Source organism: Arvicanthis niloticus, chromosome 30 (genome assembly GCF_011762505.2).
Source record: "Arvicanthis niloticus isolate mArvNil1 chromosome 30, mArvNil1.pat.X, whole genome shotgun sequence".
Lineage (NCBI taxonomy): Eukaryota > Metazoa > Chordata > Mammalia > Rodentia > Muridae > Arvicanthis > Arvicanthis niloticus.
The window spans coordinates 13,972,363-14,044,451 of NC_133438.1; the positions used below are offsets into that span (position 1 = coordinate 13,972,363).

Here is a 72,089-nt window from a genome sequence, read left to right on the forward strand (position 1 = left end):
CCACGTTTCTGTCTGAGTCCCAGCCTGTTGTGTCCTACTGATGCGAACTCATTATGCGTAGTGCAAATGTATTGGTTACTTTCATATCTTATTCTTTCAATAAGAAGTGTATTGTTTAAGATTTATTTATTATTGATATAATAATCAAACGAATAACATTTGTTGAAGATTTACTGTCTGTTCGACACAGCCACATGCATTTGTATTTTATTTAAACATCAAAAAACCCTGGAGTGAGTATGGTTGGTACTTTGATTCTAGCTGCAGAAACATGGTTAACTGGGAAGAAACAGCTACTGAATTCATTGGATAAGTTGGGAATGACATCCTGATAGAGTCCCTTCACTTTCTTTCCAGAACATGAGTCTACTGTTAGTTAAATGTAAGTTCTAGAAAATATGAGTACATCAAACTCATAGATAATGATGGAGAGGCTGTGTGTGGGCATCCCAGGAGTTGAGCTGAGGAAATAACTCTGCAGCTGACTCTTGTTGAACTGAATTAGCTCTGCAGATCCTGTGGCAATGAACAAGGGCAGGGTTACATCCCCAGTCTGGTAAAATTTTTACTTGATATGATTTTAAATCTCAAAAATTCAAGAAAGAAGTCCCATGTCACTCCACCCAGAAGTTCCTGTCTGTCAACATTTTAACAAATTTATTGGTATCATTGGTTTTTTTTTTTGTTTGTTTGTTTGTTTATTTGTTTCTGTAGATACTTCTACTGTGGACCACTTGGCAATAAGTTGTAGACATGCTATTTCTTTATCCCTGAATACTTGGGTATGTATTTTCAAAGAGTAAGTTAATTGTTTTGTGTAGCCACATTATAACTATTACGCTCAAAATTAATATTGGCCTGATGTTGATGTGTAATCTGCAGACTTTATGTTCATTTCATTGGCTATTTAATTGTCCCAGAAAAAAAAAAATATGCTGGGGAGATTTGTTCAGGGACCGACCTGAAGTCACGTGGGATAGTTAGTTGCCATGCCTCTTGAAATTTGGGATTATTGCTTTCCCTCTTTTTTCATCCTGATATTTTGAGTAGGGTAATAATCCACTTGTTTTCAGATTGTCTCTTTGTTTGAATTTGTTTGTTGATTCCTCGTGAGTGCCCTGATGTCATAAGCTTTGAATAGGAACAGTGATGAAGGCAAGCTGTGGTGTCTTCAGCACAGCCCGTTAGGAGGCTTCTGAGCCTAGTTAGTGCTGATGCACTAGTTCATTGCTATATTGTAAAGTTACAATTTGAAAAAATGTTCTTAAATTAGAAACGTTAGACTTTATTTTTGCATATGAGTATTCTCTCTCTTGCTATCTATCTATCTATCTATCTATCTATCTATCTATCTATCTATAGTTGTGAGCCATCATGTGGGTGCTGGGAGATGAATCAGCCAATGTCCCCAGCAAGAGAAACAAGTGCTTTCAACCAGCCCCATAAAGTTATCTTTTCTTCGGGGATTGAAGATTTAGATGCTGGTTTCCTGGGAATTTGGCTTAAATCCACCTCCCAAGCATCTCTGTGTATCCTGGAAAAGCTGGCTTCCTCAGACTTTCAGTCTGTGGACAGACTGACTCACCAGAAGCATCACACCGTGCTCTCATCTCCACCGTCTTTAAGTCTTAATTCTGTTTCTACCTAGGGAAGTGCTGTGATGTTTACCGAAACACAATGACAAAAATGAACTATCACATACTTACATGTATCAAAGTAGAGTATGATTTTAAATCACACACTCAGACTCTGGATACACAGAGCCCCTCCCTTCCTCCCTTCCCTCCCTCTCTCCCTTCCCTCCCTCTCTCCCTTCCCTCCCTCTCTCCCTCCATCCTTCCCTCCCTCCCTCCCTCCCTTCTTACTTTCTTTCTTTATTTCTTTATTTCTTTTATCTTTCTTTCTTGTTTGCTGCCTTACATCCCTCCCTCCCTCCCTCCCTCCCTCCCTCCCTCCCTCCCTCCCTCCCTTCTTTCTTTCTTTCTTTCTTTCTTTCTTTCTTTCTTTCTTTCTTTCTCTAGAGGTGAAAGGTTTTATTAAAGAGAGAAAGAAAACAGAAGCAGATGCTCTGCAAAGCACCAGCAGGCTGTAGAGAGGCGGCTCCAGAGCCCTGAGTCCCTTTCTAGAATTATGTTTTATAATTTTTAAAATACATAATAATGGGCTCTATAATAATAGTTTCATGTATGTATATAATAATATATGTATGTATATAATATATGTGCATGTAATATATAATATATAACAGATATGTATGTACATGTATGTATATAATGTGTGTTTAGAATATTCATTCCCATTACCCTCTCTTGATCCCCTCCCTCTCTTGATGATCCAGTTCTTCTCAGATGGTTCTCTTTCTATTCTCATTTGTGTGTGTGTGTGTGTACAGAATTGTTCTGGGTCACATCTTTGCAAAATTCATGCAATGGGAAAATTACATGGAAAGCAAAAGTGTTTTATTGTGATCACACATCACGATTTAACATTTATTGCATGTCTATAGTCTCCTAGACAGACCCTGGAACTAGATATCAACTGTGTTCAGTAAATTATGCTTGAAATGAGATAACAAAACTACAAAGTGGAAGAAATGTGAAGTGTTCCAAAGCAGAACTATTGAACTAATGCATTCCTAGGAGAAGTAGGTAAGGATAAAATGAGTTTGATCCAGGCAGTTGGAATAAAGAGTATGTAAAGAGATATGGCTGTCTAGCTTAGGGGTGGATTGCAGCCATTCCCAAGAACCTTAGGAGGGACAGAATGGGTTGCATGATCTAGCACTCAACTTGTCTTCTGCCCCAGCACAAACCCTAGGGGGTGGGCTCTTGACAGGGAGTGCCCTGGCCATGCGGGGCAGTAAATGGGGACTGGGGGACCATTTAGAAGAGAATGGTGGGGGGGACAAGAGACGTGGAGAATGAATGGCAAGTCAAGAGGTCTCATCAAGATGACAAATTTTTATTTTTCCCACACTGGTTATATACTCACAGAAGCAGGATAAGGGGTAGGGGGGTGAAGTAGGGTCGCTTTATCTCTGGGGATTGCAGGTGTTCTCAAGAACCGAATGTGAACTAGGCAAAAGTTCATTAGAAAGAACAGAACAGAATAGGTTGCTAGATACCTGTCTACAAGATCAATAGCTATTTGTTCTCAACTGGGCTAGTACTTTTCCACAGAGGCCAAGACTTTGTGCCAGTAAGCATGTATGGCTGACAAGGCAGTTAATGTTTAAGCAAGGTCGCTCCCAACATCTCCTCCTTTTTCTTTGAATAGAAGGACCGTGGCAATTTTAATACTTGCTAAGAAGGGGAAAGAGGCCTGCCCTCTAGTAATTAAAGGGGACCTTATAATGGCTCTGGTCCTCCTGGTGTTGTCCAGTGAGGCATGGGGGCCATACCCGTCCTGATGTCTTTTTCCTGGAGAGGAGATAGTTTGGATATCAACCCCTATGCAGTCAGGCTTGTTTCTCAGGGAACCCAGAAAGATATCTTTAGTTTTGGTTTTATATTCCCTTGCAGTGCTTTGCCTTGCAGCCTAAGCAAGAACTTAGATCACCAGACAGAGGGGGTTCTGGGTGGCCCCAGTCTACTTGGTCTAGGGGCAGAAATCCCCTTTTTTAGGTTGGGTGGAGATAGGTTTTGGGAACATTCTGGGTGGAATATCAACCTCGTCTTGAGTCTCTTGGTCCTCCATAGCTAACTTTTGATAATGTACCTGGATAGGTTTTGCTGCCAAATTATCTGTTGTTTCACAAAATTGCTAAGTCTGTTAAAGGCCCAGGGACCAAAATAAATAAGCAAAACCAACCCAACTAATGGTCCCAAAATGGAAGGAAGTAGGGTTGACAGCCATGGAGAGGTTGAAAACCAATTTTTATACCAGCTCTCTCCCCTCTCTCTCTCTCTGTCTTTTCTCTAGGCCTTCTCTGACCTTTCTTATGCTCTCCTTGATCATCCTTGTCTTGTCTACATAAAAGCAACATTCTTCTTTAAGAGCTGCACACAGATCTCCCTGCTGGAAAAAGAGTAAATCAAGTCCTCTGTGATTTTGGAGGACGACTTCAGCTAAGGAGGAGAAGGAGTTGGAGAGGTCACCGGTGCCTTGTTGGAGATGCTGGATATCTCTGTCAATGGTGACACTGAGTTCTTGATACTTAGATTTGGAGAGAACATATGAAGAAATGCCAGTCCCTATGCCCATGGCACCAAGGCCTAGGAGGACTGAAATGGTGATGGCAGTTAGGGGCTCTCTTCGCTGGTGAACCAGTGAAGTGGAGGAATCAGCGGACTGATCCCACAAATGAAAAAAGTCCTCTGAATGATAATAAATCAATCAAGGGACCAATTGTACAAGAATGTAAAAAATAAGAATTATTTTTGTAGAAACAAAGGTGTTAAACCGAGAGACAGGGAGTGAGGCCATCAAGGTAAACCCACCAGGTATCATTTGGGGTAACTAAATACTGGCTACTCATATCAGGTGCAAGGGTAATAATACAAAGGTGGGCATACTGTGAAGGGGTATATTAGAAATCACACAGAGGCTCAATCCCGAGACCTGAGAGAGGGACAAACCATTCCACTCCCTGGGTTGCCAGTGGCAATGGTGGGAGTTATTTGTAGGGGTAAAACAGCAAGGAACAGCAATGCCTTTATAAAAAGGCATTGGTTGGGAATGGTAACACAGCCAGCAGTCAACAACAAGATCAGGGGAGGTGGCATTGAGTGTAAGGAAGGTTTGATTCACTAAGGTGAGAATAAGGTTTTTGGTCTGAATAAAGTGGGGAGGATCGGCTATGGGAACAAGGGAAGTTTCTGAGGTAAAGGTATGAGCACTTTCTGTAAAAGATGGAGGGTCAGGTTTTTTAGGTGGCTGTGGCTGGGGGACTAGAACCAAGTTGGGACCAATAGGGACTGGTGATTTGACGTGAACGGGTTCTTTGAGGAGCTTAATGGTAAAGGTGAGGCCAGTATCTGTGCCTGATTGATAAAGGCAAAGACCCCATGAGAATCCTTGCACCCAATCTTTGGACTTAGCATGGTTTGTAAATGTAATGGACAGGGGGAGGCATGAGCCCAAGGTGATGTGGTCAGAATTTTTACAAGGAGGATTGGTATTTAAAGAGTTTTTGGGGCATGAGAAATTTCATGAGACAGTAATATAATCCCAGGGGGAGGTAAGATTCCAATAGGCTGCCCCTGAGGTCTCACAACCCCAGCTGGCACAATAAAAATCAGTTTTGCCATCACACTTATGATGAAAAGAGTGGCCATGATGTTGCCTTGGGCAAACATAAAAATCTGTATCTTGAAGTAAGGTTTGCCTGATGGAATTATATCAGCTAGGTTTTACTGATGAATGAACTGAAATAAATAAATTTTGAGGATTATAACTCTGAGTGTTGGGCATATTATTCTCTGGGGCTTTGTATGAGTCTAGCTGGTGTTCAAGACCCCAAGGGGCCACAGCTCCCTGTGTTAGTTTACAAAGATCAGGAGTAAGGTGTGCTGGCTGTCAAATGTTGGTGGAAGTTTTGGAAGTGGCCCAGATAACATCATTTCTTTCTGAGAGGACCACCCAAGTGTAATTCCAAGGGATGTGTCTATTATGGGTGGAGGCAGTTGAACATTGATGGTTATTCCAGTCAGCCACAGGATCATGAGTATCCTCACCTGGAGCAGCATCTGGAAAAGAAATGAGATTTTTCTCAGGAGGAGACAGTTGCTCTATTCTGGACACAGATGGGTTAACAGCTTTTACTAGCCTCTCTAGTAACAATCTTGGGCCAGCATTCTCTTTGTCCTAGATGCAGGCAGACCCTCATCCCCAAATAAGGATGGGATCTGGTCCTTTTCACTGTCCAGTGAGAAAACCTCTCCATTGCACTAATGCATGAGAATCCTGTGATTTAGGATGCCACAGGTGGTCAGCCGCCGACTTGCCTTCATTGTCCAGGGACAAGAAGTTAAGAACAAAGAGCATTATTGAACCTGTTTTGAGGTGTCAAGGGGGAGTAAGCATCTGTGACTTCAGTCAAGTGCTGAAGCATATTTTTAAAAGTATGATGGGCTCGTTCTATGATGCCCTGGCCCTGAGGATTATAGGGAACACCAGTGACATGTTTGATGTCAAACTGTGAACAAAACTGTTGGAAATTGGTTCCTGTATAACTGGGGCCATTGCTAGTTTTAATGATCTGTAGTCTTCCCATGGCAGCCATGCACTGTAGGGTGTTATCACATCACATGATGCCTCTCCAGAAAGGAGAGATGTGTGTATATAAATCCACTATAGGTATCAACTGTGACATGCACATATTTTAACTTTCCAAAAGAGAAAAAATGGTAACATCCATCTGCCATCATTCATTAGGGATGAGTCCCCTAGGGTTGACTCCCAGGTGAGGAACCAGCAGCAGAGAGGTGCATCCACCACAGGACTTAACAATTTCTCTTGCTTGATCTCTAGAAATCTCAAACATTTGGCGCAAGGTAGAGGCATTTAAATGATGTAAAGCATAAGCCTGTTTAGTCAAGTCTATGGAATCAAGTAGGGCAGGGAATGCTGTGTGAGTGGCCCCATTGGTCAGGGCATTTCCATGAGACAGAGGACTACTCAGACCAGAATGGGCTCTCAAGTGTCCCACAAAAAATGGCACTGTCCTTTTGATGATTAGGAATTGAATTTCCACAAATAATTTAGAAGCAGTAGAAGCAGGCTTAATATATGAAACTGTCTCTAAGACAGGAATAGAATGGGCCACGTAGGCATTATCAGTATACAAATTAAATGGGGTCATTGGTAATGTTTTAAAAACCTGAAGGATTGCAAACAATTCTACCAGCTGGGCAGAGGAATATGGGGACTGCACTGAAATAACCTGATCTTGTACAACCTAGGCAGCTTTGCCTGTTGAAGAACCATCTGTAAACACCAACGTGCCTTCTAGGAGTAAAGTCTTGGAGGTGACCTTGGGGAAAGTCAAGGAATGTATCTTTACAAATTGTATAAAGGGGTCATTTGGATAAAGATTGTCTGTGGTGCCTGCAAAGGAGGCACAGGCTATGGCCCAATCATCATTAGATTGAAGACACCATTAAACTTGACCTGAGGTATAAGGGATAATAATAATATCAGGATCCTTGCCAAAAAATTATCTGGACATTTTTCTTCCTTTAACAATTAGGGCAGCAGACAAGGAATAATAGGTTGCCAAAACCTTGCTTATACTTGAGGGGAGATATACCCATAACAAAGAATATCCCTTTTTGGCAGGAGTCTGGAGCTCATACCCCAGATAGGAATAAGGATCTTTTATCTGAATCTTTTCAGGGGCAATTTTAAGTCCCTGTGAACTTAGAGCCTTTCGAAGTTGTTGAAAACATGAGAGGGCCTGTTGTCTATTAGGGGCTGCAACTAAAATATCATCCATGTAGTAAAGGATGCATATTTGTGGCCAAGCACTTTTGACAGGCTGAATTACATGGGCTACATATTTCTGGGCCAGAGTAGGGCTGTTTGCCATGCCCTGAGGGAGGACTCACCAGTGAAAGTGTCCATTGGTCCCTGGAAATTAATTTGAGGAAGGCTAAATGCAAAATGATGACAATCATCTGGATGAAGGAGTATGGTGAAAAAGCAATCTTTTAAATCAATAACAATTTTAAAAAGGTTTGCTGGGATGGTTGCAGGAGATGAAAGGCCAGGCTGCAGGACTCCCATATGAATCATAACTTTGCTAACTGCATGGGGATCTTGTAAGAGTCTCCACTTGCTGGGCTTTTTCTTAATGACAAAAATTGGGGTGTTCTAGGGGGAGGAAGATGGCTCAATGTGACCAGCTGCTAACTGTTCTTGCACTAACTGTTTTGCAGCAGCCAGTTTCCCTTGAGTTAGTGGCCACTGATCAACCCAGACGGGGGCAGTGTCTTTCCGGGAAATTTTCTCTGCATGAAAGCAGAGAGGGGAGCAGGTATGACGGTGGCTGTTAGGGAAAAGCCTGAGGCTGGGATCCCAAGCTTCACTGGTCAGAACTCTGTGTCACAGTCAAAGGTTCTTTGACGGCTTGTGTTTATTTTCCTAATCTGTGTCCTTGTAGGAATCTTTGGGCCAGCATTTGTTTTGTCACCGCTTCATTGGGGCTGCACATGAAGACATTCATTTGGGAGAGAATATCTCTCCCCCAGAGATTGATTGGTAAATTGGTAAATTATGTAGGGGACTATGGTGTCTGAATTTCCTTCTTGATCTATCCATCTAAGGGTCTGAGCACCGACTTGAGGGTTTTTGGAATGCCCAATCCCCTGTAAGTGGGTGGCCGAGTTGGTCAGTGGCCAGGCAGCCAGCCAAAACCTGTCAGAGATGATAGTGGTGTCAGCGCCCAAGACTAAGAGTCCTTGAATCCTCTATGGAGGGATGGCTCATGCCTAGAGAGTTTTAGCCATAAAGACACCAAGGCTCCAGGTGAGAGGGGAATAGCAGAGGCCTTTTGGGCCCAAAAGATTACTTCCTCTCGCCACATGCTTACCTTGAGTCTAAATGGATTCAAGGAGTGCCAAGGTGAAGGGGGTAGTGGAGCCATAATTAAACACTGCTGCTTTAAGTTTTTCCAAAATCGTAAAATCTAGCAGTTGATAATGATAGTGAGGCAGGACATCATCAGGCCAACCAGGGGTGCCACAGGGGCATCCTCGGTCTCCTGTGAGTTGGGCTGAAGCTTGTCATCTATTTCTTCCTCTTCTTTTCACCCTCTGTGGCTCTTCTCCAAATCGGTTCTTGGGGACAGGGAATCTCTAGGGATTGTGGTTCCACTCCTTAGGGAGAGGGGGAAGGCTAGGATCCTCTCTTTCTGATCTTTCTTAATTTTAACAGAGACCTGAGGCAGTCGCTGGAGTGGAAGGTGCTAGATCAAGCAATTCGGCCTCTAATTGTTGGAGAGCTCTAAGCAATTGTACTTGTTCCTTCTGGGTCTCTATCATGTGGCACAGGGATGCCACGTCAGCAGTCAACTGGCGGCAGGCGCTGGACATGGCAGATGGATCAAAAACTGCATCTAAAGTCACATAGGATGGTGGAAGAGAGAAAGATGGGAATGTGGCAGCACCTGTCAGTGGAGGGGCCAAGGCTAGGGCAATTGTAGCCATTTTGGGTAGATCGCAATAGCGCTCTGATTCATAACGAACTGTCTCCCCCATGAGAGTCATCTCATCAGTGGGTGGCAGGTCATGATCAACCTCAAGGGCAACCAAAGAGGGGTAGAGGCTTCTTTTGGGCTTGTTATTTGGAGACTTTGGGGAGAGTTTTTCTATGGAGCGAAGGTCAGGGACACCCTCCATGTCGATAATAACTGATGGAGAAGCGGACCTAGGGTCTGAGACACCATCAGCCACAGAAGGTGGACTGAACAAGGATTCCTCTCTTAAAGGGGACAAAGGCGGTGTATGAGTCACTAGGTTAGTGGAAGGAAGACGGGAGATGGATTCTTTAAGAGACCGCTCTCCCTCGGATACCAAGTGCTGGAGATCCGGCCATTCAGGGGTGGTTCTAAGAATGCCATTAATGAGGGGCTAGTAGCTAAAGGCCGTACCAGGTATTTTTTAGGTCTGAATGCTTCTTAATAATCTTTGAAACAATCGCCAACTTGGCGCCACCTTTTTTCATTAATTGTTCCCTCTTGGAGGAACCATGGACAAATGTCTCCCACAAAATCTAAAAATTTCTTCAAATCCTTTTTCTTAACCCTAGTACCTCACATCTTGAGGGACTCTTTAAGCCCTGACACACAGAGTGACTGTTTAGAAAATGCTTGTCCAATGTCTTACCTTAAGATCTATGCCGCGCTATGATCTCCTGGACTGTCTCATGGCAGGCTGGACCATGGCGTTGTGCCGAACCGAAGTTGCTCTCAGGCGCTTCTGGAGATGAGCGGGTAGGCCTACCCTCCAATGATAAGTGGCATTCTCTTCTCTGTGACCCTCGGGGTCCCTGTTCAGGCACCAGTTGCCCCTGCCCTTGGGGCAGTAAATAGGAACTGGAGGACCACCTAGAAGAGAATGGGGGGACAAGAGATGCGAAGAACGAACAGCAAGTCAAAAGGTCTGATCAAAATGACAATTTTTTCCCCCACACTGGTTATATACTCATAGAAGCAGGATATGGGGCAGGGGGGTGGAGTAGGGTCACTTTGTCTCTGGGGAGCGCAGGTGTTCTCAAGAACAGGATGTGGGCTAGGCAAAAAGTTTATCAGAAAGAACAGAACAGAATGGGTTGCTAGGTACCTGTCTACAAGATCAATAGCTATTTGTTCTCAACTGGGCTAGTACTTTTCCACAGAGGACAAGACTTTGTACCAGTAAGCATGTATGGCTGACAAGGCAGTTAATGTTTAAGCAAGGTCGCTTCCAACAGGGAGATTCAGTATCCTGGGTGATAATAGCAAGGCATTCTCTAATTAGGTAGATTTTCAGGTGGAAGTTTATTCTGTTACTGGCACAAAGAACGCAAACAATACACCCCCAGGTTGCAGAGGCAAAGAGCCTGAGAGAAATTTATTTTTAATGTCATTTAAAATTAAAGACATAATTTCTTAGACTATTTCCTCCAAAAAAAAAAAAGTGCCTTGGCCTACCCTTTCTTTGACTTTAGACAGGACACCTTGCTATTGTTACACTTCTTAATGACAAAGGTAAACTGCATGTTATTTATGGAAACTGCATGGTGTCGACTCCACTAATTATGTGGTTACTCACGTTCCTGCTACCAGATCACCTTTTGTTTGTTGCTTAATGCTATATCCTTCCTGTGTTTGAAGAGTAAGTCAGAAATAATAAGCTACAGGTGTCCAGAGTTGTTCTGTGTGCATTTTACAGCTCATACAAGGAGTTAAGGGTATCTTAAGGCAGGGTAGAGTGAGCATGGCTTTTTTATTACCTGACTATTACATAACTCTGAATTCTATTGGAAAGATTTCAAATGGATTTCTGTGGCCTCAGGAATGTTGGGAATGGATCTGTCTCTTTAGATCTGCAAGAAAGACCCACATCCAGATGCTCAGCACAGCAATCTTCTAGTGAGGTGAAATTTCTTCTTGTGTTATTGTGGTTTTCTGTACAGGGAGCATGATATTCTTGGCATACTATTAGTTGTTAATAAATGATGGCCTTTAGTCTTTTTCCTCTTTCAAACTTCTAATCCAGCAAGGTATGAAAACATGTATCTTTTATGTATAGTGCAAGCTAGTGCAAGCTGAGGACCCAAGTTTGATCACTAGAACCCACATAAAAAAAGCCTCATGTAGTAATGTGCAATTGTAATTCTAGTACAGGGTTATGGAGACTGGTGAATCCTAGAGGTTTACAGGGAAGCTAGCCTGGTCTACTGATCCTCAGGTTACGGAGAGACCCTATCTCAAAGAACAAGGTGAATATCAACTAATGAGTACCTACATCATCCACAAATACACAAGTGCATGTGCAACTGCACACACACACACACACACACACACACACACACACAAACACACACACGCACACACACTAGAGAGAGAGTGGGAAGGGAGGGAGAAGAGAAAGAGAGAGAAAGAGAGAGAAAGAGAGAGAGAGAGAGAGAGAGAGAGAGAGAGAGAGAGAGAGAGCGCAATCTAAGCTCTAAGCTGTACCTGCAGGAGGATTTGCTCCTTGTTCAGCTTTCATTCTTCTTCCCTTCCTTCCTTGGTGAATGAATGATGCTCCAAGAGAATGAATCCATTTGCTTTGTAGTTTTCATCTTTGCACCTCAGCATAGAACTTGAATAAAAACTCCCAAGTGAACAACCCTTTACTATTGTGTACAAGGAATGGGTCTGCCTCTTGAGGTCTGTGAAATAATTCCTGAAGCTACACCTTTGGTTCTATCTACAAATCCTATCTCTTCTTTTAAAAGTGGGAGATTTCTGTTTGAGTGCTGTTCCTTCTCCTTTCGCCACCTCAGTTCTGACACACTGGAGATACCAAGCTTCCATCCCCTGAAAAACTTTGGCTATATGCCAGCCAAGAATAATTCCAGGACACTTTTCAGTAGTTACAGACATTTCAGCCCTGCCGTCGGCAACGATTAATTGTTACAGAAATAATAAACACTGGGTGTACGATGGGTTGTTGGAAAATGTGCACCTTATTAATTATCTTGTATTTTGGCAACCGCGTCGACCATATCTTGCCTCTGTTACTCAGCATTGTCTCATCTGTCATTTCCAGAAATCTGTATTTAGCTAACTGCTTTCTTCTACTTCATTGTCTATTTTGATCCACTGAATTTTACTGTTACACTCACCCCCACATCACCCCACCACTCTGGTTAACCAAGGCTCCTTGAATCCATTCCTTACCACTGCTTTCTGTTTTGCTAAGTCTTACTGTAGCCCAGACAGCCTCGTACTATTTTCAGAGGACCAAATAAATTAGCATTCTTTGTTGCATCCTAAGTGGTCAGATCATCAGTGTCCCTAGAGACATCAGTGTAAGTGACACCCCACCCTTACTCAGATATTTGCATTCTAGTTGAGCAGGTGAACATTTGAACAAGCAGTCACGATTAATATGCCAAATACCATAATCAAAGTACAAACAAAAATGTTTCGTAGAGTTTGACTCTTACCCCCATGTTGGTTGGATGCTTTTTGATACCTAATGAAAATCTATGTCTGGGTATTTGGATTGTCTGATTGCAAACAGGGCTTTCTTTCGTTTGGGATCTCACTGGGGATGATGTCTTGGTTAAGGTTTCTATTGCTGTGATAAAACAGCCAGATCAACATCAGCATGGGATGGAAAGGACTTACTCTAGTGAACAACACTTAGATCACACTTCTTTACTAAGGGATGGGAAGGTGGGAATTCAGGCAGGGTAGTAATTTGGAGACAGGAAGTTGTGTTGAGACTATAGAGTAGAACTGTCTTGATCCCCATGGTGTGCTTAGCCTGCTTTCTTGTATACCCCAGGACCCATTCCCACAGCTGGCACCACCCACAATGGGCTGGGCCATTCATACCAATCACTAATTAAGAAAATGTACCACAGGCTTATCCATGGGCTATTCTAATGAGGACCTTTTCTCAATTGAGATCCCCTCTTCCAGAATGAGTTTAGCTTGTGTCAAGTTGACATAAAACTGGCCAGCCCCAGTGACAAATTATATGGTCTTCTTATTTTTAAGTCAAGTCCCATATGCAAGATTAATGTAATTTGTTGAGACAGTCACATATTTATACCTAAGAAATTCTTCAGTTGCCCAACTTGAGTGACAAAAATGGTAGAGCAGATTCTTGATGTGATTCCCCTTTTTACTAACAGTAGTATTTTCACTTTTTTATTATAGCAAATCGATAACGAGAAAGGTGGTGTTATAAGTGAATACGTTCAACAATCTTTGTAAGCATTTTTTATCAGTCTTTTGAATTTTAAAATAAATATTAAGGAATCAATATCAGTATCTGGAAAAAAGGCACCAAAGTCTCAGTTTTATTGTCGTAGATCCCATGAGCATTTTCTTAGGATAGTAGTTTATAAAAGGGATTGCTTGAAGTTACTATTCACAGCTTTAGTGTGAAAATGAAAGCAAATGTTGGTCATAGAGAAACCTAGATCTAGATTCTATATGATTCCATAGGATGTATGTTTGAGAGATTATATCTCTTCATTAGGAGTCTCTAGACAATGGAATTGATAAGTTTTTAGGATTAACTCCCAATTTAGGGGTTTAACTCCAGTCCATAGGCAAAACTGTTATACTAATTATATAAGTAGTTGTTTTGGGGGAATTAATAAGTAACAGAAATCACAAATACCAAAACAGGGCATGTGTATTTGCTTTCCCCAAAGTGAGCCTTTGAGATTATGTGCTGCATTTTAAATCTTTGTTAAAGAAGTATGGTAGTTATTAGTCAGGGTATTTATTTAAGGAAAGTTTAAACACCTTGATTCCCTACAGTGAGTTCTACAACTCTTGCTGCTCCAAAGTGTTCTTCAGTTCTTTCAAGTTTACTACTGGCTCTAGAGATATTTTAGCTTTAGAATCTGTAAGTTTGACAGAAATATGCTACAATTCTCTTTTTCTAGTTGAAAGTTTCTCACTTGGGGTATGAAGAGATGGCTCACTGGTTAAGAGCATTTGTTGCTTATGTAGAGGACCTGGGTTTGGTTATCAACATCCATATGATGGCTCATAACCATCAGTTACTATAGCTTCAGGGGATTGGATGCCCTTTTCTGACATCTTCAGACACCAGGCACACATGTGGTACAGATACATACACATAGGAAAAACACTCAGACATATAAAATAAAATTTAAAAATCTGAAAGATTATTTATAAACTCATAAGTTTTCTTGTCTGATTTTTTAAAAATCTTTTTCTACCACGAGGAGTCAACATTAATTTGTTTTGATGTTTTTACATCTTTGTCAGAGAGCCAATTTCTGTTCGTCACCCTGAAATACTTTCCTTATTGCATGAGAAAAATCACCTTTGTCTTTCACCTTAAGCCCTAGGTGAAACCATTTTCCCAACATTGCCTAGCTTGCTCTTAGGTTGATTACGTTGGAGAGTGTCTTTGTGTGAGCTTTACCTTCCTTGTGCTCCCCAATTGTTTAATAATACTCCAAGCACATCTACTAACATAAAAGGAGTAAGAATTCTTCATTGTAATTCTGCCATTTGATCAAGAAAGCAAAACAAAAGGGGCAATAAAACCTTTTAACATATATGCCATCAAGAAGGCACTGAGACTAGAAATGTCGCTGCAAATGAAGCCAGGAAATGTAGACTGTAGTAAAAGCATTACTGCCTATTTACTGTGTAGTTACAGTCATATCCTTTAGGTCCTCTGAAGCTTACTTTCCTCTCGTATATCCGCAACACAGGATGCCATGCCTTACCCCACTCTTATCATTCGGGATATTCCTCCCACTCTTCTGTTTAGGTTGACTTTCTGTGGTAGTACTTTATCCTCAGAGCGCTTGATTACTGACTTATCTCTCCATTCTTCAACTGTCAGTGGATTTACCATAAATGCTTCCTGAGAGTCTATCTCTTAAAGAGATTCAGGCCCATGTTAAGTTCACCCCCAATAAAAATAGAAGTACAAGATGCAGCAGCTGCAGTCCCTCTTAAATCTCTTCACATAACATCGAGCGACTAAGTGCTGGCTACTGTACAGATAACGCTCACAAAACCAGCAGTGGGTCCTCTCAGAACATGATAACAGTCTAAGTGGCTGTCAGGTTTCAGTCATTTCCAGTAGTTCAGGGGATGTCTGTTGCCTTATCTACTGAGAATTCTAAAAGTTCCTGGGGGAAACGAATCACATAATCTCTCACCAGGACAACAAAACCCTCTAAACAAAACCAAACAAATCGGCTTGATGATCTCCTGTCATCTGAATGGGGTAGAGGGCTCTCTTTTCCTTGTGCTTTTATCTATTGGGTGCAGGGTAAACTGCTGCTAGAGTGATGGTTTTAGAAAGTGAACCCCTTAGTTTATTTTCTTGCACTTCTTAAGTAAGTGCTTAGCTTTAAAAGACATGGATGAAGAATTGACTTAATTCCTATGTGCTGTTTTCTGGATTTGTTATTATTTGTGCATATATGCATATATACATGCACATACACCTACATTTTTTATCCTTTAATGACAGTTTGCAAACTGACTTACCTCTTTCTCCATAGTAAACACGTTGTTATCAGGAAATTACTAATGGAAAATTACGGAAAGTACTTTGTTTATGAGACAAAGCATGTAAGAAAATCTCTTTATAATACTTTAATGACTATTCACTTTGAAAATACATCTTCCCTTTTTCTTAAAGCTAGGTTGCACAGAGCTATCCATTAGTGAGCATTATGACAACTATTTAAGCTGCCAAGTATCTTTTATAGACACTTCCTTAGGTAAGTAGGGTTTTAACACCCTTTCCAAAGGGTCAAGTTGGCAGATATGGCCTTATCCCCCATTTCCACAGATTTCTAGATCTAAATCCACAGGTCGAAATATACGCCACTCATTTTCTAGATTTAGCTTCCCACTCTCTCCAAAGGATGGCTCCAAAGAGTCTTTTCTGCAGAGACGCTCATCATGGCCATTAGTCACTAGTCTGTGAATGTTCAGTGTTGCAGATTCGAGGCTCCTCCAAGCCAAACTAGTCTTTTAGAACAGGAGCAGGTCAGCTTTCCTTTAAAAGCACATCGCTGACTATTTGGTGTGATTCAAGATAGTATGAACATTTTGTGTCACACAATTTTTCTATTGGAGTTCTATAACCCACAGCTCACTACTCCCATAGGCTACATGGAGTCTTTCCAGGCATTTACTGTGTTAAAACAGACTCTCTTCTGCCTCTTCTCTGGGAAAGGTTCTGGTGATTGTAGCATGTGTCATTGTGTAATACCATCATTCTTTTGACAGAGAAAATAGAAGATAGAAAACAAAATGCCAGGCAAGGAAAATGCGTTGAAAGAAGCAAAGTGATGCATAGAGAGAAAAGTAGATCACTGGGGGGACAGAGTGCATCAGCTTATTAGATGCCCTGAATTTATCAGGGAGGATTCAGTATCCCAGGGGTACTGTGTTAATGTTTCAAACACTCACATTGCATTGGCTGAGTATATACTGAGGATACCTTCCTGGAAAAACAAGTTGGAAATATATATCAAGGGAATAAAAACATCTGCATGCTTAGGAACAATAATTATAATTGTGAAGCTTTATCCTAAAATAACAACAAATAGATTTTAACCAAAAGATGTTCACTAGGACATTACTTATAATAGAAAAAAGTATTAGAACAAATCAAATGTTTATTGTAGGGGATGAACACTATGGAAATAAACTCATAAATAAATAAATGCAGTAAAAACGACTAAAACAGCTCATGAAATATGTTAACACTGAGATCTCAAGCATATAAAACACATGTGCACAGATAAAGGAATTTTAATAATAGTTATTTCTGGATGTTAGTTATATCTCTCTATTTCCTTTAATGTTTTTAAAGTTTCCCAACATGGTCATTTATTACTTTTATACACAGTTAAATGTGATATTAAAAATTTACTCAAGAGTAAGTGTTTATATCAAAGTTATAAACTTAAAATGTGGATGCCTCTGAGGAGGCTCGAGTATAGCTGGATAGCAACTACCCAGAGGATAACTGAAGAGTTATGAGACTTTCTCTTATGTCTTGGTCCTTTGTGTTCACGACAAACAAGTCTGTATAGAACATCAGCTATGGAGTATGATATCTGGCACCAGATGTCAGATTTTTGGATAATGCTGTAGCTCACTGTGGACAAACCTGGAGGTTAAAAAGCAATTTACATGAAGATCAGTATTAAGGAAAATTTCTTTCTTTTTTTTTTTTTTTCGAGACAGGGTTTCTCTGTGTAGTCCTGGCTGTCCTGGAACTCACTTTGTAGACCAGGCTGGCCTCGAACTCAGAAATCTGCCTGCCTCTGCCTCCCAAGTGCTGGGATTAAAGGCGTGCGCCACCACCGCCTGGCTTAAGGAAAATTTCTAAGCCTTTTTGGATGAGGGCAAAAATGTTTGTGAAACCAAGAGAGTATGTGGAATTAAGTCCTTCTGGGCTCAAAGGTCTAGTAGCAGCTTTACTGTTTACTGTTTGGTGTAGCCTCTGTTAGATTTTGTTCTTTCCTAGTGTGAGTTTGCTTCCAATCTTTCAGATATGTTTGTCAAATGCAGAGAATGGGTCTGGCTTCATGGTCCTTTCTCTTGCTCGAATATGGGGCACACCTCTCCTTGCTCAGGTTGTTTTGTTGTGTTAAGTAATTGTTTCTGAAGCTCTATAGTTACTACAAAGGTATGTAATCATTACTCTTTTGAATGGCCACAACACGCTTTTGGTGATTTTTATTTTATTTTTTTTCCTAAAGACCGGATTAATTTGTTAGATTTCTATTCATCATAATTTATCTTTGACCCCTTGTATCTTGCCCACATAAAATTGATTTTTTTTTTTAACTCCTTCAGATATCAGTTAGCTTGGCGTGCCCAGAGGCTGACTTCCCTACTTCATGCATTTCAGATCTCATTGAATCTGTTGACTTTCAAAAATCACCACAAGGAAGGTTTCAAACTTTCTCAATGAAGTATTTTTCTAGAATAAATAGACTCTAGGCTGAAAAGAGAGAGCTATCAACTTCTACCACTTACTGTCCTTAGGAGAAGTGAACAGCAGACTAGACTAAATTTAGCATGAGAAATAACTGGGTGTGGACTTTAGCCTGCTGTCTGGCTGACAGAGACGGTCTTGTCGCTCCTGTGGACAGGATCCATTACATCTAAAGCAATCTGCATGCTTTTGTTTCTCTTTCTGAGATAAGATCTCCCTTATGCTACAGTGACTTTGTATTTGTGACCTGTCTTATTCTCCAAAGTGCTGGGATTACAGGAATTCATGATTATATCTGATTGAATATGTTATTTGAGATTATAGGTATTCATTGTACCAAATCTGTAGTTTGCTCCTTAGACTTTCCAGGTCAAGTAATTTCTGGTTTCATCTTTCTTTAACGATAAATCTATTTCTTTTACACAAGACTTCCTTACCCCAAAACAGTTTCTTTGAAAATTTTAAAGGAGTACGAAATTAGAATATTCACTCTGTGCAAGAAAAGTCTATTTCTCCCTAAGTATATAATCTAGAAATTTTATACATAGTTGAAAAATCTCCCAAGGAAGATTCTTTATGGGCTCTAAAGACTGGTGACTTGGGTTACAGATCCTGAGGCTTTACTGAGCCTTTCTGTTTCCATGTTCTTCATCTATTATGCAGGATTTAAGAAGAATACCTTACTTTGAGACTTGCTTTGCTGGCAGGGTGAGTTGATGTTAAGTGCCTAAAATAGAGCTTGGCATAGAGCAAGCAGTCAATGATAGTTCTAGGAAGTTGTTTTAAAAGTTTGAGTTTGTATCACACTTTGTAGAGTCGGCTTATTTCAATATGTGGGTGGAACTCCCTTTGCAGAGCCTGGCCATCTTTTGAGGGAGGAAAAGTGTGCATAATGTGGAGACTTGTGTCTTGCAGTGAAATGGATTTTTTTTCATAGCACTAGTCAGGGGACAGAAGGGCACTAAACAAGTTTCAAGATGCCAACGAGGCGAAGATGCTGTGTGAGCAGAGACAGACTTTAACACTCTCAGCTGACACACAAAGGAAGTGATGGATCTGCCTAAGAAATTACATCCTGCAAGGCGCTTTCCACAATCAATGTTTCTGTTTATACAAATAGATGTGAGGATTCCCTGATAGGGCAATAGCCATGCTTCTGATGAAATTGCTGCTTCTTCTGTTCTGTACTTTGGAAATGGAGTTGTAATCCTGTGTAGATACTAAGAACTAGATTTTTTTTTTTAGATATTTATTTATTTATTTATTTATTTATTTATTTATTTATTTATTTATTTATTTATTTTTAGTACTTGCTATGAAGAAGAAGAGGTCATGGAACATCTAGCCTGGCTTCATTGTTCATTTCTTCTATCAGAAACTTTTCTTTTTCTTTTTTTTTAATTATTTTTTTTATTGCATATTTTATTTACATTTCAGACGCCATCCCCTTTCCCCATTTCCCCTCCCTAGAAAACCCCTATCCCATGGCCCCTTCTCCTTTTTGCTTTTATACAATTTTTTTTTAAAATGTTAACCAAAGGCTTTTTAAGTTTGGTAGTGCTCAGTATCAATCAGAAGTGTAACCCAATACCCAACCTACATATTTCAACTATCTTTGACTGGTGGAGACATGTGAACATCCATCTCCATGTCCCCCCACCCCCACTTTCTCTCTCTCATCACCTAGCTCCTCCTCTCCTTCTCCTCCTCCTCCCCTTACTCCTTCTCTTCCTCTCAGTACTCCTCCCACCTTAGCTCCTCCTATATATCACCCTTCCTATTAAAATAAAACTTTTCTCTCAAAATACAATTAGAGCATAACTATACCAATTTGTGTTAGTAAGGTGCAAGACAGACCTAATACCCAGTCCATCACTTTGTTGACTAAGCAGAACCTCTGTCATCTCTCCTAAATAAAAGACTTAGAAGAACTAGATTTTATGATACCAAGAGTTGAAACCAATGTACAATTTGCTTTGCTTATCTGACATAGGTATTATGGTGAAATTATTCTCCCATTTCATGGAGTTCCTTCTTGGTTCCATTTATTTTCATGGTGTGGCTCCCTGGCTGACCTGTTAGTTTTATTGTGGTTGTTATTCTTTCTTTCCTACTTCCGATCTCTCGTCTTTATGCTTATTTACATTTCAGTCTTTTAAGCATCAGACTATCCATTTTTCCCCACAAATTTAAATTTCACATCTAAAACTTAAAATTCTAAATTTAAACTCACATTTAAAAAAGTGATTTACTTGAGTTTTAACTTGATCTGTGTTTCCATGTGCAGTTCTGTTTAAATCACTTTCTCTTTTCATTTTGTACTTTGTTCTGTGGGGTTTTCTGGTGAACCAAGATTGTCCATTCAAAATTATATGTGACATGATAAAATGATTTAAGCAATGTGCTTCCCAAGTGATTAGCAATAGAAAAATATAGATTGTTCCTTAGAGGAACAATAACTGAACCTTAAAATCTTTATCTGAGTCCCTCAGTTTCTCTGGAGCAGAATTGCATGCTTTCTAGGAAGTGTGAGTTTCGATGTCATTGTGATCTAGGGGCTGAGTGGGAACAGGATGGGGAGTGTCAGTCTTCAGTGCATTTTGCAAGGTCTATCATGTCAACCATCCCTCTCCAAGTTCCTTCCTCTGTACCACCCTCCTTCCCCACACCCATGTGACCCTTCCTGTTTTGTTATTTTCCCCTCTCCTTCTAACTTTAACTTCTAGTTTGTCAACGTCATATGAATTGCTTAAACAATTAGGGAATCTTGACACTTAAAATCAAGATTTCTCTCTTCCCTCCAATATACACATGCACACATATTCTGAATTCCACTTTTCTTGTGAACACTCAAGTTACACTGTAACATTGCCCTGTATAGCAGTACTTAGGAGAAGTTAGACTTTTAGGCAGTGATAATTTATGGTATTTTCCAAGGACCCCATTACTTCCTTCTGTAGTGTACCTGTCTATTTTATACTTTACACTATCTCCCTGACTTTTGGTACTGGAGTTTGTCACCTCAGAACGTGTGACCCTGTTTATACAACCCTGTGTTCTTCTGTTAGAAACAGCCTTTGTGCTTTTTTTTTTCTCCCCGACACTTGGACTGTAGGCATCACGTAGTGACCCCAGCTCAGCTTATTCTTCCAGCCTCTAGAATTTTCCATTGACTTTAGTGCCTCAAATGACTGTGTCTTTCCTCTGGATATTGGCTGGGTTTTGGTGGGTCTAGCTTTAGGTACCTCTACGTTTTCAAGATTAAAAAAAGAAGTTCAGATACCCAGGAAGCCCAGAGTCCTGTGGCAGTTATCAGGCTAAGTAGAGCCCTTTGGAGATATTAAGACTGACTCAAACAGTGGAGCTTTCTTCATGGAACACCCATGAAAAAAGGAAAAAAAATTGCTTTATTCTGCTCTCTCACTCCATTCTTCACATTCTTCATTCATTCTTCAGATATTACATGCCTTGCTAAATTTCTTGAGCACATAGGGTATATTAAAAGCATAGTAGAATGCCAATATAAGGAGAACACTGAGCATTTCCTGCAGGGTTCTGTGGACTCACTTATCAGGGTATTGCTCTCCACCAAAGAACAGATATATATCCGTATCTGTATATATTAGAAGCTGAAGACAGCATCCAGGGTAAAAAAAAAATGATGTAAACAGAGGCTAAGAAATCTGGGACAAGTAAGCTTAGAAAAGACAAGATTAGGGAGTGGTTTGAGAGTGGGTGAGGAGCACAGGTATCTCCTATCAAATGTTCATGGGAAAGAGGTGGGATAAGTAGATGGTTCTGAAGGACTGAGGCTGCTTATTCTATGAGTTAGGAATACAAGAGGGAGACATAAAAATCTACTTTTTGCCTCCTTATTTTACTGTTGTCCTTCTGTTTCTATTTATGAAAGAATAATTCATAGCCAAAGGTTTCTGTCCATGGAGAATATTCTGGACTTCTAGACAACCAAGAATAAAATGGATGACCACTTGGTGGGGGTGTTGTAGAAGGGATTGCTTCACTGATGGGGTAATCAACTAAATGATCAGAGATTTTACTTTATTCAGAGACTGTGTGCTTGAATCTGCCCTACAGGAGATTCTTGCACATTTGAAAATTCAAGTACAGTGTTGTGTTTTTAGATACCATAGGGGTGCATTTTATTCTATCAATTTTCTAGTTGCAATAACGAAATGCTAATATGCAAGTAAATCTTCTGTTTGAAGTATTTCTCACACAGGTAAATGATGTCACTTTACTGGATCATAATGCCTCTCTATATTATCAGGATGAATTTTACCGCTTGTTGTATAAATTAATCACACAGATCTCATTTATTGACTTAAACATTTATTGATCTAAACACTGACTTATCCTAATTCTTGTTCCAATTTTGGGCTGAAAAACAATACTTACTTATTTGCTTCTTTTTATCCTGCTAAATTCACAGGGGGAACTACAAATACGCTCTTCCTACTATCATTTAAAATCAAGAATATGCTAAATCTGGAAAATTCAGTTAAGAGGATCTGTAATTAAATGATTAGCTTCATTTCTTTCATATGCGTTGAAATTGAGCCTCATTACTTTTTCCCCCCAAAGCCTTTTCTAATGTCCTCCATCTGAGTTCTGTTAATTTCCTCCCCAATCCATGGCCCACTTATGTTTTGACTACAGCGCTGTTATTTGTGAACACGTCTCTTTCTCTCTCTCTGCATGACAAAGGGGGATCTGTCCTGCATATGTCTGAAATGCCCTTACCTATTGTCCTTCTCTGCATGGAGAGAGGTTCAATAGAGGTTTGTGCTTTGAAACGACTTTTAATTATAAACGCATTTGCTTTTATGTGAATTTGGTCCAGCACTGACTAAGTGCGTGAGAGTCAAACGTTGCTTGTGAAATGAGGGTAGCCTTGATTTGGCATAGATCATGAAAAGATGATGGTCATGATGGCTCTGGATATATAGAATCATGATGAGAAGACGAGATGGGGCACGTGCTTCCAACATCCATGTTTTTATGTTTGTGGTCTGCCAGAACTGTGTCAAGGACTTATGGGTAATTATATAAATAGACAGAAAAATTGGCTCTGTTTTTAGTTTTACCACCTACTAGAGGAATGTTATGTCAGGGAAAACACCAGCCTTTCTGATCTTCCTTCCCTCATGCAGAAGGAGCACTATAGAACCAGCTCACCCTAATAATCTTTGACTTTACTACTATGAGAGGTTCCCACCTTCTATGTCATTGTCTCTTACTTTTCCACTGCTTACAATGTGTACAACTTCAGACAAGTAACTTCATCTTTGTGTGGCTCAGCTTCCTAACTTAGAAAATAAAAGATAACTATTTCATATTAAATAATTACAGAGTATTGGAGCAGGGTTGGAACAGGCGCTGGCTGGTAAAAGGGTTAATGAATGTATTTTGTTACCTTGCTGAAAATACATTAGTCCATCTCCAATTAAAATTTCAAACAGTTCTTGGCATAGTACCTGGTACAGATAATGCATCCAATATAGGCTTTTGGTCCTTGTTGGTTTTTTTTATACTTATTGCAAATAGCACATGAAAACTGTATTTGTATTACATCACAGTATACTTCTGATCATCCACTTAGTCTACAATGTGACATCTTTGTCCCTTACTCTCTGTTCGGTTTTGCATAACTATTCTTTGATTTCTGCCTTGTTATCTTATGTTCTGGGATCACTGTAATTCTTTCTGTCCTTATGCCCATATAGCTCACAAGTAAATATACAAGAAAAGATATCTTTTGGATCACACACAGAGAAGTTGTCTTTTGGATATTCAAATCTCATAGTCTGGTGAAAGGCACAGTTAAAGAAGGGGTCATTGTCCAGAACCCCATCTTGCTTAGGATATAGTGCTGATATAACTGTAAAATTGTTCAGTTCATTGAGGTTCTGCATTTTCGTTTAATGAAATATATTGTGAATTTGACTTCGATAAGCTCTGATTTAGTTTCATGTATATGATATCCCACTAGAGGTGAGCAAACTGGGAAGAGAGAAACAATGGGTCTTTAGTCTCAACAAATCTGCATTTCAACTGGATGTGATAGTTTAGGTATTTTCTTTGGAAGATAATTATTGATTGTATTCGAAATATTATTTATATGATGCCTTTTACTCTTATAGCATTATTATTGAATTTGCCATTATTTTATTTTTATTTATGTCAATTCATGTGTCTGTATATGATTATGGGCACATGTGTGCAGGTGCCCATGGATGATAGAGAAGAACATCAGATCCCCTTGAGCTGGAGTTACAGGGAGTGCTGGGTCATCAAATATGGGTGTTGAGACCTAAGCTCAGGCCCTCAGGAAGGACAAGCGCCCTTAACTGCTTAACAATTTTTCAAGTTCCTTATTTAAGTTTTCTTTCTTAAATTTAAAAAGCCAATTGAGTTTAAAGAGCTTGGGCACTTATCAGTAGCTTGCTGATTCAGAAGGAGCAGTCCGAGAGGCCCTCCGACTATGACCTAGGGTCCATGTGTCAAAGTCTTAAGACAGGATTGTGTGATTGTGTGACAGGATTATGTTCTACCAAAGGTACGTTGGGGAAAATGTTCTTCTGTATGTGTCCCTGATTTTATTATTAATCTGAAAAATATTTCTGCTTCTCCAACATGATCCACAATTTTCCAGCTTTGAATTCTTGACAGTCATGATTTAAAGCTTCAAGCATATGATTATGAGATGGTGGTTCCTAACATTTACCACAACCTCCCAGCTAACCACATAGCAGTTGGCACTCAAGATTTCTTCTAGAAGCAAAGAGGGATCTTTCTCTCCAACTCCTTGGGAAAATATTAGCAATGTCAAATAATCCAATGAGGTAAGTCAGACGCTTTGCTCCTCTGTAGGGAAAAGCCACCACCACAGCATTCTCCACGAACAAATTTGAAATCTAATAGTTGGGCAATATTGATCATTATTTATTAGATTTCAGGAGAAAATTTATAATTACTGAGCATCCAGGAGGCAAGTCTACTTACACTGATACTTATAGATATTTATATTTATTTCTCTTGGCAGACATGGACAAACACATTTTTTGAAAAGTACTTTGTGGAAAAAACAAGGCAGACTATATTTAAAAAAAAATCTACCACAGAAGGAATAATAATAGCTTCCATGTCTGGAGACAACTGACAGGCATTAAATATAAAGGAATTATTTTATCTTGGACAAGAGAATTGCTGTTACAGCAAATTTTGACCTTGTCAGAGTCTGGACAATTCTTCAGTTTAAAACTTCTCCCCTGACAGAGCTCAGGCCACAGACGAGATAACTGATCTGAGGCTTAGCAGTATTGGCACGGTGGTGCATTATGGGATTTAGTGATAGAGTGTTTGCTCCCTAAAGAGAGAACTACAGGAATCTCAGGAACGTGCATCAATCCCCCAGTGTAGAAGCAGTACGTCTAAGTGTATTTCAAGTAAATCCTCACCTCGCCACATAAAGCTGCAATTCCAGCACGCCTACAAAAGGAAATTAACACAGGGGACCCAGGGCAGAATGACTCTCCTGGAGTCCATCCTTCAACTGTTCATTGGATTGGGCAGTCTATTTTAGTCACATGTGAGATTCTCTCTCTCTCTCTCTCTCTCTCTCTCTCTCTCTCTCTCTCTCTCTCTCTCTCCCTCTCTCTCCTCTCTCTCCCTTCTCCCCTCTCCCCTCTCTTTCTCCCCCCTCCTTCCCTCTCTCTCCCCCTTTCTCTCTTCCCTCTCTCTCTCCCCCCTCTCTCTCTCCCCTCTCTCTCTCCCTCTCTCTTTTTCTCCCTCCTCTCTTTCTGTTTTGTTTTGCTGATTTCACTATCTTCTCTTATTTATCTGCTACTACATCAGTGTCAAGCTCTTGAACTTTCTTTTAGACAATGCATAGTGTTGAAAATTTCCTCAGGTATTGCTGACTCAGGTAACTAAAAAATTGATCACTTCTGTTCTCAGTGATAGTGACCGGGTAGATTTTATTTGGTCAGAATAATAGGACCTATCTAAATAAGTAGAATGTTAGAATGTGCCTGGGGACATATTTACCAAGTTGCTTAGATGAGGGTGTGTGCTATTTTCTTCAATAGAGAGAATAAAAGTTAATTGGTTTAAGTGCAAAAGAAGAAGAAGAAGAAGAAGAAGAAGAAGAAGAAGAAGAAGAAGAAGAAGAAGAAGAAGAAGAAGAAGCAGCAGCAGAAGCAGAAGCAGAAGCAGAAGCAGAAGCAGAAGCAGAAGAGAAGAAAAGAAAGAAAGAAAGAAAGAAAGAAAGAAAGAAAGAAAGAAAGAAAGAATAATGGTTCAGCATGGCTGGAAAATGGCCTTAAAGGTCAAGAGCACTTCTTGCTCTTGCAGAGAACCTGCATGCTTTGTTTGGTTTTCAGCATCTACAGGATAACTAAAAGAACACAAATCCATTCCCAGGGGATCCAATTACCTCTTCAGAACACCAGAGGCACTGGGCATACAGTTGTTTGCCTGCATACATGCAGGCAAAAGGCTCATGTACATAAAATAAAATTTAAAAATCTAAAAAAAAATTAAAAATGCTACAGGATTATAAAATGCAAAGTTAATAATAATCTAGCTGATAGAGATGTTGTTTGTTAAGTTTCTTTTTTCAGTAAACAGTGGTTAACACAGAGCTCACAAGTGATCAAAGAGTAAAGAATAAGTATCTGTAAAATGTTCAGCTATAGGTGTGGCATCTAGATACATCTATATCACTCCTACTTCCAAGACTTAGGGACTACTTTGGGTGAGGAGGCAAAAAGATTGTAAGAGAGGTTGGGGAAAACTAGAACCTCTCTTCTGGATATAATGGACTGTTAGTCATAAAACATGAAACTCAGCTGTGTACCTCAATAGGACCTGTATAAGATCAAGCCACTCAACACTCCAGCATGTGTGTGTGTGTGTGTGTGTGTGTGTGTGTGTGTGACTCATAAGCTCCTTTCTTCAACTGAGGAGTCACAGCTAATTGGTGGCACCCTAGGGAGGGAGAATCATTCTTTGAAGTGTGGTCCCTGATAGATCAATCACACTCCAGTGGATGGTTCTACACCCATGAGTATATAGGCAACACAAAATAGACTTAGGAGGTTATTTTTAAAAAAGGAGAGAAAGTTGGGAGGTGGTGGGTATGTGGAGGGTGGGTCTGGGAAGAGCTACCAAGAAGAGTACAAGATTGAACATAACCAAAATACGTTGTATAACATTCTCAAAAAATTATAAAATATTATATTAAAAGTATAAATTTAATAGTCCACAAGGACTAAGGCCACACATTTTAAATGTGTGTATAAGGTAGCAACTTGAAAGCACACTTAAGGACGGGATGCTCCTGATCTTAGATATGATTCTGTGGACCGACTTCTGAAACGTATACTTTTATTTGAACTGTTCTCAACAGGGCAAAGTGCCTTGATTATTCAGAATATTCTGTGGTCTTCTATTGATCTTTTGCCTGTCACTTGCCTTCAGTTTAGCATACAGGCTCGGCATGGCGAGCTACCATTTCATCTCCTGGCTCAACCCTTTAACTACCTTGGTGTACATCTATGATGCTGCGTTAGTGTCCAGTGGGTGGATGTATGAGTTAAATGCTATAGGTTTGAAGTAAAAACTATTACCGGTCTTGTAGCATTACGATCCATAAGCCATTCCTTCTGTTTGGCTGAAACTGATCACAGTGCCAGAATATGCTGTCTTCAAAACAGTAATGACACCATGACAATATTTAATGACTTCCAACATAGGGAGAAAAACTTAAAACTCAGAACTTAGGGTGGGCGTGGTCAGGGAATTATAGCATAAAATTCATATGCTTTAGAGTTGGTTGTGTTGTGTAGGTTGAAGAAACTCAGGTATGTTTTGGGTTAGTCCAGTCCTTCAAACTATTTCTTTCAAATGTTTTCTTTCAACCAAATCTGAAACACATTTTGCCAAAACCTTTTTTCCCTTAATTTTTAAAGCCATGTGTATTTAAAGGGACATTTAATCCATATGTCTTGGCCCATTTACACTTAACTCATCAAGATATTGTTTTTAAGAGTTACTTGAGCTCCATGAAGCCTATTTTATAAGTCTTTTCTCCTTCACTACTAGGAAGTCGTGTTTTGCATGAAACAGACATTGAACCCACAAAATAATTAAGTTTGGATGAAAATTGAGAATGTACAAGTTTTTTTTTTTTTTTTTTTTTTTTTGAGAGCCACTAAACTTAACTTTGAGAAGCACATTCTTTTCTTTCAATTTTTTAAGTTACTTTGGCTGAGATGTTATATTTGATCATCCTTTAAATCTATGTTACAGTTAAAGGTCTGGATGTTTGTTTCCCAAAATATTTTCTTTAGAGTAATGCATAAAATCAAAGTCAAAACATAAAAAACATGTACCAAGGAATGAGCTCCAAACTTTTGAGGTTCGTGTAGAGCTAGGTTCTTGTTTCTCTCCCTACTAGTGTTCCATATCAAGTTCTGACCAGTTTGTTCTTTGAAGTACTGACCTGTTTGCTTCTGAAAGGTTGGTAAGATACAGTCTTGCTTTGCTCGCTATGCCGACAACCTCAGAATTCCCAGAGTCTTCATGTCTGTCTGTCTGTCTGTCTGTCTGTCCATCCATCCGTCTGTCTGTCTGTCTGTCTTTTTTGTGTTCCTGTTTTTTGTGTGCAGGTGTGTATGTATGTGTGCATGTGGAGGCCAGAGGTCAATTTTGGGTGACTTCCTCAGCCTCTCTGTACATTTTTTTGTTTTGTTTTGTTTCTTGAGACAGGGACTATATATTCTATGTAGCTCACCTTTTAAAACTCTCTCTAGAAATTTGCTAGGATTCAAAACTTTATGAAAAAGACTTGACAAGCAGACAGTTCTACTATAAGACTATTAAGGGCTCTAAAGCCAACATCCATAACTATGTAGAGGGTGGGGAAGGGAAAGGGTTTGAAGGGACATGGAGGGCAAGAGAGGGAGAGAACAGAGAAAGAAGGGATGGAGAGATGGCTCAGTTAGTAAAGTACTTGTGGTTCAAACCCAAGGACCTGATTTTAATCTGTAAGACTCACATAAAAACTTCACTTTAGCTAGACTTGGTGGTGAAGGTGCATGCTTTTTCTCACATGAAGGTGAAGGCAAGTGGATCTCTTAAGTTCTAGGCCAGCCAGAATTACATAGTAAGACTTCGTCTCAAAAAAAAAGAAAAACAAAACAAAACAAAATAAATGAAAGTCATACTTGGTGGCACACAACTCTAGCTCCAGCAGCAGAGAGCCTTTAATGTATTTATTTGCAAGAAAGCTGCTTTATCATTGTTAATTTACAGTTAGCTTATTATTTCAATATTATAATGCTTATAAAGTTGTAGGGAGAATTATATATTTAAGTATGTATATTTGTGTCTTTGTTAGGGTTTTACTGCTGTGAACAGACACCATGACCAAGGCAACTCATATAAAGGACAACATTTAATTGGAGCTGGCTAATAGATTCAAAGGTTCAGTCCATTATATCATGGCAGCATCCAGTCAGGTGTGGTGGTGGAGTTGCGTTCTTCATCTGAAGGCTGCTAGCAGAATACTGACTTTCAGGCAGCTAGGATGAGGGTCATAAGCCCATGCCCACACTTCCTCTGAGGAGGTGACACACCTACTCCAAGGCCACACCTCCAAATAGTGCTATTTCTTGGGCCAAACATATTCAAACCACTACATTTTGTAAATATGTAAGCATTCTAATCTTTGACCTTAATATCTTAAATTTCATCTATCAGAATCTAAAAACTCAAATCCAGCCGTTTCCATAAATTTTACTCATCAAACAATAAAATATGTCAACAAGGCTAGTGCTCATTCACGTATGCCTTTTCTTTCCTGATACTGTTGTTTGGTTAAGTAATAATTCAGACTTTGCATGAAGGTGTTCCAGTAAATGTAGAATTAGTCAAAACTATTTTTGGTCCATTTATTTTGTTCTCAGGCTATAAATACAAAGATATGGATGCAATTTTTTTTAATAGTTAGCACCATCAAGCTTAAATTGTCTTTGAGAAACAGCAATTTAATTTATCCATTACAGGTATTTTGATAAAGACTATCCACAGCACCATTTTAATGGTTGTGTTTTAAAATGCAAATTTTACTTTAATTTATTAATTCAAATTTTATGTTAGATATTCTGGCAAACTTTTGAATGAACTCTAACAACTTCTGAAGTGATTTTCTAAAATGTTAGGCAGATGCTGACCATTGGCAAATAATGATAAGTTTTGTCTCTTTATTCCTGATCTTTGTATCTATTTGGGTTTTTGGTTTAATATATGGTACTGTAAAATGAATACTGGTAAGCAATAATCCTACCTGATACTAGCCCTTATACAACTATACCTCTTATTTCATCAATTAGATTTGTATTTACATATTTTTACAAATAACACTTCATTTAGATATTTTGTTTCTACTTTCCTAACATTAAAAAAGCAAATCTTAAAATGTACACAGTATCTTTACATTATTTAGAGTTTGCTGTTATTATTTGTTCACAGAAAATTGATAGATTTTTTTTTTTTTTTTTTTTTGCTGTTGAGCTATCCTTGTATTCTTGTAAACCCATTTGGGTTCTAATGCATAGTTTTTAAAAACTACATCCCCAGGTCTGCTTTGCGAATATTGAAATTATTGGTATATAATTTTATATGTTAAGGTTATTGGTCCATGATTTATTTCTGTGTTGCTCTTTCTTTATTTGATATCAGTTCTGTATTTTTTAAAAAGGCTAGACGACTTAGCATATTTTTCATTCATTGTAAACATTTATGTGCAGATGGGATGGCTAACTGGGTAAAGGTGCTTGCCTCCAGCGTGATGACCTCAGCTTGATTTCTGGAATCTACATGGTAGAAGGAAAGAAGTAACCCTGCACGTTGTCCTCTTACTGCATGCTATTACACACACACATACACACACACACACACACACACACACACACACACACACACACACACACATATACACATACACATACATACATATATACATACATACACACACAGACATACACAGACACACACAGACAGATACACAAACACACACATATACATACACAGACACACATATACACATACAGACACATACAGACACAGACACACACAAACACACACAGACACATACACATACATACATATATACACACATACACAGACACACACAGACACACTCATACATATATACACATACATACATATATACATACATACACACACAGACATACATACACAGACAGACACACAAACACACACATACATACACAGACACACATGTACACATACAGACACACACAGACACAGACACACACAGACACGCAGACACATACATACATATATAAACATACACAGACACACACAGACACACAAACACACACATATACACACACAGACACACATATACACATACAGACATACACACACACACACATATACACACACAGACACACATATACACATACAGACATACACAGACACACACAGACACAGACACACACAAACACACACAGACACACAGACACACATACACAGACACACAGACACACACAGATACACACAGACACAGACACATAGACACACATACACTCACAAACACACACACAGACACACATAAACATACACATATACACATACATACACACAGACACACAGACACAAAGAGACACACACACAGACACACAGACACACACAGACACATACATGAACGCATACACATGTACACACATATGTATGGTTTACATGAGAATTTTCTATTTCTTAGGATATGATAAAATTCACAAGTAGTCTGGACTTAGGTACTTTTGTCATCTATTTAGGTTACTTTACAGGAAATGTCAACATAAGTTATGTATTTTTATGAGGGTTTTTCTTAATACATAAATAATTAGAATTAAATTTGGGGTTTTGGCTATTGCCTAATAATTTAAATCAATTATCAGGGTAAAACATAAGTCAAATATTTAGCTAACAGGAAAACAAACAACTGCTTTTCTTGCACCCCTTTGCTGTTGTTAATTAGACTTTTAATTAAGATAACCGATCAAAAAAGTCAAGTAGCCAACATCATTTGTGTTTTCACTTACATGCTAAATCACTGTTTTGCAGTGATTTGGTGTGAGCAGCAAGTCTGAAACATTGCTCAGATATATATCTCCTGCTCTTGTCTGAGCTGATGTTAAACTGTTAGTGAGAGTGTGAGAGTTCCATTCCTACCTGGGAAGCCTGGAAGTTCGGAGAAGTCAGTGTGAGAACAGGAAATGAAATCATGAAGTCAAAGAAGCGATTCTTTGTGTTCAGAGGATGTCACTAACAACAGAAATAGATCATTTGGACAAGCAGATATATAGCATGTATCAGGTTAACACACACACACACACACACACACACACACACACAACTTTACACATAGCAAGAAAAAACATCTATCTTAAGTTACATAACTGTCATTCCCTCCTACCCCCCCATAGAGTAGATTATTCCCTGACACTGATCTCACATTGTCTTACTGTTCTAAAATGTCAGGCCTAACACTCAGCTTCACTGGTTAGAGTGCCTGCCACTTTTTAAATCTTTCTTCTCAACTGCTCAAGAAAATCAAAGAGAGGCTGGGGAGATGGCTCGGAAGGTAATGGAGTTTGCTGTAGAGCTTGACAACATGAATGTGATGACTGGGTCCTACCAACTCCCACAAGATGTCCTCTGGCTCTCACAAACTCAACAAGCTACACACACACACACACACACACACACACACACACACACACACACACACACACACAGAGGAATCAAACTCTATAACCCAACCTATATGCTGTTGTGGTTGTTGGTATTTTTTTCTCTTGTGCCAAGCTTTTTATAAGTCATTTAACTCTAAACTCCTGTAAAAGGAGATGATCCTGTAAAAGAAAAAATAAATGGTACATTGGACAGAGAGAAGAGCAGGGCTTAACAAAATGATATTGCTGTTAAGGAATGAGGAGCAGGCTTTTCAGCCCAGCTATGACAGACACATCCTTGAGAGAGGCTTCTACCAGAAGGGGCATAAATGCTGCCTGTTTTGTGGATCTTCTTGCAACATTTGTGTTTGATTGTGTTGGTATTAAGTTTTTATTTCTGACCATCAGTACCATCTGTTTTATTTTCAAATCAGTGGGTGGAGTTTTCTAAGACTAAATATGAATCTTAGGCAGCAAACTTAGCTTGCAGATAGGACTAACATGATGCCACAGGATCAAGAACAGGGATTTTAGATCGGAACATTCATCTTAGACCTCTGGCTTGGCACATTTCACTTGGAAAAAAAGCAGTAAAGCTATGAAAATGTAAAGTCCATGAAGATAGTGATATGTATTTTACAGGGCTGTAGTGTGGGTCAAGTGTGATGTACTTTGTAAAGTACTAGCAAGGTGCTGGGTGCATAAATACCTTCAGTACCAGCTTGTGTCTCTTGTTCTTAGAGACACATCAACAGCTAGGGAAGGAGAAGCATGTTCTGGTTCAGGTTCTAGTTCTTAAAAAGCACTCAGAGTAGTTTTCTTTTTATGCTGCTCTAATATGCTTATATATGTCAGAATGTATATGCATGTGCATGTGTATATGTATGCACTCGGAGGTCCATGGCCGGGAGTCTTACTCAGTCACTCTGTACTTTTTTTCACAAAAACAGCATCTCTTTTCTAACCCAGAGATTGCTGATCAGGCTGAATTCTGGCCTTCTGTATTCTCAGTACTAGAATTACATGTGGGCTCCCACACTTCTTTGGCTTTTCTGTAGGTTCAGGGAGTTTGCACTCTGGTCCTTAGCACTTGTCGGGCTAGAGTTTTCACTGCTGAGCCATCTCCAGCACCGAACCTCACTTTTCTTAACTGTGGAATGGGAAGTATTGTCCAATATGTCTTGGAGAACTGGCTATCCAATGACAAAAAGATTATCAGTGCACTTCAAAAACTATGTGGAACAAAGAGGAAATATAAGATGGGTGGCTGTTTTAAGAAGATATTAATTTAGGCACCAATGTTGTATATTTTTCCTTAAAAACAGAATAAATATATTTTCAGGAAATGATTCTTAATATTTCCCAATAGACCCCTCAGTCACTCTTCTCATCTTGCTCATCTTATTATGTCTCTGTGCAAATGGAATTTTAAAAGGAATGTTTTTTCTGAGTACTAACATTTGTTCTTTTACAAATATAACCACGCATCACTGGAAAATCCCTAGCTTCCTAAGAAACATGGAAGGTCTGTTGGAATCTTGTAGAAAATATATCCACATAATGACAAAGACAAGATTGAGGCTTATTTGTAATGAAAATGAGTGGAAATTTTTAGGTTTAAAAGAAAATGAAATTATTTGCCAAGATTAAATGATAAACAACATTATTAGAAGTTTTTTTTTTTTTTTTTTTTTTTTTTTTTTTTTTTTTTTTTAAGACAAATACCTGTCTTAAAAATTCCACTTAGCAATGTAAATTTACTTTGTGGTAAATTTTCTTTTTGTCTCTATTTTTTTTTTTTTTTTGATATTTGCTGCAGATCTTGAAAAAGCATCAGCCTCATCCTTGTTATTGTTCTAACTCTCTGCGAACAATAGAATGCATTCTCCAATGCAGAAGATGCATGCTAATGCACTGACCATAAGAAACATTTTGCATCTTTGCAAAGTACATTAGTCCTCTGCCTCAATTCAATTATATTTAAAAGTTTAAGAAATTCCAGCGTGTTTCTCATAAACCTTGATTTTAATCTTCCACTTTTGAAAGTGGAATAACTCATGTCATTACTTTGTATAATTAGTTGTCCTTAGTTGCACACATAAGCTGTAGGCTGGTAAATCCGTAAGAGTGCTCAGAGCCCTTGGGAGTTAGTATCTAGGCAGTAGGGTGGGGTCATGCGACTTGCCATGATCTGAGCTGCAAAACAGTTTTTCTCCCTCTCCAGGATCCAGACAGAGGAAGGACAGTGTACCAGTTACAGCAACAAAGCGATTAAGGTAGACAGAAAGTAATTAGTTTTTAATGATCTTCTGGAAGTCACACGAATAGATTGATTTCTGTTTTGATCTTGCTTGAGTTAATAGCTCCCTTTGAGTGTCCAGTCCCACTCCAGCGCCCATTGTTTCTGCATTTCACGGTCTGGCGCTCCCACAGTTTGCTTCTTCCTTGGCTATTGTTCCATTTTGTAAGGCTCTGCCCAGTGTTTTTGTGGTTCTTCAACTTTAAACACAGTGGTGGTGTTTTCTTTTCATTTCTATAGCTGTTTCCTGTTGGGAATTCCACGGGGTTATTATCATTTCCACAGACTAACATCCAAATAGGTTCTTAATGAATTCACCGCACATGAAATCAGGCCCTGTTCCCTGTGAAGAATGGATTTAGCAATGTCGGCTTGGAAGGCCTCCTGTCCTTCTTATGTTGGCTTGGGATGGGGCTGTGGAGAGTAAAGTTGGTGTTTAGAACCAACTGTGTAAGGAGACTTTGAGGAAACAGCTTTTGTGGACAAAGCTGCTGTTAGTATTAAAACAACTTTTCCCCTAAAATAAATGCTATTTTGCTTCTTTTGCTTCTCAATGACAGTATGATCTATTTTGCTTCACATTTTGTCATCACCTCCTGACACTGCTACTCAGAGGTCTACATTCTTTTGGTCTGCCTTCCTCATGTCCCATGCCACCCCCAAGGAAGGTATTAAAGATACAACATCTATTCTTTTATTCTTTTTGGCCAGTCAAGTTATGCATGTCATTAAAATTTCTTTTGAGAAGATGAAAAGAGTAAATCAGGCCAATTCTCATCACTAATCATAGATTTGTCAATCATGATTTTTAAAGATTGCAGGAACAATTATGTCTCTGTCGTTTTGCGTCCTTTCAGGTGGCCACTAGAAGTAAATCCACATGAGCTACAATCAGTCGGTGATGAAATAGGGAAGGTTGAATACAGACTTCTAGACAACAGAAATGAAATGTGGAAAGGAATGGCTTCTTCTGTGAATCCATAGAGTTTAGAATATGAACTAGATACCTATTATATTCATATTTCATGTTTCATATGTGAATTCATATCTCAGATCTTTAGCAGATAATGGTGGGATTCTGGGTCTCTGTGTACCCAGTAGTTCTCAATCTTCCTAAGACTGCAACCCTTTAATTTCTTCATATTATGACCCCTAATTATAAAATTATTTTCATTGCTACTTCATAACTGTAATTTTGCTGCTGTTATGAACCATAATGTATTGGATATGCGGGTGTTCTTAGGTGACCCCTGTGTGACGATTATTCCACCCACCGAAGGGTCACAATCTACAGGTACAGAGACACTGCTCTAGCTTGTTCCGACACTGCCCTTCTTGTCTCAGAACAGAGGGAGAGTGTATTTGTTATTCTTCTCATTGCTGTTTCATATCTGATAAAAATCACTTAAGGAAGAGAGGGTTTCTTCTGATTTACAGTTCTAGGGTGCACCCTAACATGGCGGGGAAGTCATGTGCTAGAAGTACAGGGCAGCTGCTCACATTGTATCTGCTTTAGGAAGCAGAAGAGAGGGGCTGGAGAGATGGCTCAGAGGTTAAGAGCAGTGACTGCTCTTCCAGAGGTCCTGAGTTCAATTCCCAGCAACCACATGGTGGCTCACAACCATCTGTAATGGGATCCGATGCCCTCTTCTGGTGTGTCTGAAAAGAGCGACAGTGCACTCACATACATAAAATTAAGAAAAAGAAAAAAAAAAAAGGAAGCAGAAAAGAGCTAAAGAAGTCACTCAAGGTGCTTTTCCTTTTTTATGTAGCCAGTGGAATCAGGCTCCCCATAGTTTATATGGTAGTTCCATGTCAATTGAACTGATCCTGATAAGCCCCTGGGCACACCTAGGGGCTTGTCTCCTAGGTGGTTTTAGATTCTGTCCTGCTGAAAGTCCATATTAACCACCATTGGAAAGCACTTCAAAATCCCAAGATCATATGATATTTCACATAACAACTTGTAGGAAGGCGATATTAAATTATAATCAGTAATCAGTAATCCACTCATTAAACCTTGCTTTCTACCTTGGGTGAGTATGGCCTGTTGGCTTTCATACTGGTTCATAACCTGCCTCTTCAGCTGGCCAAGTGACTTTGATCCCTTCCAATGCCCATGGGACTGGGACACACTCACATGATCGAGAACATTAAGAATTCACTGTGGGCTTCAGCTTCTTAATTAAATGTTGGGGCAGATGGCGTGATCCACTTAATTCCGAACACTCTTTGCCTAGAGCATTTTATTTTCCAAGGGAGCTCCTGTAATGAAAGATTCTCTGGCAAGTAGGTCTGGGAATCCTTTGGAAGCACAATTTAGAGGCAGTGTTGCAAAATCAGTCAATGTAGGTTAGAGCTCTATCTCTGTAACTCATGGGCTATAGAGTTCGGAGCAAGTTCTCTAAGGTCTTTACACTTGTTTCCTCTGTAAGATAAGGATAACAGCAGTATTTATTGCAAAATTGTTTCTTAAAATAAACATTAAAAGTTTATTTAGGTCATTTAATAGAGTACCTTATAGTAAATCATCGCCATATGCAACTGATAATAGAAATTAATAATAACAATGACTATGAACAACAATATAGCAACATGAAAATATATATTATATATGTATATATTCATATTCAAATACTTAATTTCGTTACCAATGTAGATAATCTAGTGTTTGATTCAACAAGCCTCTATAATTCTTGCCTCTAACCTGAGGGTGATATTGTCTACATCTGGGTGTCTGAGCCACATGCAGGTGTTCTGTGAGAATTAAACGCTGGGTGTGGCTCTGCTTTGCAAACTGAAATGACGGTCAGAGTAGTAAAACAGCAAGTAGATAGTATCTGATGGCTCTTCTGGCCTCAGGTTTTACAACCAGAATCTTCAGGACAGCACCTTTGATGAACACTAATCTTTTGAGGGTTAGGGTTGGAGTTTCTGGAGATGAAGCACAGATGCTGAGAACATAGGTTTTGTCCAGAAAGGTTGGTTGAGCAGTTTTCATTCTGTTTCTGGTAGATGGTAAAGCCGTTCAGCTTTATTGTTGGAGCACCAAGAATCACAGCTGATATTGTATTACACAGAGTGAACCATTCTTCTCTTGGCGGATTGAATTGGCCTGAAGATTCTTTCTTCCTTTATTTACTATTAGGATAAACTCACTGTGTGCCTGCTGTGGGATATGAACTTCCTGAGATATGTTTGCTTATGCTCTCTAGGAGTGTCCTCATGACCAGGCTCCAGAGCATCCCTTAGCACCCATATTATAGACAACAAAGCAGGCCTAGTTGCTTCTCCAATCTTCCCTGAGGAACTGAGGATGAAACTCTTGTTATGAGTTCTTCCCATCACCTCAGTATGCTGGTTATATTATTTCCTTAGCAGACATGTAGAGAAAGGGGACAGGAGGTGGACCCTCAATCTTGATCTGCATTACTTAAAAGGTATATTGGTAATTATAGTGCTTGTCTTACCATTGTTTCTCAACCTCTGAGTTGTGACCCCTTTTGGGGAGAGTCAAAGGACCCTTTCACAGGGGTTGCCTAAGCCATCGAAAACCACAGACATTTATGTTATGAATCATAACAGTAGCAAAATTAGGGTTATTGAGTAGCAATGAAATGATTCTATGGTTGGGGACATCACGTTATGAAGAACTGTACTAAGGGGTTGCAGCATTAGGAAGGTTAAGAACCATTCAGTGGGCTAAAGGATACTTCTGGATTTGTTGCCAGGTACCATGGGTGCCACATATTCTGTGATACCCAGGATAATGAAACTGAAAGGTCTTTCATCTGGAATGCTACTCATATTTCTCCCACTTCTGAGTGGACCATGTTTGTGCTAACATGATTATATATTGAGGTTCAAGTTGATTGTTTGCAATAATGAGGGAAAATGTAATCTACACTTCCTAATCTCCTACTTTGGTGTTTTGTTTATATATTTTAAGTAATTTATAATAATAGACAAATCACCGTATTTCATATCACACAGGCAAATGTGCAAAGTCAAGTATAGTGGTATAGGCCTATAATCCCAATATTTGGAGTTGGAGGCAGGGGAATAGCAGCTTTGAGGCCTGTTTGTCTTTCCAACAACAACAACAACAACAACAACAACAACAACAACAACCAACAATGATGACAACAACAAAATTAGAAGAAAATCAAGCCCATGTGGCTATTGGTTTTCTAAGGAGTGGTTTGTCCAGCGCAGAGCCAGCTAGTACAGGTCCCCAGCTAACACATTTTAATAAATATAGGATAGTGGTAGTGTGTGTGTGTGTGTGTGTGGTGTTCTTTTCTGCCACAGTCAAGAGACAGGCTTTGAAGCACGAGTTTCTCATGTCCCATGTTCTTGGTTGCTCCTCATTTTCCGAGTCACAGATGTTCAGGTCTCTTGTAGGTGTCCAGTCACCTGCTAGGAAAGAAGCCTCCGATGCCTGAATCTAGCTGGAGTGCCAGAGCCTTCCTCACATAGTTTCTTTAAGCTGGATCTCAGTTGTATGAGTTTCTTGGTGGTTGATTATTAGCAGAGCTGTGGTCTGGTTTCTAAGTGGCTGACCAGAACGAAAGCAGCATGTCAGACTTAAGCAAGGACTTTAATTTGTCAGAATGGTTCTCATTTTCTAACTATTTGCCATTGGTAACTTCTATTTCCTTTTCCTTGTGGAATCTGTATATGCATCAGGGACATTTTTTTTATTTTTATAATTCATATATGTATTACTTATTTGTCTATTTATTTTTAGATGTCCCTCCTTATGTATACAAAGCTGGTAGCTTCAAGTTCAAGGTAACTTCAAATTCCTAGTCCTCTGTCTCTGAGGGCAGAATGTTGGGATTATAGATCTGAGCCATCAAGCTAGCCTACATATTACTAACAGATGAGAAATTCTTAGTGTTAGCATCAACAATTTTCAATTACTGACTCAAACACCACAAAGCCAATTGAGAAAGAATGACACACATTTCCCTGCTTTGTTTATGAGCCTCCAGTAGGATCCCTTCCTGATTAAGGATGTGTGAAGAGGCACTCACATAAGAATTAAATAGTCTTGATTATTAGCCAAATAATGATTATTCATCATTATCACTGGTCCCCTTCACTCTTCCCTCGGAAATTCATTATTTACTATTGTCTACATTTTTCGTGGAATTGTTACTTTTCTTACTATAATCCTTCCCATTATCTTAGAACTTAGGGCAGACAGAGCACATGTCAGATGTGAGATTGCTGAGACCAGTCTCTCTTACTCAGTCATTATTCTTCCCACATTTGTAGTATCAACCCAAAAGTCAAGACAAAGTACACACGCCAAAATCCTGAATGAATAAGCACAATTTTGTCGTTTTCAAATTTTTCAAGGAAATGGTGGTCTAAAGGACAGTGACACAGAAATCCTGTAATCTCTAAATTTGTCTTCAGGCTTGAGGATGTGTTTGAAAGATGTACAGGCCATTGTCCTGGAGTCTGATGGAATTAAGAATGGTGGTTATAAAGGAGAGAGAGCAGATTATGGCAAAAAAAAAAAAAAAAAAAAAAAAAAAAAAAAAAAAAAAAGGAAAAGTTACTGACCAAAGTTACACCACCCTTCAAGAAGTCGATGAGATTTAATAAAATGAAAATAAATAGAGAGATGGTTATAACGGACCTTTTAAGGTTGATGACAACTTAGGAAATAGGAACAATTGTTCATCATAAAGTAAGAAGCATCGTTAGTGGGGAGGCTATTTATTAAATGCTTTTTCTGAATCTGGCTGCAAATTCTTCCTGCTACGCAGAATAGGAAGAAAACTCACACCATGATGATTTGAATATTGCACAGAAGGTCAATCTTGATTTATTATTTTATTAATTAATTGATTTAACTTAGCTGTGTTGGGGAAGCAGATCCAGGGCCTGTGTATGCTGAGAAATTACTGTAGCACAGAGAAATGCTTGCTCACTAGTTTAATGCATGCACCCTCTATCCCCCCCCCATTTACCCTTGTTATGCAATTCAAGCACCTAGGGGTGAGAGGGATGGGCTCTGGTGTAGTTAAGAGGAGCTGAAAGCTTCCATGTTCCAATCTCCTAAGGCTTGGAGTCATTGGCTGAACTTCTCAGACTCAGGTCACCTGCAAAGCTGAAGCAATGGTGTCACACAATTCTTACAATTCTAGATGCTTCTAAAAATGTAGATACCCCTTGATGCCAACCAGAAGCCTTGTGAAACTATTGATCAATGATAACTTGATCTTCAAAACATCAGAGAAGTTCGTGAACCTAAAGGGAGAGTTCTTTAAGAATTTAGATGACATTACTTATCCACATTCTCAGGAGAACTGATTTTATTGACAAAATTCTGGTAGCCTTTTATTTGTAAACGAATTCACAGTGGTTAAACACTTCTCTGAAATGTTTCAGACCTAACATTGCAAATCCATGGGGATTATTAGGTAAAACATTGACAATGAAGGAAATTGAAAGGAGGTTTTCTTCTTAGTTTTATTTTGAGCCATTTCCTTATATTCCCAGGGTAAGCTGAACATTTTAAAGTTTAAATGATAAAGTAAAGTGTAACTACCAAACTCTGAAGATACTGTTACTTTAATCTTTCTTTAAAAATGCAGAGGACCATTTTTCGTGGGTTGTGCAATTCCTTATTTAGCCGGATGAATCTCTTAGTTGCCCAAGGCAGATTGGTTTGCTTATAAACTTGTTAAACTCGATCTGCATCACAGATAATAAACTGGGGAAAGACCACTCAAATTGTCAGTCTGAATCCACTCACCGCCTTAGTTTCATTAATGTCAGATTTAACTTCTTAGGCAATGACCCCCCCCCCCCCCACGTTGCGTGCCTTTCACATTGGACTTTTAAGTGATGTGTTGATGATTATTAGCCACGTGTTCTGGTGTGTCTGAAAAGACCTGATGTGAGACTAGAATCCCCATTTTAGTGGCATACCAAGGCTGGGCTACTGTCAGTGAGTCACCGTGGCTGTGTCAACGTGGAAATCCCCATGTGTGGGCTTCTGTGTTGGAGACGCCATCCAGATACCAAGCATGTTTACTTCATATTGGTGCCAGCAGGGCAGGAAGACGAGGGTGCTGCTCCCTGGTTCCTGGCAGTTAAGAACTTTCCACTTTATAAAAGCCTCTTAGTTTAAAAAGAGGAAAACCTATGGTTTGTTTGTTTGTTTGTTTGTTTATTTGTTGCCTTCATTTATCTAATGAGCTTGTGAGTGAACACATGAAATTATTTTCTTTAGAGGTGATACTTCACTTTCTGAATAATTTTTGTGATGGAATGTTATATGTCAGTGATATAAGTTTAAAGAACAGGTGACAGGATGCAATGATTTTTCATCAACAGGTGATAGCATTGAAGCACTTAATGTGTTATAGCTGCTAGAAGTTTATACATCACAATGTAGGCAGAAATGTCATTTCTAGAATTGATCTCAGTTTTACTCTTGAAGTTCATTCTGTCTCCATTTGATCCACTTAGATTTTAGGCAAAATAAAATATCTAGTAACTTCATTTCACAGGTGGACCGTTTATCTGGAAGGACCATCTTCTTCCAGGTTGTCTGACGGCAAGGGTGCTTGGAGGATATCTACAGTTGTGTCTTGTCAGGGCACAACTCTCGTCTCAGTTGTCTTTCTCATTCCTGCTGGTATTGGCTAAGATAGCATTTGAGCTGTCCCAATCCCAGCCTGAGAATATCTTATATGTACATTGCTAATTTCTATAACTCTGCCTGAAGGAGACGATGCACTTTCTTCCAGCCCAGAGGTTTCCTACAAGAACATTGTCATATTGAATTAAGTGACAATCATAGTCCAGAATGACTCATCTTAATTTACATTTTAATCACATGTGCAAAGACCCCATTTCACTAAGAGGACACATTCCCAGACACGTAGGATAAGGACTTCAACATATCCTTTTGTGGGATGAAATTCACTTTGCAGAAGTGATCAGACATTGAGGAAGGCATCTGTGCATTACTTAAACTTAATGGCCTATGGCTACAGTAATAGCATGCTGGACTTCATGGATGTTGGAAAAACTTATTTTTTCATAAGTTTGTTCTTCTTTCAAAGGGAGTTCTATTTTCAGAACTTTCGATGGTTGGTTTCAATGATTATCTTGACATGAACTAGAATCATCTGAGAAGTGGGCCTCTGGATAGAGTTATGGGAATTATCTTGATTACATTAAATGGGAAGACCCAGCCCTAGTGGGTGGCAACATTCCCTGCTGGGGAACTAAGAAGTGGGCCCCTTATCACAGCAACAGAAAAAGAAACCAAGACAGAACTTATTCACCAAAAAGGACTCCATTTGTGCAATGCACCTACAGCTACTATAGGTAAATCCATTATTTTGGTTCTAAAACCATAATTTTCAATTTTGTAGTGAGCCTGAAAAAGAAAAGCATAATCAGTGGGGAGGAACTATTCTTGGAACTTATGTATAAACATGTCTTTACTCATGAATGTCTCTCAAACATATACCTCACAAATGTAGTACCTTGCAGAAAAGTATTTGCTGCTGTTTGTACTCTTTCAAGACTAGCCTTCTCTCTCCCATCTGAGCTATGTGTTTCAGGCTAAGTTTTGCTGACTTCTAACAAGGCAGCTGAGCCCTCCCCGTGACTTTGATTTTCAGCTTTGTCTGGAAGAACTCCAGCTCAGCCCAATCTAAGCAGCTTGTCCAGAAGTCTATTATGTTGTAAGGAAAGGAGGCTCTGGATGGTTTTTGTTTTCCTTTAGACTTGGGTCAGAGCCTCCCATTTATAGTGGAATGTGAGCTGGATGGTTTCAAAAGACTGATACAGACCTTCTCAAAGACAGCCATGATGTGGGCTTGGGATAGGAGGCCTAGCCTCAGGTTATCATGTTCAAAACCATGTTTTTCTTTATCGGTGAATATTGATGCTGAACAATGAGGCCACAGAAATTTTCTTACACTGTAAACCTCAGTCTTCTCAGCCCCTGCAGAGTCAGAGTCAATGTCTGGGTGGGTTCTTCTCGATGGTTTCTTTTGTTTTTTTGTTTCTTGCTCTTTTGTTTTTTTTGTTTTGTTTTGTTTTGTTTTGTTTTTCTCATTTGAGCCTGAGTCAAATGAAAGCATGAGTCAAAGGAACCCTGCAGACCTGCAGAGGATTTCATTCTAAAATCCAACAACCAAACGCATTTATGAATGAATAATATGTCATTGGTGAATGTAACGAAACTGTTTCCAGTAGAGCTTTAGGGACAAACGTTAGAAGTGAGGCTCCTTTCTAGATAACTATTCCCTATTAATTACGTAGGCCATATGTAAGAAGTGTCATCTTTCACCTTCAGAGATTTCTCACCAAAAATGAATCAGTCTTGCCTTTTTATGAATGAACATTGCTTGTGATAGAGTTTTTTGTCCCAATCATTATATCTGCTCCTTTACCTTTTACCCTCCTAAGTAAACCTTCCACATTCTTTGAAGAAAATCCAGAATCTAAACACAGATTGCAAAATTTGTGAATCAACCAACCAAACAATTCATGGAGACTTCACAAGACAAGCTGCATTTCTCGAATTGCTGTGAAGTTGGTGCTTGTGATGACATCATAAACGCACAGTGCATGGCACTGTGCAGCTGAGAAGGTGAAGCCCACTGTTAGTGAACCATGCATGCATAGTCTTGCCACTGCAAAGCTGGCTTTACCCATATTCATGACCTGACCTTTGCAAAGACGTGCATGGTGAACGTCTGACTTACAGTAGAAAAAACTTCAACCAGTTTCTTTTTGACTTCCATGAGATTATGATTTTTAAAAGTGGTAAATGATCCATAGCCAAAGAATAGCCAGTACATCTCTTATCTATTGAGGCATTTCAAGAGAAGATGCTTCCCCAGAAGGCCACCCTTCTGGGCACTACTTGACAGAGAAGATTGTGGGACTGAAATCTTGCCTTCAAAAGAACCCATTTTTCATGCTCCAGTGAGCCACAGCCACCCTGGTGAGAAAGCACTTCTGAGTCTCTTGAGAATTTTGCATTGGATAAAAAAAAAAAAAAAAAAAAAAAAAATAGAAAGCCTTTCTTATTTGCTGAACCTTGTTCTCATGTTTCAGGAGGGTGCTAGACCTGGAGGCCCTTGCTTCTTCTCTAGTGGATGCCAGTATTATGAGAAGGGAGGAATTAGACTTTTCAATCTAAGAAAATGTAAGAAGAAAACCCATCATAAAAACAACAACAATCACCCCATCCCACACACCCCTTTCTTGTTTTAACTTCTAAGTCAGACAGACAATTGTTAAGCCTCCCCACAGGTCTCCTTGTCTCTCCTACCCTCTCAGGCTTTCTGTCCTCTCATGATCCAGTCTCTATGGTCCCTTTCCAGGAACCCTTCCACCTCATTAGCGTGTTCTTCCATGCTACTGTGTTTTCCTTTTATTCTAGAATCTGTGTTTAATTTTCTGGCTCTCTCCTTTTCTTCTTATTCTCCTTTTGTCAGCCCAGAGTCTTTTATTTTCTGTGTATTGTCATTTCATTTCTCTCCTGGTACTCATCGGTATTGTACAGTTGGCTCGCTTCTCCTTTCTCAGTTTGTAACTCCTTTCACCATATGTTATGCATCAAAACAACAACAACAAAGCGCCCCACAAAATGGTTGCTTATAATAACTCTACACTGTAAATCAACGTTTACACTCTACATTGCCAAAATCCCATTATAACTTCGTTTCCTTCAAAACTTTCTATGGAAAATTATATCTATTTTTTTTTTTCAAAAAAGAAAAAGAAAAAGAAATAGTTGTTCTTCTCTCATGGCAGTGGTTGCCTGGTGACCTTGGGATGAGAATTCTTTTGTTGGGTTCTGATCCCATTTTGTTGCTTTGCCTACAGTATTCTCTTAAGGAAGTCACAGTATTTATTTAATTATTAGTGTCTTCATCTCCTAAAGTCAAAAGAGGAGCTTTCTTGCAAGTCAAAAGTGCATCTAGCCACACTAGTCAGGGCTCCCTCCCTCCAGAATGTCCTAACACAAAACTGACTTTTAAAAAACAGATTTATTTATTTATTCATTTTATGTATATGAGTACACTGTCACTCTCTTTAGACACACCAGAAGAGGGTATCAGATCCCATTACAGCTGGTTGTGAGCCACCATATGGTTGCTGGGAATTGAACTCAGAACCTCTGGAAGAGCAGTCAGTGCTCCTAGCCACTGAGCCATCTCTCCAGGCATGACAAAAACAGAAAATAAACAAACGATCAACCGAACAGAAACAACCCAGGATTCTGCAGTGATGTGTGTGTTCAGGCATGTGGGCAAAGCACAAACTAGCTATTCTCCCAGCGTGGGCTTTACTGATCAGTGTAAACCTATTTTAACAAGAGAAGTAGGTGAGATAATAAATGAAAACAATTGTGAAAGTGCTTTTTATGTGCCAGAGGAATTCCACAGAGAAATTCCATGAAACACCACGCTCTTGGGTATTTTTGCAGATCAACCAACCCCCGACCTGTGGGAATGGAATTTGGATGCTCTAAGTAGTTTTCCCTGGCAGATTGTCTCCTACTGCAGTAGCCCTTGGGGCATTTACCTCTTTTCTACCTGTCAGTGCTGCCTGTTCAGGGTTGTAATTACTATGGCAAGAGGACCACCAGAGTACTTTTTCAAAAGCTGCTTAAGTCCGCTAGAGTTTATTCTGGGGAGATAGAAATCATTAAAAATTTGCTGTAGGTATTTTTAGATTACTATATAGGAACAAAAAGCCGTGCTTATGTCAAATCTGTTCTCTCAAGACTCACTCAGATATTTTCTAATAATGGGGGGTGTTTGTATTGTACTAAGAGAGGGAGCGAGGAATGTGGCATGAATTTCCTACGGAACGGCAGGCTGTGGCAGATACATTGGTGGAATGGCTTCATTCATTATCGCCTGGTGCTGATGTTGACAGGTTACTGAACATTAAGCACCCAGCTATTTTTAATTATTCCATGTAGTTGAATTGCAGTTGATTTAAGAAAAATTGAAACCAACAGTTTTTTTTTTTTTTTTCCTTTCCCTAGCTCACATTATAGTCTTTAATGTGAGAACTGGAGAAGGAATAGTTACAAAAGGACTTGTCACAAGAACGGAGGGGATGTCAGTACTATTAAGCCGAGCTTCTCGTATGTTGTAGTCTCTCAAATAAGGCCTTAAGAAACCACGTCTTCAGTTTGCTGTTTTGAAAGTTCAAATGTTTTCCACTAGTTGTCACCGAGACACCAAAGTAGATGATGACATTCCTGGAGTGAGCGAATTGCTTGATCAAAATTAAAGAAAAATTACGGGTAAGTGGTTTTTGTCTGCTTAGCACCCTCTTTTCTCGGTTTTCATGCTCTGAATTACTTCTCCTTTATTGAGTTTAGCCAAGGAGCCAAATTTCTGTCAGTATTGGAGGCAGGGGTGTTCCTAATGGTGTTATGTTGACAAAAAGAGATATTTGGAGTAGTGGCTGGCCGGTCTGTTCTTGAGTGTCACTCCAGGAGTTTGTGACAGAGAAACACTAATTTTGTAGGCCATCTTTCTTTCTTTCTCATCGTCAACAGAAACCCCCAGGCAGAATCTTTGGAAAAAGAATCTGAGGAGAGTCTCTGGTAACTGTGAGTCCTACCTCACAGTTGCAGGGTATTACATAAAACGTCAACAAGTGGATCTTCCTCAGTTTAAGCTTGCTCTAGTCAAAAGTAGAAAACATTTGAGCATATATTTTTTTATTCTTAACACCTTTTTGTGTCCCCTTGCTTTCATTGCTATATCAGTGGGACATGTTTATAAGCAGAATATCTGAAATTCCTCCAGGTACTAGGTTATCAGCCTTCATTTATTTGGACAAAGTCATAACTAAGCTAATATCTTTTTGTCATTAACACACTCTTGGTTTTATATTATAGGACAGATTTTTTCCCTGAGTTTTCTTTATTCATTTTTAAGAAGAAACAAGTTTAAACTCTTTTAGTCAAAACTTAAATCAGAGTATAATAGTCTTGCTAGTTTTTTTTTTGTTTGTTTGTTTGTTTGTTTTTTTTTTGGTACAAAATCCAAAATATTTCCTGGATTATTTCTCATTTTGAAAGATAAGAACTTAATCTGAAATTTATTTTTTGTTAACATTCTTATTTATTTTGTGTTATTTTGATTGTGTGAGAGGACATGGGTGCTGTACAGAGGTTGGAGGACAAGCTGTGGGGATCATTTCTCTCCTTCTACTATATGGGCCCTGGGATTACACTCTGGTTGTCAGGCCTGGTGGCAGGTGGCTTTACATGTTGAGCTATTTTAACGGCCTTGAAGTAAAATAATTCTATAAGTAAGCCAAGGTTTTTCTGTTTTTTGTTTTTTAGAACTTTGTAATAGAACATATGTTTCTCCGGGTTCTGTTTAGATAGACGAAGAGAAACTGCTGACTGTTGTAGTGGAATGTTCTAGAAACAGAGCTCAAATGTGAAAACCGAGCAAATCCCACCATTCTTTCCTATCACTTTGATCTCTAAAGTCTTTCATATTTTTCTAAATATTTGAAACCAAAGTATGTTAAAATTTAGCCATGTTTAAAAAAAAGCAAATAACTCCATTTTTCTTCGAATCAATCTTTAGTTACAAAAATGTGATTGATTTTTATAAATGTTGTTTTTAATGGGTCTGGAATCTTTCAGATTCTAAATTGGTGACACTTTCTAAATACGTATACCTGGTGCTTGATTCAGTTTGTTTTCCTGGGGATATCAAAAGAAATGATCTCAAAGTTGTGAGTTCATTCTACAAACCAGAGGGGTGCTCAACACCAGAGACTTCCACGGCTTCATTTCATTATAAGGGTGCTGCTAGGTTGTGCTATAAGCATTTCACTGGAGCATGCTCTAGCTTTATGACAACCCCTGTACTCTATAACAGCGTGGACAATTTAAAGAACAACAGTAGGGCTTGGTCCTCGTTCAAGCGTAATTTCTCCTGAGAGCGTTTGGAATTTGCAGTGGGTTAATGAAAATGTCAGTCACTATTCCAGTTCACAAGGTTTCTCCTAGCTAATGAAAATTTTCCACTACTCCCAGGCTTAAGAGGGAAATATGCAATAATGGGTCCAGCAGTTGAGATGGGTGGTTTACTTTTCCCTTCTACTTTTCAAATATTTATCTTTGCTGCACTATTGGCGTGAAGGTAGCTGAGATGTTGGTCAGATCTCTAAGTCACAACTGTCTAGGAACCAGAGACTAGACCAATCAGAATTTTAACATATGTGTTAACATGTGTTACAGCATTTCATGTTCAGGAGTCTGCCATGAAAGAAAGCTAACCCATCCTGTATCCCTGGAAGCATTGAAGGCAGCAACAGTATTTCTTCTTCAATGAGGCCCAAATCCCTATCTTTAACACTCCGCCTTCTATTCCAATCATTTGTCATATGCGATAGGCACCGGATAGGCCAAGATTTTTGTTGCTGCAACGACAAAACACTATCTTCATTGTCATTATTTTCTAGTGATTTTGCTTTCAGAGAACCTTGAGGTAAGGGGAGAATAAGTAGGAAGGTCCAAGAACATGGTAACTATAAAGATTTCAGGCGTTGGCAGGTGAGCATTGCCCAGACATACCCCCGGAGAATAATTTTTAGGATGGATGATTCCTAATAGTTTCTTATGGGCTAATACACCACAGAACAATTGCATCCCATTATCTACAACAGGAACTTCCTATAACACTGTCTCTAGAAGTGGCTGTGAGTGTGGAAATGGGTCAGCTTGGAGTGAAAAAAAGTTGTCTTCAGTTCTCAAATCCAGTTTGTGGCTATAAGTGAATTAGCTTCTAGTGGCTATAGATAGTCCTTGGGGAATAGTGTACAGTTGGTGCTGAAAATTCCTCTGGGACTCATGAAAGTCCAGGAGAATGGAAAAGAATAGCCTAAGGAAGAGTTGAATTCCTAAGGGTATTGGGATGAGAGCCAATCACTGCAGGAAGGAACTGTTGAGCAGTGTCGTTGGCATCAGCGTTGGAGGTGCAAACCTTTAACCCATGCACTCAGGAGGCAGAGGCAGGTGGGTCTCTGTGAGTTCAAGCCTAGCCTGGTCTATAGTGATTTTCCAAAGAAACCCTTTCTCAAAAGCCCAACCCAATCCAACCTAACCCAAACAAACTAACAAAAAACCATGAACAAACTGGGAAAGGCTGGTGGTCTAAGGGGCATATATGGAGGATGGGAGTGCATCAGATGTTCCACGAGGACTCACTCTGCCTTCATTAAGATGGGTTAGCCAGCTACCAACATGCGTTTGCTGAACCGGATAGTTCCTAATTCCAACTGTGCTTAATAAGAGTTTTACTGCCCTTGCTAAGTTTAAGAAGTCTGTTTATAACACAGCGCAGACGAGAGAAGGTCTTGCAAAAATATATGATTTGTTTTGGCAGACCATCTTGAGGGAAGATTATCATGGTAAAAAAATATCGAATAACATGTAGCATTCTTTCCATTTCTACCTTTCTGACAGATCGCAGACAGAAATTACAATTCTGGCCTTCAGTTCACCCTCAAGTAGCTCTCTGGCCTCCTTTCCCACTCTCTGAAGATGAAAGGAAGGAGGTGGTTATCCATAAGGTGTGAGAAGTTCTCCTGCTTTGGTTACCAAGGAATCTTGCAGTTCATCGATTCTGCAAAGCAGGAGATGAAAACACTGTGGGAAATCAGTTGGTGGGCAGACCCAGAGATGAGAAGCATAAGGAAAATCAACCACACAATATACTACTTTAAAACAAATAGGCTGCGAGTGGATTTTAAATGCCGCTCTAAATACACAGCTACTGTCCATCACCATTTTCATGGAAACCAAAGTAACTCATCAGCTCCCAGTGTATTCTCTCAACTATGGCCTCAGACAGTGGACTAACGGAAGCTGTCTTTTGTCTCCAAGTGTCTATCTTGAAACCTGAGAGAACTTCTAGCAGTGTATTTTGTCAGCACCGTGCTGCACCAGGAGATTTTCTGGGAGAGATAAGAAGAAAAGCTACAACTATTGTTTCTCTAGAAAAAGAAAGGGAAGCCCTGGTCTAGGCTCCGTGTTACTAGGACTTGGCTAGATTTGCAAATTCCTGGATCTCACAGACTGGTCTCTACGCTTGGAGCATTGACCTTGGAAACACACTTTCCTTCTTTGTGTTTCCTCTGGCTCCCTCCAGCCACCTGTATCTTGTAGGTGTCCCCAAGAACAGCTTTGGGGGAAGAGCTGGGTAAAGAGGGAGGACACAAGGTATAGTTCTTCTAGTCTAAATTAGGATTTCAAATGCAAAGCGTCTTAGTCATGGAAAACAAAAGAGCAGTCTCATTTTAGACGCATCTATAATCTCTGCTGGTTAAGCATGACGAATCTCACAAGAGGCACCAGACGTTTTGGGGTGTGAAGTTTGAATCTGTCCTGTTTGACATCTGTTTGGCTGCCATGACCTTCAATTTAGCAAAATGTGGAAATTTCATTATGGCGTTCTACGCATATAATGAGGAAAACTACATCTGTCTCTGTCCCAGATCCCCAAAGCAATGCAGCCTTAACCACACTTTCCTATATAGCACGTTACACACAAAAAGCAAATGAAGACATTGGTTCCCTGAATGCCAATATAAATTAAGTTTCCTTTCTTGTAAAATGGAAACAATATCAAGACCCACTGGATATCACAGATCTCTTGAGCAGAATAAAAAGACTTCATTAAAGTGTGACGTAGCTAAACGGACTTCCTTCTTACTGTATGTACATCTAAGCTTGAATGATCCTTCCCTCAGGCCTAATCACACTTACTTCTGGTGATAGTAACTATAATGCAGACAGTGGTCTCTCATATGATGCGACATAGAAAGTATTTGTTTGAATGTGTGATGTTGAGGCGGCTGTTGCAGGTCACTTGAAATAACCCACTCATAATATTAAGATAGTGCCTTCAGCCAATGGAACACCAGTGTTGAAATGTTTTATGTTATCTACAACTCTCCAGTCTCCAAACATTAGCACTGAGCAGTAATTGAACCCAAGTAACCCTGTCAAGACAGACTGGTAAAGTTTAGAAGTAGATTGGGATGTCCAAGAATGAGGTTCTGCTGTCATTTCATCTATATGGGGACTATAGTACCCAGCAGCCTGTGCAGCTCTACATGCTTGGCCCCATTGTTGCTCAAAGGTTCAGATAAAGTTTTCTGTGCATATGAAGCCATTTTTTTCTTTTCATTACTAAGGGTTTGGCTTCATTGAGAAGTCAGTTGTGGAATCAAAATACCAGAGAGGCTATTTTTATATAAGAATTAGTTTATCTTGTGATTGGGATGGAGAGGAGAAGGGGAAAGTTACAGAAGAGTCTATAGATATCTGGTTTAGCTGATTATTTGAATCAACTTGAGAAATTTAGATATGCACTATTTAGACAATTAAAAGCAGCCAAGATCTAGCGGCCGTGTTTTGCTCTGACGCTGGTGGTAAGTTTATGTTTTCACAATTTTTCCAGTAACCTGAGGTGTGTACAGTTCACCAAAATGCCTATATGTGGCTGAGCAGACTGTCTGGTACCTGATGTACTTGCTGAGCAAGGACTGGGACCTGAATTCAAATATTCAGCACCCATGAACAAAAGCTCTGTGGTGCTGAAATGTGATTCCAACAATGGAAGACAGAAATAAAGGAATCTCAGGGTCTGGACACCCAAGAATTAATGAGTCCCATGTTCAGGAAGAGAGCCAGTTTGAGGAAATAGGGGAGAAAAAGGTAGAAAACAGCTGATATGCTCTCCCTTCCACCTGCATGTGCTTATCCTCATCTCACCACATGTAAGGTTGGAGTGAGCACATACAACACACACACACACACACACACACACACACACACACACACACACACACCATACAAACAAAAATGTTACCATTAAAAATATGAACATCAGTGGATATGTTTTTATTCAGCTAATGCTCTGCAGATTGTCCCTGTTGGTATAGTTCATTCTGGAAATGATTTGAATAACGTTCACCTTGGTGACTTAAAACAGCATCTCTTCCAAGTGTCTATGAAAATGAAACGCTCTAAAGATAATCTAGCTACACAGAAATATGACAATGCTCACTGTCGTTCATCAGAAAAGCAGACTCTGGGCGGCTGGAGAGATGGTTCAGAGGTGAAGAGCAGATACTGTCTTACAGAAGATCTGAGACGAGTACCCACTTTAAGCAGCTCACAACCACCTATAGGATAACTCCACTTCACGGGGCTCTGACACCTCTGGCCTCAGTGGGCACTGAACTCATCTGCATCTCCCCACCAGTATGCACATAATTAAAAATAATAAAAATGAATATTTAAAAAAGAAAAGCAGCTTCCAGAGTTGGGGATGCAGTTGAGTATTAGAGCACTTGCTTCATGTGTACCAGGTCCTGGGTTCAATCTCTAGCATTGGACAAATAAAGAAGTCAATGTCACTATTATGTTTCTTCCAGACAATTGAACTGAGGAAATATAAATGTTCAGCTTTGCTTAAAAATGGCATTATAAAGCAGTTTTTGGCCTATGATATGTAATCACCCAAAGACCAGCTTGTTCAGGAGGCAGGAATGGACAACTCTACCCCAGTTCGGGTGAAATCAGTACAAGATCTGATGTAAGAAGACACAATGGGGTTGGGAAAGAGTCTTAGCATTAATAAACAATCCTGAATTGGCAAACTCCATGGAGCACTGGAGCCTCTGGTTAAGCACTGGGGTCATAATACAGGACCACTCAGTATAATCAGCCCTTTATGGCTAGGGCCAATAAACTTATTAATGAAAAGAGAATCCAATCCAGCAGACATTATACATGAGTGTACAGTTCTCAGAGATAAACAACTCAGCTCTGGAAACAAGAAACTAATCCAATTGATCACTTAAAGAAGGTGGTGGGTTATCTTGTCAAAAAAAAAAAAAAAAAAAAAAAGGAACCCTATACTTTCATAACAATGTACAATTTAAAGACCTTTGAAAATCTCCTGTGACCTGTGAGTAAAAAGACATCCCAGGAACTCAGACATGGGCTTTTTTTTTTTTTTCACATGGGTATCCTTGTCTCCCTATTAAAATAAAACGAACCAGAGGTTCCCGGAACACTTGTGATGGCTCACTCTAAGAGGAGCATAGTTTATTTTGCAAATCAGCTTTGTTTTTTTTTTTTTTCTATGAAACGAATGAACAAGAAGCTTATTAAAGTGATAATAAAAGTCCGTCTTCTTAATTGTTTACACAGTGACGGTGACAATGCGTGACGCCTTGATGTATGGAGAATATATACTTGCAGACATCAACATCAATTACAGTGGAAGAACTTGACAATCCTTCAATCCTCCATCCATATATCCAAGATAGATGTAGAACTCACAAAGAAATAAAAATAAAGGCCAGAGGTTCCCGAATCTTGTTTAATGGTTCCCAAAGAAATGTAAGCTGACGTAAAAGATAAAATGACTGAGTGAACTAAACTTATCATTTTATCAGAGACCAGAAAAATCAATCACTATTACAAAATGGAATTAAATCATCAAAGAAGACCCTAGTGTGAACACCATTGACTTATTATAATTTTTTATTTTCCAGCTCTGTGAAACATAAATGAACAAGAGTATTATATTATAGCATTATTAAAGCAAATGTTTCGAAGGGATTGGATGCAATCATTATTATGAAGCAGTAGTATATTATTTTTGTTAATTCAGTGTAGATATACAGTAGGGGCAAGTAGAACTATAGTATATACGTGAGAGACAGCAATCCAGCAGCCGGCTTTGGTCTCCTTTCACCCTTGTTGTGAACACCATAATTTTCTGTTTAGCTATTTCTTCTGTCATGATAAAATATCCAAAAAGAGCTTTATACTGCTCTTTCTTACATATGTGTAATTAAGCTTCAGACATCTTTCTGTCACTTCCTTTCTCAGAAGAAAGCTTTCCCTCTCAGTGACTCCACGCCACTGACATATACTTCCTATTTCCTCAAGGTTTACACGTGCTTGCCATTTTTAGCTTGCCCCATGTTGAGCAGGTCATCTGGACATCCCCTGCTAATCTTTTAGCTTGAGTCTTCTCTCCAGTGGGAAAGGTAGAGTTGTCCTAATCCTTGGCTGGTTTGCTTTTGTTTATCAAGTTATTTTCCTGGTCTCCTTCCTCCTCTTCCTCTTCCTCCTCCTCCTCCTCTTCCTCCTCCTCCTCTTCCTCCTCCTCCTCTTCCTCCTCCTCCTCCTCTTCCTCCTCCTCCTCCTCTTCCTCCTCCTCCTCCTCCTCCTCTTCCTCCTCCTCCTCTTCCTCCTCCTCCTCTTCCTCCTCCTCCTCCTCTTCCTCCTCCTCCTCTTCTTGTTTCTTGTTCTCCTTTTTCTTTCTTCCTTCCCTTCCCTTTCTTTTTCCTTCCTTCCTTCCTTCCTTCCTTCCTTCCTTCCTTCCTTCCTTCCTTCCTTTCTGTTTTCCTGTGTTTCCTTCCTCTTTTCCTGTGTGATTTATCCTTCAGTTACTGTTTAGAAAAGCTAGGCAGGAGAAAACATCTTTTTCTACCTACACCATCTATGAAAGCTTTCCTAGGTATGGCACTTTGTATGAGAATCACTTTCCCCCAGGATATTAATGATGTCACCTTACTCTCATTTGTGCCCTTTTGAAGCCCCAGGGCTATTTTCAGTGTTAACCCCACATGTGGGATTTCCTTTTCTCTTTTTTGATTTTTTTTTTATTTTTTTCTCTTTTTTTCAGGATCTCTTTATTTCCATAGTTTTGAAATTTATCCCCAATATGTTCTTACTCCATTATTTGCTATACTAGAAATTTAATGGAAATTTCAGCTCAGAACACAATGTTCTCTGTAATTACTGTATGTTTTATTTTCTTACATTAGTTATGTGACTCTTTATTCCCTTCATTTTTAACTACCTTTCTTTCTAGAGGCCCCTAGTATTTAGATAGCTTTCTCCAATTAAAAGAATTATTCAAGCTCTTCCCTAAATCTCTTTAATTTTATGGTTTTCTGGTGTGTCTTCTGGATCATATGTGAAATATAAAACTTCAATTTTCATCTTTTTAAATGTCAAGAGCCCCCTTCTGTTTTTAGAATCTTCCACATCAAAGCACTAGTATTATTTCTTTTCTTGTTTCACTGGATACAGTAACACCTTTGTTTCATCCTCTGAAGACATCATTAGTTTCTTTAAAGGACTTATGCTAGACACTTGATGTATACTTCAGCTCATCCTTTAGAGAAGGACTTATTTCCCAAGACCACTCCTGTGGGGTAGCGCCGTATGTAAAGATGGGAAGATGGGAAGCTGTGAGTCCATCTTGGGGTAACCTCGACTGATTCTCAAGAGCTGTTCAACAGACAGCGATGGAAGGTGAAGCTGTTGCAACGTGAGATTGGTAGTGGCTTCTTCCTTGACTTGCCCCTTCTTGCTTTGTCTCCTCTTAAGACACACCCATAGTATGCACAAGTCAATTTTAGGGTCTGTATCACAGGGAATCAAAGCTGTGGTTGCTTTTTTTTCTTCATAGAGTATATCTGCTTTTTCTAAATTATACTTACTTTGTTTTTTTTTTTTTTTTAAGCCCAACGTCTGTTCATTCAAGGCTTTCTAATCAACTTTATTTTAAAATAGCATTTACTGGGAGATTGAGATTGCATTTCATTGCATTTTTTTTTGTTTTGTTTTTAATCACAAGGTAGAAAAACTGAGGAAACCAGTTGTTTCTTTGGTACTCCCAGATCTTTTCCCATGGCTAGACCCTGGGTGGCAAGAACAAGCCTCATTAACAGCTTAAGTTGTTGACCTAAATTTAAAAAAAAAGTCAACTATCTAGATTTCGGCATAAGACTGGGGCAGGACTTGCAGCAATTTCTAACATGTTCCTAGCAAACATACCTCTACTGCTTTGTTCAATAATGTTTTCTTAACACTGATAATCATGAAACAAAACTGTTGAAAAACTGAAAATATGACTTATGGTATCAAATATTCAGGTGAGATTCACTTCTTTATAGAAAAATAGAAAGCACCTCCTAGCTAGTAGAGAGATTCAGATTTCTCCTGATCTCTTATGATAAAATTATATGTATTCCCAATAATTGTTTTAAAATAAAATTGTGATTTGTCACCATCGGATGTCTGATTTGTATACCTATTTTATATATCCATGTGGGTTCATGTAAATATCCATCAAGTGAAAAGGATTGTGAATGGTAATAATTTATAAAGCCCTCTATTGAGGCAGAGGTAACCCAGGGATTATTATAAAGGCCTGTATTGGGGTAGAGGTGGGAATAACCTGGGGGTGTGGCACTGGAAAGTGATCTGGAACATTTTGTCTGTTCTCATACAAGATGTCAACTACCTTTCTTCTTATTAGCTTTCTTACTCTTGGAGGTGAACTTATAATATTCTTTTTAGGGATTCATAGTAAAAATTGTTTCTTGTATAATCTGCCCCTCTGTGAATTAATGGAGCTGTCCCTTTTCAGCTAAGTGAGATATACAATATTTCATTTTTCATGATTTTGTTGAAGTAGCTTACCTGCTGTGTTCTCTGAATCTATTCTCTTTGTGTATATTCATATCTTTTTAAATTTCAGTATTGTCATTTAATGGACTTTGTAAGAGAGACACATACCCATGTTTTGCTTGAACACATGTGAAGCCACCAGTGTCATGTCAACCTCAGGTGACAATGTTGACTGGACTCTTTTAGAAGTATCTCTCACCTGGCTTCTGCTGCATTACCTTTGCCTGTTTTTTTTTTCCCATGTGTGACTGGCTTTTCATTTTCACAATGTAATTTACAATCTTTTATTTCTTTCAAAACGAAGTATTTGTGATAAAGATGAAAATACGACAGTACTAATTGATAACTTAACCCAAGTATCTGATGTCTTCAGAAGAAAAATTGGAAGACAGAATGTTGGATATCATACATTGCAAATGCTAATGAATTATATGACACTTCATGGAAGAAACGAACCCCTCAAAGCCTCTCAAACTCAAGAAAATAACAACTCAACATTGTCTTTTGCTTTTATGAAGTAATGAAGTCAAGCACTAGCAAATAAGTTTAATTTAATTTAATTTTTTAGTGATTAAGGGATATGTGGGGTTGTGCATGTGGGTCTGTTGTTGGGTTGAATTGTGGGCCCTACATCTGCCCCCTGCCCCCCCTCCCCCCAGGGCTAGGGCCGCGGCTCAGAGGAACAGAAGCACAGGAATTTGACTGCTCACTCCACACTGGTGCTGGGTGGTCATGGGGCTATGAGAAGCTCCAGGCCTCCACTTGGGGTGGAAGAACACAGTCTGAGGTCCCATGGGGAGGAGGAGAAGCTGTGGTTGCATCCAGTGGGGATGAGAGTCTTGGTCTTGGTGACTCGATTGGCTGATTGGCTGGGTCTTGGCTGGCTTGGCTTGCATGGGTTTCTTGGGCCTACAAGGCTAGAAATGTAGAGAGGTCATCTCCGAGAGATTAGGTGGTGGCTCGCTAGTTGAAAACCTTCTCCATGGTTCCCCATGGCAGGTCCCAAAGAAGAGAAATAGGCTATGGTCTTAAGATATTTATTGTCATGGTGGAAAATGGATGAGAACTGTACCTGGTATTCTCAGTGCAGGCCTGAGGTTAAATAACTTTTGTAAGTAGGAGGGTCTTGGAAGGAATGTTTAATTGGCAATGCCCCTCTGGCCTTTAGGTATCGAATTAATATGGAGATCTGTCTTGAGGCTCTGTGGCCTATAGTCACAACTTCTATCTGTGGCTAGTAGGGGTGTTGTCCTACTTGACTGAAAGATATGAATTGATGGAGGTCTTTGGCCTCCTGTCAGAAGCCTACAGTCTGGAAGCCTGGCAAAATATATGCTGTCTCTTGCAGGGAAAACTGTGGGGTTTCCAACCTGTAGAGTCTCTGGCCATCTCTAGCTGGTGCTTGACCAGAAACCATGCTGTCCTTTCACGGTCCTACAGGGATAAAGCTGTTTTAAAGCACAGATAATGAAACTACTTTATTGACTACTGATCTATGAATTATATATTACACATATTTTATTCGATCCTCTTAGATCATCTGCCAAGACTACCTAATTTGAATACTTCATTAAAAGAAGAAGGCATGAGGATCTGAGTTTAATCCTCAGATCCACATGTGAGAAAGAGCTGGGCACAGGAACATTTGTTTGTAATCCTAGCACTGGGGAAATAGTGACAGATGAATATGTGGGGATCATGGACCAGCCAGATTCTCTTATCATTGAGCTTCAGGTCATTGGGAGACCCTGTGTCAAAAGAACAAAGGTGAACAACTCCTGAGAAATGACTTTGGAGGTTGATCTCTGGCCTCTAAATTCATGTACATTAATACCCTCCCATGAACACACCCTCCCCCACACACATTCTAATACACACACGCACACATGCATACACAGTCATGTATGTCTTATAGCACTCAAATCCAAATTAAGTTCAGGTGGGTAAATATTATATATAACAGACCAATAACTTTTCTTTAAAGTCTAAGCTCCAGCAATTTGTATTTCTTAGGCTAGTTATTGTAGAAATCTTAATGGGTTTGTGTCAGAGCTGTAACACATGGAAGTCAGACTGATACGTATGCTTTCAACACAATTGCAAAGTTGCCAAGTGCTTGTCTATTTTTATTCCACATTCACATACAGGGAAAAGAGGCTGAGATGGATCTGCTATTCTAGGCTGAGATGGATCTGCTATTCTAGCCATTGGCCACATTGTTCAGAGCTTATGAGTCCTGGGACTTGCTTGTCTTAACCTGACTGCTGAAGTTCTGTCCCATTGTCTTCTTGTGAAATAGGAACACAGCCTGCATGGCAAAGCCCCACTAATTATAGAACTTAATTTAATAGTGTAAAACGCAAAGGGTATTCCCCAAACAGTAAAATCTTTTGTTTAGAAATTTTCAAACAAATTATATTTTACTTTGTCTTATTATTTACGTAATGAGTATTTACAAGAACCCAATTTTCTCAACATTTGAGCCCCTTATTGTTCCATAAATAGGACACACATTGGGAAGGATGAAGTTTTCTTTCTACTTTAAGGAATATTTTAGTGACTACCTTTGGTCGCAAACGCACAACACATTTACTGCTTGATGTTGTTTGGATCTTGTGCTGAATTATTTGTCCAGTCCTTTCTGTAAGGTTGATATTGAAATGACATTAATGAAAACGGGAGGGAGAAACCCATTAGGCCATTTAGAGTTAAAAAAAAAAAAAAAAAAAAAAAAAAAACCCAGAAGAAAAAAGGCAACTGCTTTGCTTTTTGTCTTAATGCCAGAAATGCCCAATGGGCTTCATCTTCACAGAAGACCAAAGAAGCCAGAAGTGTTTGAGCTGAAAATGTCTCCAGTTCTGTCATGGCTAGAGGTTGGAGCTGCCAGAAGGGAGTCTCTTTTTTCCTTATCTAGTTTCTCCTAAAGCAGAAAAATACTTTTTTTTTTTTTCCTCCAGGAAGTAATACTGAGGACAGGACTGAAAACACAATGCACTGGCAGACCTGGAGTGGGAACTGGACTGACTAGCTGTCTTCTCCTTCTTTCCTTCCTTTAGAAAAGGAGGCTCGCTGGAGAAATGGCTGAAGGGTTAAGAGCACTGACTGCTCTTCCAGAGGTCCTGAGTTCAAATCCCAGCAACCACATAGTGGCTCCCAACCATCTGTAATGAGATCGGATGCTCCCTTCTGGTGTGTCTGAAGACAGCTACAGTGTACTTATATATAATAAATAAATAGTTTAAAAAAAAAAAGAAAAGGAAGCTCAATGGTATTCCACTTCCAGTGATCCCACCTGCTATGCAAAGCACTCCGAAGTCTCTATTTTTTAAAGCTCTCTGTAATAACATACTTCTAAAACCCACCTTGAACTATCAAGACAAGAACCAGAAAGCCACTGGCTTGGGGTAGCTTTGGTGATCATGATTTTTCTGGGAATTTACCATTTCGAGCTAGATAAGAGAGCAGAGAAAATAGCTACTGCTTTGCAAGACACATTGCTGTTCTTGTGTAAATCTCACCTGTAAAACCTGCTTTTCATTAAGATTCTGTGTCTGGGTGAAGTTTCCCTGTTTCTCAATAAGCTGGTACTAAAGTCTGACCTGAAATTTCTATCTTTCCTTCAGTAACCATGAACCGTAATAGTTGGAAGTGCACGTAATTGCCATTAGCTGGACTCCTGCTTCTAGTTCTAATCCCCTTGAAGATACCCTCACTAATATTGTCCACCCAGTTTCCATTAGGCTACTTCCAGTAATGGAGACATTTCCAATTTAAGCATCTTAGGTTTCTTCTTCTGTTGTTTTTTATCTTAATGTAAGTTTCTACTTAACAAGAAGTTTATGGGTTGGATCAAGGAGTAAGAAGAATTTACTTTTAAAGGTCAGGAATGTAAATTCCTTGAGTGACCTCTGACCTAATTGAGAAGCGTACCAATTGTGAAGGTGAGGTTGTGCTTGTGGCTGTTAAGAGGAGAGTGTCTTAGCCATGCTGGTTCTCAGCTGGGAAGCATGTGCTTCCCAAGGCTGTGGTGGATGTCAGCATCTTGCCAGTTTAACATATTTTTAGACTTGATCTGTTTTGAGAATTGAGACAGTTGGTATAGCTTCCTGAGCCAGAGTTCTTATTGCCTTTACTTCCTTCACAGATTCCTTATTGTAATGACTTTTGATCCATACTCAGGGACAAGGAATATGGTTTGCTAAAAGCACAGCAAGTCCTGTCTTCAGGCAGCCTTCCACTTCAGCAGAGGATTTGCTTGGGTAAGAAGAGAAGTTGAAAAGAGATGTAGACGGTTCCCATGACCAATAGATTTTCTGGTAGCCTTTTCTGCAGGGATTTGGACTCCCCCTCCCCACAGCCATGCCACTAGAGTTTAGCACAGGACTACTGTGCTTGGTGCAATGGGATTTGACTGGTGAAGACCTCAATGTTTGCCTTTTGAGCATTTTTTTTGTCATCCCTGCTTGTGAGCTCTGTGGCCTTGTGTGTTCCAAATGTTAAGCTCTTTCTCTGCCCACCTTGGTGACAATGTGACTATCTTTCTTCAGTTGCAAGATTACTGCCTTCATCCTTGGTGAAGGTAGGAAGATGGCTTTTAAAACTTACACTTAGTGAAATTGTTTTGAACTCTGTCTCATGCTGTTTTGAGCCGAGGGTAGCTTTGGCAAAGAAATGAATGGAAACTGTAAGGAGCAGGCCCTTAACAGAGCTGACTCCATATTCTACTAGGAAAGAAAACAAGTCTGGACAAGTCTTGAAGTTGTGATAACCAGATGTTACTTTGAAATCTTATGAATCAAAATGTGCGTACATAGAAATAAGTTATAATAAGTAAGATAACCACCTGCAATGAAGTCATAGCTCAGAGATAACCAGACATGACTGGTTATCTGCCATGCACGTCAGAAGTAACCCCAATTCAAGCATAAAAGAGGGGCCCCCAGCCGGACCACTTCATCACACTGGTAGCCATGGACTGCCTCATGTGATCCCCCGCCTCCTCTGCTGCACCCAATCATCAAAGCAACAGCTGAGAGACCAACGCCTCCAACTTCATGGTCAAGCGCTCTCCGGACCTAAGCTGCTGGAAACTGCAGTCATAAGGACTCAGGTCGTATAACTCATGAACAATGATGTACTTATTGCTATGCTTATTTCCTTGGCAATTAGCAGTTTATTATTTGTGTTAACTGTGCTGACGTTGATAGAGTCAATGCATAGGAAATGTGGCAACACCTCGTTGTAGCAATAGCCTTAGCATTGGTAACAATATATTGTTTGCTTTTATTATTAAAGAGCAATTGAATGTCAAACCCTCTGCCTCTAGTGTACCCTCTCTCCTCTTTCGTGGAACTGACCATCTCACAGTCAATCCAGGATATGACCCCTGAGTGGAGAAGGTCTGTCATCCCTCTCCCCGAGGGGATCCTAAAACCTTATCACAACCTGCTCATGACAGTTAACATACTGGGCTTTCGACAGGAACTCTGTCTTCGACCCTCAGGTCAATGTAATCATTCGGCAGTTTCTATCTCATCACCAGGAAATCTACTCTCTGAGATTGCATTTGCATTCTCTGTAATTAAAAGCCTGTGTTTGGGTTGGGATGTAGCTCAGTGGTAGAGTACTGCTCATACTATTCAAGGTTTGGGGTTCAATCCTCAGCAAGGAAAATAATAAATACAACAGCAAGAATGAACACAGATCCATTTCACACAGGACCGCTGCCCTCCACGTATAAAAAGCTTCACCTCCCACTTGGTGAGATTTGTGGCTCCAAGAAGCACGGCTAGAAAGGGAACTTACACACTCCTTCTCCCAGCTTCCACAAACTCATACCCACACATTCAGGCATCTTGCCTTGATTGATGCCATTTCCAAATATAGCAGGAGTAAGATGACTTATTTTGAAAATAGAATTAAAACTTTCCCTTTTTAGGTGCAAGCACTGTTCTGGCACTATTGTCCAGCTTAAGCACATTAGTGTTTGTGGTCAAAACATTAACAGAGATTTTTGTTAACACAGTGTTCAGGTCACGATAAGGCCAAGAACTTTTTATGAGCCAAGTCTTTCCAAAGAGTGTCCCACGTGGAAGGAACCAAGAGTAAGACCTTCTCCTGTAAAAAGAGCCCCTCAGATGAGCTAGAGGGGAATTAATTGCCCAGTGTGGGCAGAGGTGTTTGAGGTATTATGTGGACCAAAATAATCCAGCCATAAAAAGCAGGAAATGAGAGGTTAAGTCACAAAGTGCCCAGCTCTCTGAAGAGTTGAAGTGAAGAAGGATCTAAGAGTGCCTCACGAATTAGCCTTGCTAGGCAGCTTGGGAGGATGGGAAACCCTTTGGAGCAATCCTAGGAAGTGCTAAGGGCCTGTGGACTTTATTGCTGTCCACACGACAATGGGGCCAGACAGGGAGTTAAAAGGGGGTATTGTCTGCAGAGCATCTGTTCTGGGAATTCATTCTTATGAAACCTTCCCTGACTTTAAACCTGGCTTGCTTTCTAACTCTGATACCCCGTCAACCTCTTAAACGAGAAAACAAGGTTAGGACAAGTGCTTCAAGGTGCTTTGTCCTTTTACTACATGGAGACTCTGGAGAGGAAGAGAGAGCTGACACCATTCATCCTGGGCAGAGGTGCTGTGTTAGTCAGGGTTTCTATTCCTGCACAAACATCATGACCAAGAAGCAAGTTGGGGAGGAAAAGGTTAATCCAGCTTATGCTTCCACACTGCTGTTGATCACCAAAGGAAGTCAGGACTGGAACTCAAGCAGCTCAGGAAGCAGGAGCTGATGAAGAGACCATGGAGGGATGTTACTTACTGGCTTGCTTCCCCTGGCTTGCTCAGCTTGCTTTCTTATAGAACCCAAGACTATCAACCCAGGGATGGCACCACCCACAAGGGGCCCTCCCCACTTGATCACTAACTGAGAAAATGCCTTACAGCTGGATCTCATGGAGGCAATTCCTCAACTGATGCTCCTTTCTCTGTGATAACTCCAGCTTGTGTCAAGCTGACACAAACCAGCCAGTATAGGTGCTGAGTACAGTTTCTCGCAGAGACTGTGTGCTGTTTGACTAAAAATAAAGATGCTGGGATTCTGTTTTGTTATCTGTCAAATGAGGGAACTGGGTGAGATGTGATTTTGATATTTAAAATCATTAATAATACTGAGGTTTATTCATGTCCTAACATCTACTATTTGACTTTATGGTTTCCCTTGAGCTAAGCTTAACAGAAAACACTATCGGTGTTTTACCAAGGCATGCTGTGACACTCAGGGGTCAAATGTTTTGAAGGACAGCTAATACATCGCAGAAACCAGGGCAGCAATCCAGGTCTTTTTAATTTGGGTTCATTCTACACCTCTCAAATTTGGAGCCCAAGAGGGAATACCATGTCTTGTTTCCAGCTTTGCATTCCTTAGTAAATTCTGCTGACTGACTGGCTAATTATAAGCTTAGAAAGGATCATAGGCAATAAGGAGCTTACCTTCAGGTCCAGAGAACAATAATGACAATAGTTGCAATTTCTGAGCTTTTATAATGTGTCAGGATGATTACTTGTCTTACTCTAATTACTTGTTATACAGAGTTGCACCATTCATTTTTTAATTAAACATTTATTTATGTATTTTATGTAAATGAATACAGTGTCGATGTCTTCAGATACACTAGAAAAGGATATTGGATCCCATTGCAGTAGGTTGTGAGCCACCAGTTAGTTGCTAGGAATTGAACTCATGGTGTCTGGAAGAGCAACCAGTGCTCTTAATCGTTGAGCCACCTCTCTAGCCCACACAGCATTAATTTCTAAAGAGGATGAACTGGAAATTCAGAATGGCAAGGCATGGTACCAAAAAGGTACGGTGTGGGGAAGGGCTGTATGCCACAGGAAGATTTTTGAGTTTGACCTTTCTTCTCCTTTTATTTAGTTTGAGCCTTGGTTTTTCCTTTCCCTACGTTTTATTCCTTGTGTTAGAGCATAGACTCTTTCAGATTAGAGCTTAGACCCTTTTGGCTCTCTGAGATGATGGACAGCTCCTGAGCATGCTTGGGGGGCCCAACTGGTGTCACAGGAAGGTTCTGTGGGACACCAGGGTGAAGAACCTTCATGACAGCTGTGAAGTATGTTCCTCTAAGAAGAGGGGAAAAATTCAAATGATAAATGGTAAATGGTAACATAATTGAAATAACAGTGAGGAATACATGGTTTGCATAGAAAAAGATTTCACAACACTTTAAGTGGAGAAAAACATTAAGAAAGCTGAGTTCTTATTCACCGTTCAATCTTCAGGCACACTGAGCTCAAAAGAACTTGTGCTGGGAATCTATGGGGGCATGGAAGTGTCGATCTACTTATATTGGTGATATAAACTTTTGTTTTACTGTCTGCTAATTTCACTTACCTTAATTTAAATTGCAAAATTATTTAGTTTTAATATTACGAGCTGTAAGTACAACAGTCTTGAACCTGGCTTATATGTGCACATACTCAAGAAGTGTCAGGTATATGTCATGGCTTACATGCAGACGTATTCAAGTAGTAGCAAGTCTATGTCATATGCATATTGTGGGGTTTGGAGAGCATCTCAGTCTTCATGGCTCATCAAAGTTTGAAGACAATTCTAGCTTAAGGGAATAATTTCAATGTAGCTATTAAAGGCCAGAACTAAGAGACAATATAGCGGGAGAACAGAGTGATATTTTAATGATATCCTCTGGAAATAATTTACCTTATCTCTCTTTTCAAATTGACCTTTAAATGGCTTAGGTTCACATTAATGTACTGTTTTGACCATGACTATTTTGTTGTTGTTATTGTTGGTAGTGAAGAGTACAGTTGCTGCGACCTGTTGAGATGAGCTTTTTACAGGCAGCAAGTTTGGCTTTATCCTCCAGTCTTCTCCAGGAGACAAATAGGAGTGTCTGTGCTCTTCAGTCTCATTGTTATAAACTCTCCGCCCTTTCTAAAATGTAAGAAAAAATGTGGTGAGAAGCCAGCCTTCCTATGCTTATCCTACACCCAGGTTCTTCCATATGCTTTTCTAAATTAAAAACCAGTTCTGGTCATCCATAGTTAATTTTTCTACCCAATATTCTTTTATTCTGTAGTTTTCTGTCTCCCTGGGTATATTTAATTGATTATTAATTAAGCAAGTAGACAAGGCCCCAAAGTTAGATAGTACCTTCAGATTAATTCAACTTCCACCTAAAAAATATTTTAATTCCAAGTATTTTTATTATAAGAGCTTCAGGGGTTTTGACTGTTTCTTGAACTCACAAAGAACTTTGATACCTTACTAAATAATACAATGTAGCTTTAATAGGTCAGGGGAAAGGCTTCCATGTTCATTTCTGTTTAAATGATAAAGTCATATGTATCCCAGGTACAAAATAGCCATAATCCCTTTCATTTACTTTCATCAAGACAAAGCTGTTGACCCCCTGTTAGGCCATGGAGAGACAAGAGATTTATAGGTAAAACTTCGAAACCACTTGATTAAATATGTTAATTAAATTTCTGGTAAAGAAAATGATTCCAAAGGTAGGGAATTGAAGTAGAAGGTCACACTAGATAGTGAATTTGCAGTATATAATATTTTTGTGTTGTTCAGGTAGTACTAAAACATAGTGTTATACACTGATAAATTCCAAAGAAAAGTTATTTGGGGAAGGATTGTTCTACTCATACTGAGTTAGAAATCTCACAGCTCACTCCTGTTAGTTGCAATACTCATAGTGTCATGTAGGGTTTTTTTTCCCCCCATTTTCCAGAGATATTTCAATATTTAATCACTTTCCTGCTGGTATTTACTCTTGACACAGTTCCGAATTTTGCATTAAGATCTTTGATTCTGAATGTTCCTCATGGTCTTTTATTTTCTTCTTAGAAAAGCACATAAAGTACTGGGTGAAATTAATGAACAATAATGACCTTGAATTTTGAGTCTTAAGATTACTATTTATTATGAAATTACTTACCTTTCTTGATTAAAACTTTATGTATAAACAAGAACTAGAATAAAATGTGTTTAAACAGATAAAACCATGGGTACGAAGCTTGCAGTTCATAACCCACCCTTTAATTCAACATGGCACTAATCTAACCAGCATGGGAAAGAGAGAGAAAAAAGCTCACACTGGTTTGGTAAAAAAAAAAAAAAAGAAGTAAACACTGTTTTGATTGGCAGAATATTGTGATCACCTATGAGAAAGGCGTTGCATAATTTATAAAAGCCCATAAGAATGAATAATTGTATTTAGGTAAACTTGAGCATATCAGATTGACACAGGCTAGAAAATCAAATATTTACACATTGGTAGTAGTTAGAAAATAAAAACTGAGAAATTTTCTTGTTGTAACATTAAAAAGTTCAAATACCTAAGATTGAGGCAAATGAAAAATGTATACGATACTGCACTGAAATTTATAGAACACTGGTAAGAAAAACAAAAGTAATGTTTGTATATTAATACACTCAATAATGTTAAGTTGCTACAGTCAAGTGTTATGCTTGTAATCCTAGCAGTTGAGACACGGAGGCAGGAGGATTTCGTGAGGTAGATTCCAGGTTGGTCTAGGTAACAAATCCAGGTCAGCCTGAGCTGAGATAGTAAATTTATCTTCATATTCAAATGAATCTCAATCATATCCCAGGAACTTTTTACTTTGGATGTGGTATTTGAAATTGAACTCAGGACCTTGCACTTACTAGGGAACTGTTCTTCTCAGAAAATACGTATACTTAACCCTTCAATAAACTCATAAATGATAAATTTGAAAAATTTTGAAGAAATTGGAAAACTCTACAGTGAACACAGATTCCTCAGGGTGAAAACTTCAGTTACAGAAATAAAATATCACAAAATAAACTTTCTTAGCATGAACAACTTGTTTACCAAGACATCTTGAGCAAGGACTAAAAGAACTGGCAGACATATCATAGATTTGGAGAAATAACTCTTAGTGCACATGTCTGAGGAAAGACTCATCCCAAATACAAAGATTTCCCACCAATGAAGAAATACAAATAAGAAATAGACAACAGAGTTAAGCAAGTAGTCCACCAAAAAATATTAAAGAAATTACAAGGAATTCAGCATCACTGATAATCAGAAAAAATATAAGTTTAAAGCACAGTGGGGTATATCACTTTATATCTACAAGAATGGTTAAAATAATAATAAAAAACCATGACAAGCCCCAATTGTAGTACAGATATAAACTAGCAGGAATTGTTTCAGTACTCTTGTGAAACTGGCTAAAATTTATGTTTGTGTTCAGCTCCGTGAAATGTGATTTAATTTGTGGGGTAAAATTATTTCAGAAATTTTTATTATTTATACATTTACCTAGCAATTATGTATTTAGAATTCATAATGAGTGAAACAAAGTCTATGCTCCCAGGGAGCACAAAGACAGATTTACAAATGGAAGCCCTTCTAAGGTGACTACATTTTCTTGATGCTGGGCTACATATATTAATCTACAACTGATTTCAAAATGACCCCCTCAACTGACTGAATTTCATAACAGTAAGTTTGTATTAAATCAACAGTACACACTACAGTTGAGGCAACACACTAACTAAATATAGCTATTGTGTCCCAGTCAGCTCATTTTCCTGTCTTCAGGACATTAATATTAAAATACAAGTGAACTGAAAGAAGATGGAGGAAGAGAACCAGTAACAGGGGACAGAAAGTTTGGAGAAATCGGTGGGAGAGAGATTGCATTGTTGGACTTAATGATCCAAAACCAGGTGATGCGCTCCCCCAGAGACACTCATGGATGTGGGACTTGCTGCAATAACAAGAGGTTCATTGATAAATTGATAAAGACCAGTACACTGGGGTTCCCTTGTATGCCAGCAAGAAGAACCCTGAATTACAGCTGAGAGCTTTTTTTTTTTTTTTCAGAATTTATGAGGGCAGTTATACAATTACTTCTTTTTTAATTTTTATTTATTTTTATTTTTTATTTTATATTTTATTTACATTTAAGATGCCATCCCCTTTCTCCATTTCCCCTCCCTAGAAAACCCCTGTCCCATGCCCCCCCCTTCCTTTTTGCTTTTATACAATTTTTTTTAATGTTAATCAAAGGATTTATAAGTTTGGTAATGCTCAATCAGAAGCGTAACACAATACCCAACCTAGATATAAAAACTATCTTTGACTGGTGGAGACAAGTGAACATCTGCCTCCATGCCCCCTCTCTTTCTCTCTCATCACCTAGCTTCTCCTCTCCTTCATCTTCTCTCCTTACTCCATCTCTTCCTCTCAGTACTCTTTCCCACTTAGCTCCTCCTACATATCTCTCTTCCTGTTAAAGTAAAACTTTTCTCTCAAAATACAATTATTTCTTAAACATTAACCATAAAGGCCAAACTTCAACAGCCACTCTCATGCTCGGTTTCTGTTCCCAAGCCCGGTTCCTAAGTAACTCAAATTTGCACCTTATCTTTCTAAAAAGAAGAGCTTAAGTAGCTTCTGTTTACCATGGTTTTACTGTGTTAAGGGCTCATAAACTCCTATCTTGAGCCTTTCTTCCTGGAATGTTTGTTTGAGTCTTTGAAATGTGCTTCTCCAGGGGATGTGTCCCTGTGGGAAGTTAATGTTTGAGTTTAAAAACAGAAATAGGAGCTTTTTATTAATTTTAAGTTTCTACAGTATAAGAAACAAGTACACCCATGTTTGTGTGTATGTCTTAGTGAAGTCTGTTACTTTGTGGGATACTTTTAAAAGAGTGAAAATAGAAAGGCGGGACTGTCTTATTCTGTTATTGTTATTATTATTATTATTATTATTATTATTATTATTTACTTATTCACTTTACATCCACTCACTGTCCTCCTCCTGGTCATCCCTTCTCACAATCCTTCCCACATCCACCCTCCCCTTTTTTTCTTAGCAACTGTGGTCTCCCCCTGGGCATTCCCCCTTCCCCCTGGCACTTCACATTTCTATGACACTAGGCATATCCTCTCCCACTAAGGCCAGACAAGGCAGCCCAGCTAGTCTCATTCTGTGTTAAGAAAAATAGTCATTGACCCATAAGAAGTTATAGATCCTACATTCTATGTATGTGTTTGGGGATTGTGGTTTTTGTTGTTGTTGTTATTGTTGATGTTCATTTCACACAGAAACCAAAAAGCCTGTGAGTGTCCAAAACCAGCAAAGGTGAGCTGGTGAAGGGATGGACTGTGGGTGGGTCAGACAGACTTCAGTGCAGATTTCTCATTTACTGGCTCGTTAAGAGCTCAGAGCTCTCCTTGTGAGGGACTCTATTTCCTTGTAACAGTGATGTCAGACTCAATCCAGCAGCCCTAAATTTGGTGGGAATTTCAGTGTCCAGGATACTGCTTCATAGACTGTAGATGTTCTTTAAATTAAAACTTTTATTAATTAATAAATTCCTCTTGATCAATATCAAAGCATTAGCCAATGAGAACTGAGCAGAGGGTACATAAGACTGAGCAGGTTTGTTGACTGCTTGGAGACAAGCAGCCTGGCAAAGGACAGTTCAACTACTGAAATATGGAGGTTGAAGTTGAAGGAAAAGCTTTCATTGATGAAGGTTAAAGGCTGATTGGTTAGAGGAAACTAAGAAGCAGCCACTTTGCAAAGCTTTTATAAATTGTATTTTTAAAAAGGATATTTAATAGGTTAGGATTAAGTCAGGTCAACAATTTCCAAAATACTTCACAAAGCCACAGGCAGGTGACTGGGGAAATGGCCTTAAGAGGAACAGTTAGGATTGTCTTTTGTATTTGCATGTAAAAGGGGGCTAACTTTATTAGCTGTTTTATGTATTTTTAAATCATGCAAACAATGGCTTAATTTTTCTAATCTTGCACATCTTTATATTGATATAGAGCCATTATATTGCTAAACAACAAAAATTTACAGAGAACTGCTTGGTTTGTGTTATTGTGCAAATGCCAGATTGTACTTACCCAAGCCAAAGTAATGACGGTGTGACTACATGATATAACTTATGGAAATACTGTTCTGTGGTGCCCGTCACTGACTAAAATGCTACATGATACACAGCTGGATATTTCTATATCTCTCTGCATCTTTATCCCAAGAAGGGGATTCCAATCTCAATTGGAAACAGGTGTGTTAACAGGGATTTGAACTGAGGCAAGAGATTCCATAATTCAGGAACGGTGAAGAGAAAATGTAGGTGCCCCTAAGAAACAACGAGAGGGAGGGGAACAGGACTCTGAGATATTTGTGTAATTTGTTTATGGGATTTATTCTCTCACTCACTGGACAATTGTAATGCAAGATACTTT

The 72,089-nt window shown here is 39.3% G+C and overlaps 1 long non-coding RNA gene across 1 annotated transcript; it reads right to left on the reverse strand.

The window, feature by feature from the left end:
• Positions 1-2,953: 2,953 nt before the first annotated feature.
• Positions 2,954-11,954, reverse strand: LOC143440972 (uncharacterized). The gene is made up of 3 exons (XR_013108252.1): positions 11,660-11,954; positions 9,825-10,045; positions 2,954-5,687 (listed from the first exon to the last, which is right to left on the reverse strand). It is a non-coding gene; the product is annotated as an uncharacterized LOC143440972 (long non-coding RNA).
• Positions 11,955-72,089: the final 60,135 nt, after the last annotated feature.